The following is a 70,969-nucleotide window of genomic DNA, read 5'->3' on the forward strand; positions in this document are numbered from 1 at the left end:
GAAAGAAAGATCCAGCTTGCGACCGGTAAGGTCTTGCATTCTTTCCTACATGTCCCTGACTGCCCCTATCCTCTTCTGGGCAGAGACCTTCTGACTAAGTTAAAAGCGCAAATTTACTTTGAGGATGGGAAGGCCCATGTAACCGGGCCACAAGGGAAACCAATCCATGTCTTGGCCTTGGATGTGGAGGAAGAATATAGGCTCTACGAGGCTGAATCCGAAAAGCAGCCACCCTTAACATGGCTGGAGCATTTTCCCTCGGCCTGGGCTGAAACTGGTGGAATGGGGCTGGCATCTAACCAGCCCCCCCTGATGGTCACTCTAAAAGCTACGGCAACCCCAGTTTCTATAAAGCAGTATCCCATGTCTCAGGAAGCCTACCAAGGCATACGGCCCCATATTCAGAGATTGCTGGACCAAGGGATACTGGTGCCATGCCAATCCCCCTGGAACACCCCCTTACTTCCTGTTAAGAAGCCCGGGACTAATGACTATCGCCCTGTCCAGGACTTAAGGGAAGTTAATAGGCGGGTTGAGGACATCCACCCAACTGTGCCAAATCCCTATAACCTCCTGACCAGCCTGCCCCCATCACACATCTGGTATACAGTCCTAGATTTAAAGGATGCCTTCTTCAGCCTAAGGCTCCACCCGGACAGCCAACCCATCTTTGCCTTCGAATGGAAGGACCCAGAAAAGGGACTGTCCGGGCAGCTAACTTGGACTAGACTACCCCAAGGATTTAAAAACAGCCCTACCCTGTTCGATGAAGCCTTGCATAGAGACCTGGCGGACTTCCGAGTCCAACACCCAACCTTAATCTTGTTGCAATATGTTGATGACCTTTTATTGGCCGCCCAGACTGAGGATGATTGTCGGGCTGGGACAGAGGCCCTCTTGAAGACTCTTGGACACTTGGGATATCGGGCCTCATTTAAAAAGGCCCAAATCTGTCAGCCCCAGGTGACTTATTTGGGATACCAGATCAGAGAGGGGAAAAGGTGGCTAACCCAGGCAAGAAAGCAAGCAATCCTCCAGATCCCCGTGCCCAAGACCCAGAGACAACTCCGGGAATTCCTGGGTACAGCAGGCTTCTGCCGGCTCTGGATCCCAGGATTCGCAGAGATGGCAGCCCCTTTATACCCCCTCACCAAGCAAAGTACTCTCTTTACCTGGGAAGAACCCCAGCAGCAGGCATTCGATGCCATCAAAGAAGCCTTACTTTCCTCCCCAGCCCTGGGACTTCCAGACCTGACCAAACCCTTTGAACTGTACGTTGACGAAAGGTCTGGGTATGCAAAAGGAGTGCTCACGCAAAAGCTCGGGCCATGGCGGCGTCCCATCGCTTATCTATCCAAAAAGTTAGATCCAGTAGCCTCAGGATGGCCACCATGTCTCCGCATGGTGGCAGCAGTGGCCATCCTGGTCAAAGACTCTGGCAAGTTGACAATGGGACAGCCTCTCACCATCCTGGCTCCTCATGCCATGGAAGCCTTAATCAGGCAGCCGCCTGACAGATGGTTGTCTAATGCCCGGATGACCCATTATCAGACTCTTTTGCTGGACCCTGAAAAAGTCACTTTCGGACCCCCTGTGACTCTGAACCCTGCCTCCCTACTTCCCTCGCCCGAGCCCCCCGATAACCATGATTGTCTGCAGATACTGGCTGAGACTCACGGGACCCGCCCTGATCTAACCGACCAGCCCCTCCGGAATGCTGACTGCACCTGGTTTACGGACGGCAGCAGTTTCCTGGAAAATGGAGAACGGCGAGCAGGAGCCGCCGTAACAACCACCAAGGATGTAATTTGGTCCAGCCCTCTCCCCCCGGGGACATCAGCCCAGCGTGCCGAGCTGATAGCTCTGACCAAAGCACTGCAGCTGGCCAGCGGTAAACGCCTCAACGTATACACCGACAGCAGGTATGCCTTTGCCACAGCCCATATCCATGGAGAAATTTACCGGAGGAGGGGCCTACTGACCTCGGAGGGCAAAGAAATTAAAAATAAGACTGAGATACTGGCCCTGCTAAAAGCCCTACACTTGCCCCGTGAACTCAGCATCATACACTGCCCCGGGCACCAGAAAGGAACTTCCCTGGAGGCAGAGGGAAACAGGATGGCCGATAAAGCCGCTCGCTTGGCAGCACTCTCCGGGAAAAGGGCTAGCAAACTTCTGGTCACCGCCGACCAAACCTCCGAAGGCTCCCAGTCAGATTCCCAAGCCCGCCGAGGCTGGGAATACACGGAAAAAGACATTCACCTGCTACAGAAAATGGGGGCCACCTGTGCTACCCCTGATCAATGGACCTACCAGGGCAAGGTCGTGGCCCCGCTCAAGGCCACTGCCTACTTGATTGATTTTTTCCACAAGCTAACCCATCTGAGTGCACGGAAAATGAGCACACTCCTGAAGAGGGAAGAGACTGGATTATTCCTATTAGGAAAGGAGGAGGCCATCAAACGGGCAACAGACTCCTGCGTGGCCTGTGCCCAGGTCAACGCTAGTAAAAACCCTCTTGCGCAAGGGGCTAGACTGAGGGGGCACCGCCCCGGCACCCATTGGGAGATCGACTTCACTGAGATCAAGCCCGGTATGTATGGCTATAAGTACCTACTAGTTTTTATAGATACCTTCTCCGGATGGATTGAAGCCTTCCCCACCAAGCATGAGACAGCTAAGGTGGTCTCGAAGAAGCTCCTGGATGACATCTTTCCCCGGTACGGAATGCCCCAGGTAATAGGGTCGGACAACGGCCCCGCCTTCATCTCCCAGGTAAGTCAGTTGGTGGTCCAGCTATTGGGGATCGATTGGAAATTACATTGTGCCTACCGCCCCCAGAGTTCAGGTCAGGTAGAACGAGCTAATAGAACCATCAAGGAGACTTTAACTAAATTAACGCTTGCAACTGGCACTAGAGACTGGGTGACCCTCCTCCCCTTAGCATTATATCGTGCCCGTAACACCCCAGGGCCACACGGACTCACACCCTTTGAAATCATGTATGGCTCACCCCCTCCTATTGTTAATTTCCTAGATTCTGAAGTTGCCGATTATGCCAACAGTCCCTCCCTATGGGCCCACCTAAAGGCTCTACAGATGGTCCAGAAAGAGGTATGGAAACCTCTAGCAGCAGCATATAGAGAACAGCTTAACAAACCTTTGGTTCCTCACCCCTACCAGGTGGGGGACTCTGTATGGGTCAGACGACACAATTCCAAGACCCTGGAACCACGTTGGAAAGGACCCTACTCGGTTCTCCTGACCACTCCCACCGCACTCAAAGTAGACGGGATCGCCGCCTGGATCCACGCTTCCCACGTAAAGGCAGCTCAAACCAGCCCGGACAACCCGGCCCCCGGGGAACCAACTGAAGAGAGATGGCATCTCCAGCGGACTCCAAACCCGCTCAAGATAAGACTCACTCGTTCTTAATCCTCCTCTATATTGTCTTGTGGATCCCAGGGGCCTTAGCTGGCCCGCACGTGCCCAAGTCCCAAACCTGGGAAGTTCTAAACAACCAGGGAGATGTCATATGGTCCACTTCTGGAACTCACGCCCTATGGACTTGGTGGCCGGATTTGACCCCAGACCTCTGTAAAATGGCAGGCGAGTCACCTGTCTGGTTCCCTGGCCCTAATCTCCCTGAACTCAGTGAGACTTCATGCTCTAAGGACAGCCCTCCATCAGGCAACCTCCCCATCCGTATACCATCCGATCTGTATGGATGTTCAAATCATTACACCCGGACTAACCTCCGGTCTGCTGAGTTCTATGTATGTCCAGGGCAAGGTCAATCCCGACAGTTTAGACGTCAATGTGGAGGGATTACTAATTTCTATTGTGCTTCATGGGGATGCGAAACTACAGGCGAGGCCTCCTGGAACCCTTCCTCTAGCTGGGACTTAATTGTAGTAAAGAAAAATCACACCAATGACCCTAACTGCCCTCAACCTTGCTGGAATAGCTATTGCAACCCTTTGGTCATTAAGTTTACAGACAAAGGAAGACAAAATCGTCACTGGCTCCAGGGAAACAAGTGGGGACTGCGATTATATGCCCCGGGAAAAGACCCTGGATTGACTTTTATAATCAAATTATCCCTAACTACAGCTTCCACTCTGGCTATAGGCCCGAATCCCGTCCTCACTGAGCCGCGTCAGGCCCAGCCAAAACCACAGGTACTACCCCAACCCACACCATCAAGGTCATATTCAGTACCTGATTCCTCTCCTGTACCTAACTCCTCTCCTATGTCCACCCCCTACCCAGGGACAGGGGATCGCCTCCTGCAGGTCTTAGAAGGGGCCTTTTTAACCCTAAACTTTTCTGACCCTCGTAGAACCCAAGAATGCTGGCTGTGTTTGAGCTCAGCCCCACCTTATTACGAGGGAATTGCGGTAACAGGAAATTACTCCAATTACACCTCGGCCCCCTCAAGCTGCTCTCAGAACAGCAGACACAAGTTAACCCTACCCGAAGTTACTGGAAAAGGGCTCTGCTTAGGAAAAGTGCCCCACTCCCATCAGGCCCTATGCAACAAAACCCTCACGATCTATCCCGGCAAATATTGGCTCACCGGGCCTACTGGGACTCAATGGGCCTGCAACTCGGGACTAACCCCCTGTGTGTCAGCCACAGTGCTTAACCAAACCAGTGACTTCTGTGTTCTGGTCGAAGTCTGGCCCAGGGTTACCTACCATCACCCTAGTTATATATACTCTCATTATGAAGGAATGACCAGACATCCCAGAGAACCTGTCTCCCTCACCCTAGCCTTGTTGTTAGGTGGTCTCACCGTGGGAGGAATAGCTGCAGGAATAGGAACAGGAGCCACCGCCCTAGCTGAAACATACCAGTTCAGACAGCTCCAGCAGGCCATGCACACCGATCTTGTGGCATTAGAAGAATCTATATCGGCCCTAGAAAAATCATTAACCTCACTCTCTGAGGTGGTCCTCCAGAACAGGAGAGGACTGGACATTCTGTTCCTTCAAGAAGGTGGACTCTGTGCAGCTCTGAAGGAGGAATGCTGTTTCTATGCGGATCATACTGGGCTAGTCAGAGATAGTATGAGCAAATTAAGAGAGAGACTAAAGCAGAGACAGCGTCTCTTTGAGTCAGGCCAGTCATGGTACGAGAGATGGTTTAATGGGTCCCCCTGGTTTACCACCCTAATCTCCTCCCTGCTAGGACCAATTATTATTATACTCTTGATTCTCCTATTTGGACCCTGCATCCTCAACAGATTGGTCCAATTCATGAAAGATAGGTTATCCATAATCCAAGCGATGGTCCTCACCCAGCAATACCATCGCCTGAAGCAGGAAATGGAAACTGAAATAGAATGAAAGATTCCATTCTAGTTCATAGAAAAAGAGGGGAATGAAAGACCCCACTTCTAAATGTTGTTTAGTCAAGGCTTGCTATTTTGTAAATGATTCTATTTTGTAAGGCTTGTACAATGGTTAAGGGAGGTCACCTGAAAGGCTCAGTCAGACTGGAAAAATACCACCATGTCACAAGGCTCGCAGACGTCACAAGGTTCATGGTCACCCACCATTTCACAAGGTCTACACAAGCGGTTCTGGCCAAGTTATTGAAAAAACAGGATGTATGGTCAGTAAATAGGCTAGCCTAAACATTTCCTGATTCCAAAGCCCTAACCAGAGCTAAATCTAGCCGCATTAAGTTAGCCAATCAAGACCCTGTAACTATGCTTCTCGCTTCTGTAACCCCCGCTTCCTGCTTCTCACCCTATAAAAGGGTCTCCTCCCCTTCACTCGGCGCGCCAGTCATCCGATAGACTGTGTCGCCCGGGTACCCGTGTAATCAATAAAGCCTCTTGCATTTGCAACCGGACTTTGGTTTCGCTGGTTCTTGGGGAGGGTCTCCCTGACGAAGGACACTCCGTGAGGAGGGTCTTTCACTTTACCTAGGACCCTGAGGTGGGAAGAAAAATCCTAACCAGCGAGCGGGAGGCGTGGTGGCGCATGCTTTTAAGCCCGGCACTCAAGGAGGCAGAGGCACCTGGGTCATTGTGAGGTGGATGCCACCTGGTCTATAAATTGAGTTCCAGGACAGCCAAGGCTACAAACGGAGTCCATGCCTCATGGGGGGAAAAGGAAAGAAAAGAAAAAAGTGGATGTAGGCGGCTCATGACATGGTCAACCAAAAACAAAAACAACAACAACAACAACAAAAACCTCTTAGCCAAAAAGTTCTGTTTTTCAACGTGAAAACAATACCTAGGACTCCAGGTGTTACTTCATACAGCGAAATCGGGAGCCACTAAAATACAGCTCACCTGAGCCCCAACAAGTGTTAAAACAAAGTTACGAACGAGGCACAATGGTGTCGGCCTGGAATCCCAATATCGAGCAGGTGGAGGTAGAAGAACCAATTTGAGGCCTGCGTCACCAACACTGAATGTTTGAAGCCAGCCTGCTGCATGCGCCCCTGTTTCTAAAGTAACCCTGACAGCCAGGCCCTGCAGGGCTCACTTCCTGTTTTGTTTGTTTGGTTGGTTTTTTGTTTTGTTTTGTTTTGTTTTGTTTTTTGAGACAGGGTTTCTCTGTGTAGCGCTGGCTGTCCTGGACTCACTTTGTCTCCCTCTGACTCTTCCTCCTGAGTGCTGGGGTTAAAGGCTTCCACCACCATCACCTGACAAGTGTTAGGCTTCCTGAAACAGTGTCTCACTATACAGCCCTCCAAATGGCACCTGCAAATCGCCAGCCCTTGTCCTGCGCCTGAAGTCACTGTGAGTTTGAGGAACAGCAGAGCCTTGACAGTAGGTCCCAGGGGCTGGAGAGATGGCTCAGCGCTTAAGAGCACTGACTGCTCTTCCAGAGGTCCTGAGTTCAATTCCCAGCAACCACATGGTGGCTCACAACCATCCACAATGAGATCTGGCGCCCTCTTCTGGCCTGCAGGTGTACATGCAGGCAGAACACTGTATACATAATAAATAAATAGATATTTAAAAAAAGAAAGAAAGTAGATCCCAAACAACCCCAGAACTAAAGAAAGGCCGTCTCCTGAGAAACTGCTTTTCCCCTCAAGCAAATACACCTTGCTAAATCGATGGCTGAGACATACACCTAAGTGTACACACACATACACACACACACACACACACACACACACACACACACACACACACACACACAAATTTAAAACAGGAATGTTGAGACCCAGAGGGTGATTTTCCACTCTCTTTTTTTAAATTTTATTTTATTAATTTATTCATATTACTCTCAATGGTTATCCCCTCCCTTGTATCCTCCCATTTTCCCCTACTCCCCTCCCCTATGACTGTGACTGAGGGGGACCTCCTCCCCCTCTACATGCTCATAGGGTATCAAGTCTCTTCCTGGTAGCCTGCTGTCCTTCCTCTGAGTGCCACCAGGTCTCCCCATCCAGGGGATGTGGTTCATAGCAGCCTTATATTCATAACAGCCAGATCATGGAAACAGCCTAAGTGCCCCTCAGTAGAAGAATGGATAAAGAAACTGTGGTACATATACACTATGGAATACTACTCAGCTATCAAAAACAAGGAATTCCGAAAAGTTGTGGACAAATGGGTTGAACTAGAAATGATCATAATGAGTGAGTTAACCCAGAAGCAGAAAGAGGCAAATGGTATCTGCTCACTTATATCTGCATATTAGCCCAAGGGGCGTGTCCCACGAAAGCCTTCACTTACCAGAAGTTTCCACTCTTACCCTCAGCCTGCCCAGTGTGTCTGTGTCAAATCCCACCATGTCTCACCTCTATCTAGTTCTAGAGACAGTGGCAGAGCCTAGCGTGTTGCTGTGCTGGGAATCCCAGAAATGTTTTGTTCCCCCCGAACTCTTTATTTTTTTTAAACATATTTATTTATTTAATGTGTATGGATACTTTGTCTACATTACATGTACACACCAGAAAACAGCATCAGACAGTTGTCATGTGGGTGCTGGGAATTGAACTCAGGACCTTTGGAAGAGCAGTGAGTGCTCTTAATCACTGAGCCATCTCTCCAGCCCCCCCCCAACTCTTTAAAAAAGAATGTTTATATATTTATTTTATGTTTACTAATGCTTTAATTGCATATATATCTACATGCCAGAAGAGGTCATAAGACCCTATTATAGGTGTGTGTGTGTGTGTGTGTGTGTGTGTGTGTGTGTGTGTGTGTACACACGTGTGCGTATATAAGCCATCTATGTAACAAGGTATCTTTCCTTGAGGGGAAAGGCCCTTTCTCAGGACATGGCCTTTCTTGCTTTAGTGCTGCAGTAGTTCAGGATCTGCCTTCAAGGCTCTGCTGTTCCTCAAAGTCAAAGTGACTTCAGGCTTAGGACAGTGACTGGGGATTTGCAGGTGTCCCTTGGAGGGCTAGAACAGGACAGCAGGAAAGCTGACAGTGATGTGTCTCAGTCACTGTGTGTGCCTCTGGTGCTGTAGCAGGATAGCACAGGTTATGAACCCCCCACATTTTATGCAGGTGTTCCTCAACTAAGTAGCAATTTTTTTCTGTACTCTTTCTTTTGGGTCTGTGTGCCAGTTTTCCGCAGAGCTTCCTGCTCATCATGTTTTCTTTCCATCAGTATTTTCATGCGTTTGCGTGGGATGATTTAACCTGTTTCCATCCAGAGCAGTCATTACCTGGAAAGAATTCCCAGTCCCTGGCTTCCGGAACTGCATTGCCTGTCCAGCTAACTCCCTGCTGCAGGGGAGTTAGAAACACAACCGCCAAGCTCAGATGAAAGAGTAACGCCGTCCCTCCTGAGGAAAACAGAAACCTAGGGGTATTAGCCACTTCTCAGCACAAGCTGCTACTGCCTGTTTATCCATATAGACGTCTCTTCTTGCGTGCTCTATGGACCTATTTCCCCTTTTGAACAGGAATGTTTAGTGTGTGACACCTCTGCTAGCATCTGTAAATGAGAAGACACTCAAAAACCAACTCCATGCAGGAATATCAGCTGGGTATTGGGATCATGGCTCAGGTGCAGAGGATTTTCCTAGAGCCCACACTGATAGCCTGAGGGTGTGGCCCGGTGGTAGAGCACCTCTCTAGACTCCCCCAGTGAGGGGGAAGGGACATGGCTCAGTGGGGAGCCCCTGCCTAGACTCCCCGGTGAGGAGTTGGGGTTGTGGCTCAGTTGTAAGGGATCTGTGAGGGGCTGGGTTATATCTTCGTTATAGTATGCCCATGTCTAGTGTGCTGGAGACCCTACACTTTAGCCTCAGCAGAGGAGAAATTAATAGAAGGCAAGTGTCCCTTTTTAAAAAGATTTATTTATTATGTATACAGTGTTCTGCCTGTATGTAGGTCTGTACTCTAGATGGGGGGTGGGGGGGGCAGACACAAGATCTCACTATAGATGGTTGTGAGCTACCGTGTGGTTGCTGGGAATTGAACTCAGGACCTCTGGAAGAGCAGCCACAGTGCTTAAGCTCTCAGACATCTCTCCATCCCAAAGGCAAGTGTCTTGGTGAGTCTCTATTGCTGTGAAGAGACACCATGATCGATGCAGTTCTGACCAAAGAAAGCATTGAACTGGGCAAGGCTTAGTCTCATAGAGACCGGCTGTCTGCAAACTCAGCATGGAGAATGTGGAAGGGAGAATGCTCCCCATCCGGGGAAACCACCGTCACGGAAAAATTCCAGCTTTGACTATTCAGGTCTTTCCCCAAAGCCATGGATGTGTTTGTAGGTCACCACAGACCCTCTGATTCCGTCAGGCTCCATTAGGGAAAGAGACTTAGAAAATCTTTTGGCATAGTCATCCCCAGTTTCACGAATGTGTCTACGTCGTGACCATTTTCTGGAGGTCTCTGAGGTTTTGGAAGATCACCAATTAATTAATTTTTACGTTATCTATATAAAGAATCATATCTCTCTTAATCCTAGGACAAATACTCCTGTGCTGAATTAGACTAGATATTTAACCATGAGCAGACCAACTAACAATTAACTTGCTTTATTTGCTTATCCTAAACAGGTAGTAATAGCAACTTTAAACACACTGGAAGTAAACCTTGTACTATGAATGAGTTTTATGGGTACCTGGTTTTTTATATTTGTTGTGGCTATTTTCACCCTGCCCCTTTCTCCACATGGAATGGGCAGTTTTTCCTTCATTAGCCTTTGTGTTTGGGGACCTAACGCTGGTTGGCAATGTATCTTGTCATCTGCACAGTTCCTTCTGTCTCTTTGTGCTAGGCATGAGCACCACCTGTTCCCCATGACGGTGTCTCAGGTTTAAAGGGAGAAGCTGGCTTCTAAAGCATCCTGACACCTCACCTTAGTCAGCACCACACCGAGCACCGTGGACAGAATGCAGGAGGTGTAATTGCCTACACCAGCTCCTCCAGCTCTGCCTCCTGTCACAGCCAGGGTTCTGAGCACAGTTTCCATTTCTCGTCCTCCTCAGCTCCATCTCCTCCAAATCGGCTCTAACTCAGATGCCGACGGCAATCCCAAAAGCAGCGATGATCTCCACCATCCATGGTGTCCTGGAAAGTGACCGCACAGGCTCTCCTTTGAAATGAGGCCTCCATTTTCACACATTTACTTCCACGGTTGCCAGGTCTCCCATCTTTAACCAACATGGCCCCTGAGGAGCTCTTGGCCTTTAAACTTCACCCTTAAGGCCTTTGCTCGAGAACTGTTGCCGACCGCACATTTCTTGCTGAGATCCTTATTTATATGTGCAGACCATATGGGGAAGGAGAAAAGACCTTAGACAGTGCCAGGCCCTGGGCTGTCTGTGTCCTCAGGCATCAGCAGCTGTGTGGATGAGGACTCCTTGCCATGTTAGACATGGTCCCTCCCTCCCTCGTGGACCAATCAGCTGTGGTACACATGCCCTGGAGAAATTACCCTGGATTTTAGTCACATTGAGTGTTAGATTGTTTTCACCTGCCGAAACAAAATCCCACTTGATCTCCCTGTGGTACAAGTCTAACGCACAGTGCAGACACAGGAAGACTAGGACATTAACTCTTTGTGCTGGGAATCCTGCTGAACCACAAGACTGTGGTAAGGGAGACTGAGAGCCACGAGGTCTTATGTGCCCCTATGTTGCTCTACCGCTGTCACAGTGCTTGGTCCTGGCAGTCACTGGGCTGCTGAAAAGATAACTCATGGTGTCCCCAATGTCCTGCCTCACAGAGAGACTGAAAATGTCCATAAACCATCTCAATCTCTTGGGAGACAGGTGCTATGTAAAAACGGTGAGGTTTTTATTATAATTGTGTATAAGGATATTCTTGTCCTGTTTCTAAGCATTTCTGGGAAACTGTTTGACAGTGCACACCAATCTATTCAGGGTGGCTGCCCAAGATGGGTACCCTAAGGAAAAGCACATATTCCTGGTTTATGGACACCTGAAAAAGCATGTGGACATAGAGTGTATGTGAATATATAATTATATGTAAATTTCTGCTTCCTGATGTCCTAAACTGTGAAGAATTTTATGATATAGTAAACTTACACAAGAGGTGTCAAGGCCACAAACTAGGTGCATTTTACCAGCTGCTGCTGCTGTGTAGCCATCACTTTACAATGCTTGGATGGTAGAACACTGAGGTGTAATGCTCGATTTTTGTTTAAGCGACATTTAATGTCCAAGTGGGATGGACATTCCAATCCAGATTTCAGAAAAACCCATGGATTTTTTTGAATATTTATTCATTTATTTTATGTATAGGAGTGTTCTATCTGTATGCACACCTGCATGCCAGAAGAAGGCTTCAGAACCCAGTAGAGGTGGCTGTGAGCCACCATGTGGTTGCTGGGAATTGAACACAGGACCTCTGGAAGAGCAGACAGTGCTCCTAACTGCTGAGCCATTTCTCCAGCTCCACCCTCTTTTTTTTTTTTTTTTTTTTTTTTAGTTTTGGTTTTGGTTTTTTGAGACAGGGTTTCTCTATGATTCCTTGGCTTTCCTGGACTGGCTTTGTAGACCAGGCTGGCCTCGACTTTAAACTAATCTGCCTGCCTCTGCCTCCTGAATGCTGGGAAAAAAGGCGTGCGCCACCAAGCCTGTCAAACCCATGTATTTTAGAATACATCTTAGATATAAAAAAAACAACCCACAGCTGAAGGTAATATGTGTTGCAGAGTTTCTGCTTTCCTTTTGTGCTAATGACGGTGTTGCTGCTGCACCTTACCTGCCACAGATGGTTGGCAGATTTGGATTCTATGTAGAGGATGAAGTTTTGTTTAGGGAAACTTTCTTACCCTGTTGGCATGTCTGTGCCAAATCCACTTTTCTTTCTTTCCCTAAAACACACTGCAGGGATTTTTTTTTTCAAGGTTGAGTTAATATAATTAAAAAAAATCTTTTAGTGGCTGACCTGGCTACAGGCTTAGAGACCGTGCTAGGTGAGGTTGCCAAGGTTGAAGATTCATGAACATCCTTACTTTACCCTGGAAAATAACAATTAACACTGGGAGGCAGAAGCAGGTGGATCACTGTGAGTTCGAGACCAGCCTGGTCTAGAAAATCAGTCCAGGACAACCAAGGATACACAGAGAAATCCTGTCTTGAAAAACCTTAAAGACAAAGACAAAGAAAATGACAATTACTTGTATTCGGGGTAAAACTACTTTCTGTGTAGTGAGTGGATTATGTGAAAAGGTACAGACATTGAGAACACGCTGTAGTTTTCCAAGCCTGTTACTATTTTGACATGCACGCAGAAGGCCTTATTTTGTACTTTATCTTGGTGCTACAGGATGTGAATTTCTGGGGTACAGTTCAGAGAGCTTGAAAACGATGAAGGCTGTGGAAGAGGAAAGCCGATAGTGTCTGTGATACACTAGAGACCATAGCTGCTGCTTTACACTCAGTGGGTATGTACGTCACACGATATACAGCGTGGTTTGTGACTCCTTTACAGCCATTGCATTGTCCTTTTATATAAATTTTTTTTTTTTGCTTTTTTTTCTTTTTGCTTTTTTTGGTTTGTTCAAGACAGGGTTTCTCTGTGTAGCCTTGGTTGTCCTGGACTCACTTTGTAGACCAGGCTGGCCTCGAACTCACAGAGATCCACCTGCCTCGGCCTCCCGAGTACTGGGATTAAAGGCGTGCGCCACCACACCTGGCTCTTATATATTTTTTTCAAGGATGAACAAATGCATAGTTCTATTCTATTGGGGACAGGTTTTTTTTTTTTTTTTGGAGTAACACTGAAAACCCCCAGGATTAGGCTGATCCTTCATTTCTGCCTTTTACATAAGTGTCTTTATAACATGTATCTTTAAAGTGGTTGATACAGCACATCGCTGGGCCCTTTCCAGAACTAGCTGACAGGCATCTTGTATCCAGACAGCCCTGAGTTTTGTTCCTTCCTCCATTTTGCCTGCCTGTGCTTTAGTGTTCCATCCCTTGGCTTTCTCTCCTCTCTCTCCCTGATCTTCTGTAGAGAAAGCACAGAAAACCAAGATAACCTTTAACCACCACACAACCTGGTCCATGACAGCAACCAAACCAAAGTCAAAGAAAGTCCAAGTGTCCTGTGCCATGGCACCTTGGAGAGAGACCATAGCAGTCCCTGTTTCTTCATTTAGATGGCTAATTCCATTCCCCACCTCCATCTAGAAGATTCCTTGCCTCCCAGTTCCTGTTTTCTAACCACGCCGCCTCTGGAGCCACCATTGCTCTGTGAGAGTCAAGCCAGAAGCAGCAGCCAAGCTGGGTGTGTTAAGTCCTTTCCCTTTATCTCCCATGTGCCCACAGGAAGCTGCCTTTGTCTGTGGGTGAGAAGAGGAGTCTCTCTTAAAGAGACGTGTGGGAGACAGTTTTTCATTCAAAAGTATTTCGGTTTTAAGCTTGGGCACTTTGACTAAGAACCTTCCTTTCACACAAGATTTCTCAGACTTAGATTCAATCCCCATATTTTGCCACTTTTTTATTACCATGAAAAGTTAGTATCGAGTCCAATAATCAATAAATCCTCCTTTATTTGTTAATCAGTAATATCCCCCCAAATAATCCCACATCGAGACAACGATTCCTTTAAAGTTGAGCACAAAGGTGACCATGATAATGAACCTATTACGCACTGTCAGGTGCTCTTCCTCCCAGGCCAGGTAGCAGGCACTGGCTTTATTCTCTTCGCTGGACCCTGTCCTTCCTCTTCCTTTGCTTCTCCTTCTCCTTGAGTGTCAGGTGCTGTGATCTCACGCTCTTCCACTTGCTTGCATAGTCCTCCTCTACATCTCTTAGCCTACTTGGGAGAAGCTACTATATTTGGTGCAGCCTGGCTGGAAGATGCATCCATGGCTGGCACGGTCTGGTCGGATGATGCATCCATAACTGGCACGGTCTGGTCGGATGATGCATCCATGGCTGGCACGGTCTGGTCGGATGATGCATCCATGGCTGGCACTGTCTGGTCGGATGATGCATCCATGGCTGGCACTGTCTGGTCGGATGATGCATCCCTGACTGGCATGGTCTGGTCGGATGATGCATCCATGGCTGGCACTGTCTGGTCGGATGATGCATCCATAACTGGCACGGTCTGGTCGGATGATGCATCCATGGCTGGCACTGTCTGGTGGGATAATGCATCCATGGCTGGCACTGTCTGGTCGGATGATGCATCCATGACTGGCATGGCCTGGTTGGATGATGCATCCATGGCTGGCATGGGCTGGTCGGATGATGCATCCAATACTGGCACGGTCTGATCGGATGATGCATCCATGGCTGGCATGGTCTGGTCGGATGATGCATCCATGGCTGGCATGACCTGGCTGGAAGATGCATCCATGACTGGCATGGGCTGGTCGGATGATGCATCCATGGCTGGCACGGTCTGGTCGGATGATGCATCCATGACTGGCATGGCCTGGCTGGAAGATGCATCCATGGCTGGCATGGGCTGGTCGGATGATGCATCCATGGCTGGCACGGTCTGGTCTGATGATGCATCCATGGCCGGCACGGTCTGGTCGGATGACGCATCCATGGCTGGCATGGCCTGGTTGGATAATGCATCCATGGCTGGCATGGCCTGGCTGGATGATGCATCCATGGCTGGCATGGCCTGGCTGGATGATATATTCATAACCGGCATGGCCTGGCTGGTTGGTGCTCGTCTCATTTGCCTGGCCTGGCGGCATGATGCACACCTCTGTGGGAAGGCGAGGTTGTGTGATGCTCCTCCCATTTCAGTCACCACAGTGAACGCTACCAGAGACGCCATACATTCATCACATCCTCTCCAGGACAGCGCTTCCTCTTGAAGACAATCAAACCACATCTGAAAAGAAAGGGCAGTGTTTGATATTTTTTTGAAATCATTCATATTCTAAAGGTGCTTAATCTATATATTTAATATGCACAGGATGACAGATATGGTTTTGGTTTTGCTTTTCGATCCAAGATTTCTCTGTGTTACCCCGGCTGTTATAGAATTCACTCTGTAGGCCAAGGCGGTCAAAGATACACTGAGAAAACCTGTCTCAAAAAACATAAAAAGGAACAAAAAAGACAAGAAGGAAGGAAGAAAAAGCCATTTAGCCCTGTGAGCTTAGAGCCAGGCCTACATTCACAACGGAGATCTTGTATTTATAACCCTCTAGGGAGCCTTAGTTTATAACAAAAAGTGAGTGGTTGTGAAAATAAACCACCCATTCCTTTGTAGAATCCATTCTTGAACAATACCTCTGTCAGTAACAGGACGTGTTTAAAGAAAACACAGTGCAAGGAACAACAGCCCTCACCATTCATCCAAGCACCGAGATCCCAGAGGAAGAAGTAACACTATCAATTTGAGGCCATCCTAGTCTACATAGTGAATCCCAAGACAACCAAGGCTACACACAGAAACTCTGTCCCAAAAAAATAGAAGAAGAGCCGGGCGTGGTGGCGCAGGCCTTTAATCCCTGCACTTGGGAGACAGAGGCAGGTGGAGCTCTGTGAGGCCAGCCTGGTCTACAAAGTGAGTCCAGGACAGCCCAGGCTAACACAGAGAGATCCTGTCTCAAAAACAAAAAAAAAAGAAGAAGAAGAAGAAGAAGAAGAAGAAGAAGAAGAAGAAGAAGAAGAAGAGAAGAAAAGCGAGCAGCCTTGGATATGTCAGCTGTTCTCTCATGAAAGCAAAAGGCAGTGGAACTCGAGAGATGGCTTGGTGGTTAAGCGCACTTGCTGTTCTCACAGAAAACCCGGGTTCCATTCCCAGCACCCAACACCTGCAACTCCGCCTCCATGGGACACGACAGCCTCCTCTAGCGTCCTCAGGCACCAGGCATGTTTGCTGCACATACAGAGAAGAAGGTGTGCACACATACACATGAATCATTTTAAAACATTAAGAGACAAGAACAAAACAAAGCCCACAGGAAACCCTGGACTAAGTGACGACCCTGAGAGACGCTCCATACACAAACCTGCACCATGGTGACATCAAGGTGGAGCCTTGATGCCAATTCCTGAATTTCCTCATTATCTGGAACCATGTTCCTGCGGAAGGCATGTTCCAGTGCTCTGAGTTGTTCATCACTTAATATGAAAGAGAATTCCAGAGTATATTGGAGCTGGCCTGTGGAGGGAAGAGGCAAGAGCACTTTCATTCTTAAATCGTTTACTATGCAAAGCTAAACCGTAGCCACCACCTTACATTGATATTTGTTAATGTTGTTGGGTTTTGTTTCGGTTTTGGTTGGTTTGGTTTTTTGTTTTTTTGTTTTTTTTGTATGACAGCGTTCTCTGTGTAGCCCTGCTTGTTCTGTGGACCAGGCTTGGGAAAGTTGTTTTTTCTCTCCTGAGCTGTGGCATGAGATGCGAGCTGTACACAAGCTTTAGGAGCACATGGCTTGGGCGGGTCCCAGAAAGTTTATATATAACTACCCCAAGCCTAGGCTGGAAGCTTCGAGCCTCCAAACAGTCTCACCTTCTGCACACCCTGACCTTGAAGGCTGCAGCTTTCATCCTCCATTTGCTAAGCTAAACCTACAATGTTTTCAGCCTCTGAGACTTATTGCTGAATAAACTCACCCTTTCTGATTCTTTCTGACTTGCTCTTGCACAGGCTGCTCTGGGTTCTTGTGAAAATTGGTCATACCTTACTTCTGACTTGTGGTGAGTGCAAACATGTTTTTGGTTTGATCCCAAGTGTGGGATGTGAAACAGGCTTGTGAGAATGTGTGTTGTGTGTGTGTCCCCTGGAACCAGACTTGTCAGAGAACAGGTGTTGTTTGTCCATTACCAGAGGAGTGACCTCTTGTGGGCCCATGGTCTTTGCCAAATGAAAAACATACCAGTGTACACACACACACACACACACACACACACACACACACACACTCACATGAAAAAGAGCCTGGGCTCTTTTGGATTTTGGTGGTGGCTGTTTAATGTTCCAATTAAAAATGTTCTTAGAAATACAAAAGCCACCCTAAATCCAATTCCACTGAGGTTTGGACACCCACATTGAGCTGAGTGAGGTAGTACATACCTTGAATTCCTGCACTAGGGGAGGCAGAGGCAGGTGGATATCTTTGAATTGGAGGCCAGACTGGTCAAAGAAACTGTTCCAGCATAGAGAAGGCAGCGCACAGAAACCCAGTTCTCAGAAAGAAAGAAAGAAAGAAAGAAGGAAAGAGAAAAGAAAACCCGCCCTGGTCAGCTGGTGTAGACCACACCTTTAATCTCTTCATGCTGAAGCCAGAGGCAGACAGATGTGTTGGAATTCTGTGTGACCACTCTGTAGTTCCAGCTGACCTGGAACTCACCCGGACCTTCCTGCCTCTGCATCACAAGCACCAGAATTAAAAATATATACCACCACTCCCTATTAATAATCTGAAAGAAAGAAAGAAAGAAAGAAGGAAGGAAGGAAGAACACAGCCTTGTGAGGACTGGAAGAAGGACCCTCATGTTTACAATATCAAAGGAAATGTAAATTAGTGTGACCACTCAAGAAACCAGTATGGAAGTTCCTCAGGACATGAAATTTGAATTCCCATATGATCCAGCTGTCCCATCCTTCAGCATATATCCAAAAGAACCACATAGATGCCAGAGGGTTCCAATTGGACTGTGGCCTTATTCACCAATCTGGCCTCAAACTCAGAGATTTGCCTGCTTCTGCCTCCCAAGTGCTGGGATTAAAGGCTTGTGCCACCACCACCTGGCTAAATATATTTTTAAGGGTACATTGACTATCTCATGGGACTGTAGAGATGGCTCTGTGGCTAAGAGGCCTGGCTGCTCTTACAGATGACCTCAGTTCTGTCCCCAGCTCCCACATAAGCCTGTTCACAACATTTAGCTCCAAGGGCCCCAGTATAGATCGTATTCTGCTCTTGGAAAGGAGTCACGTGTGGTTCCCAGCACCCATGACTTCTGACTCGGGGATCCCTAACCCTCTTCTGGTCTCCAGGAACACTCAGAATACAGCCCCCCCCACACACACACATTAAAATGTCCAAATACTATTAATTTTGTTATATAAAATAGAGGGAACTGGGGAGTGTCACAATGTGGGAGGGTCCTCAGAACCTATATACACACGGATACAGTGTGTGGATCCATGTGTGGCCCAAGCACTTCTAGACATGAGAGGTGGAGGCCGAAGAACTGACAACTCTCAGGCTGGCTATCGTGATGTACACAGCAGCAAACCAGACACCGTTTCTCAAACAGGTAGAAGCCAAAGACTGACACTCACAGCACTACACACACACACACACACAAAACACACACACACACACACACACACACACACACTGTTGAAGATTTTTTTCAGTTAAAACATTAATAAAGAGAAAGTATGATCAAGTCAAAAGAAACATGATAAAAATAGACCTGCAGAGATGGCAGATTTCTGTGTGTTTGAGGCCAGCCTGGTCTACAAAGTGTGTCCACATTAGCCAAGACTACACAGAGAGACCCTGTCTCAAGAAAAAGAGGAAGAAAATGAAAGAAAGAAAGAAAGAAAGAAAGAAAGAAAAAGTACCAGGACACTCAGGGCTACACAGAAACTGTCTCCCCCACATCAATACAAGGAAAGAGAAAGAAAGAAAGAAAGAAAACAGTGGGACCACTCCAGAAACCACTATGGATTTACTCAGAAAGTAAAATTAGAATTATCATCTGATCCATGGGTACCACCCCTCAGCATGTATCTGGAAACACTGAAATCAGAAGGCCAGAGGGCACCTGAGCACACATGTTGACTGTGGCACTGAAATCAGAAGGCCAGACAGTTACCTGAGCACACATGTTGACTGTGGCCTTACTCACAGCAGCCAAGAGGCGGAATCGGCCTAGATGTCCATCAGTGAGTCAGGGGATGAACAAACTGAGGTCTATCGCACTGGGAAGCTGTATTCAGTGACAAGGCAGAGCAAACTGTGGTGTGTGCAGGCAACAGGGTGGACCTGGAGACCATTCTGTTCAGCTAATTAAGCCAGACTCACAAAGCCCACATTCCTCTCCACTGAGGCAGGTAAACTAACAATAATAATAAATTAGCAGGGCATTGTGGTAACTTAAAAGTTAACCTCAGCACTCAGGAAGCAGAGGCAGGTGAATCTATGCAAGTTTGAAGAGACAGGTGTGGTGGAGCATGCCTTTAATCCCAGCACTCAGGAGGCAGAGGAAGGCAGATTTCTGTGTGTTTGAGGCCAGCCTGGTCTACAAAGTGTGTCCACATCAGCCAAGAGTACACAGAGAAAACCCTGTCTCAAGAAAAAGAGGAAGAAAGAAAGAAAGAAAGAAAGAAAGAAAGAAAGAAAGAAAGAAAGAAAGGGCTAGTGTAGTCTACAAAAAAGTACCAGGACACTCAGGGCTACACAGAAACTGTCTCCCCCACATCAATACAGGGAAAGAGAAAGAAAGAAAAAAAAGAAAGGTTGGAGAACTATTAAAGAGAGGTGGACGGTGTCTTGAATACTTTAACTAAGAAGAAAATATGATCCAATGTGCATAAAAACATCAAACTCATTATTTTCTACAATTAATAGATGCCAACAGCTATTACAACTGTTCTTAAAATTGCGATGCAGGAGATGGAAAAATGTGTGTGTGCGTGTGCGTGTGCGTGTGCGTGTGCGTGTGTGTGTGTGTGTGTACTGGGATAGGGTTTCTTTCTGTAGCCCTGGCTGTCCTGGAACCAGCTCTGCAGACCAGCCTGGCCTCAAACACAGGGATCTGCATCCGTCGCCTTGGGAGTGCTGGGATTAGAGGCATGTGCTACCACCTGGACAAATGTACTTTTTTATGATTTTATGTGACTGTAGAGATGACTCTGCAGTTTAGAGCCCTTGCTGCTCTTACAGAGGACCCCAATTCTTCTCCCAGCACCCACATGAGCCAGTCCACAACCTTAGCTCTAAGAGGACCAGTATAGATCTCACCTTGTCCTTGCAAAGAAGTTCAGTGTGGGTCCCAGCACCCAAGATTCTGACGCAGGGATCCCTCGCCCTCATCTGGTCTCCAGGAACACGCGAGATCCCACACCCACAGACACATAACCGGTGGTTAGTTCAAATAATGAAAAGCCGCCTGCAGCGTGGCTCAGCGGTGCAATCCTTACACAGGAAACCAAAGAAACCGAAAGTGACAACACAGTACCACAAGATTGGAAAGATGGGGAGAAAGCAATCTGTAGCCCCGTGGGATCTCGCTGTGGAACCCCGAGAGAATTTGGACACTTCCCGTGCTGGACCAGCCTCAGCCTTCTGCACCCAAGCCTGGCCCCTGCCCATGACTCACCTGACATCGCGTCTCTCTGACTGGGTCAGTCCTTTGCTTCGGAACCCCGAGACTGTGCCGTCAGAGACGCAGGACCTGTAATTTTAAAAAAATTATATCTCAGTCATCAGGCCCCAACTCCAACCCTCCCTAATGCAGGAGCAATAATCCTTTTCAGTACTCACCGTACAAAATACCTGTTCCTTACCTAGGACCCTGAGGTGGGAAGAAAAATCCTAACCAGCAAGCGGGAGGCGTGGTGGCGCATGCTTTGAAGCCCGGCACTCAAGGAGGCAGAGGCACCTGGGTCATTGGGAGGTGGATGCCACCTGGTCTACAAATTGAGTTCCAGGACAGCCAAGGCTACAAATGGAGTCCATGCCTCATGGGGGGAAAAGTAAGGGGGAAAAAAGGAAAGAAAAGAAAAAATGGATGTAGGCGGCTCATGACATGGTCAACCAAAAAAACAACAACAACAACAATAAAAAGCTCTTAGCCAAAAAGTTCTGTTTTTCAACATGAAAACAACACCTAGGAATCCAGGTGTTACTTCATACAGGGAAATCGGGAGCCACTAAAATACACCTCACCTGAGCCCCAGCAAGAGTTAAAACAAAGTTACAAAGGAGGCACAGTGGTGTTGGCCTGGAATCCTAATATCTAGCAGGTGGAGGTAGAAGAACCAGTTTGAGGCCAGCGTCACCAACACTGAATGTTTGAAGCCAGCCTGCTACATGCTCCCCTGTTTCTAAAGTAACCCTGACAGCCAGGCCCTGCAGGGCTCACTTCCTGTTTTGTTTGTTTGTTTGGTTTTGGTTTTTTTGAGACAGGGTCTCTCTGTGTAGCACTGGCTGTCCTGGATTCACTATGTAGACCAGGCTGGCCTCGAACTCACTTCTAATGCCAGCACTTGAGAGGCAGATGCAGAGGAATCTCTGTGTATTCCAAGCAGAATTGGTCTACATACAGAATTCCAGGACAGACAGCCGTACATGAGACTCTATTTTAAAAAAACCACAAGCATACATACCTAAGTATATAAAACATACATACATATGTACACACACAGAGATACATACAAATTTATCCACATATCAAGTAGATGAACAGGTGCCCAGATAATATATGTTTCAAGAATCTGAAATCTGGTTTCCCACAGTCCTGTCTCCCAGGAACTCAGCCACAGGCACAGGAAGATGCAGGGACTGCCTCTGCAGCCTTGAACACAGCCATGGGAGGACCCTTTGGTACAGATTTTGGCAATGGCAACTAATATCCCAAAGACAGAAATGATGGTGGAATTCAGAATGCTTCCCCCACAGCCTGTGGACCCAGGGCAGCGGTTGCTGAGATGGGGAGGCAATCTAGTGGGCACAGCCACAGGGGCCCCAAGAGACCTTTTACTTGGGAAAACTGAAGCCCATGATGATTCACCTCAGTCTCTGGCAGCTCCACCAGCTGCTACTTTCTATGTGTATCTGAGTCTCTGTGTGTGTCCTGTGTTCTGGTGCCCACAGAGGGCACGGGATCCCCTGGGATTGAATTTACAAGCCACCGTGAGCCACCATGTGGATGCTGGGATCCAAATCAGGGTCTTCTTACAGAGCTGCAGGCTCTACACACATGTCACCCAAAACAACAGGTTTTGTTTGTTTGTTTGGGCTTTTTTATTTTTAAAGCAGATGGTTTCTCTGTGTACTTCTGGATGTCCTAGAATTACCTTTGTAGACCAGGCTGGCCTCAGCCTCACAGAGGTCCCCCTGACTCTTCCTCCTGAGTGCTGGCACTAAAGGTTTCCACCACCATCACCTGACAAGTGTTAGGCTTCCTGAAACAGGGTCTCACTACACAGCCCTCCAAATGGGACCTGCAAATCGCCATTCATTGTCCTGAGCCTGAAGTCACTGTAACTTTGAGGAACAGCAGAGCCTTGAAAGTAGATCTCAAACAAGCCCAGAACTAAAGAAAGAAAGGCCATCTCCTGAGAAACTGCTTTTCCCTGGAAGGAAATACACGTTGCTAAACTGATGAATCATATAAACACTGAAGTGCACGCACACACACACACACACACACACTGAAAACTTTAAAACTAGTATGTTGATACCCAGAGGGTGGGTTTCCACCTTTGAGCTCAGGCTGCCCAATGTGTCTTTGTTAAATCCCAGCCTCACCTCTATTTAGTGTCTAGAGACAGTGGTAGAGCCTACTATGTTGTGCTGGGACTCTTAACAAAAGAATGTTTATATATTTATTTTATGTTTATGAATGCTGTAATTGCATGGATATCTGCATCCCAGAAGAGGTCCTAAGACCCTATTATAGATGTGTGTGTGTGTGTGTGTGTATGTGTGTGTCTGTGTGTGTGTGTGTGTGGGTACACAAGTACATATATAAGCCATCTATGTAACAAGGTGTATTTCCTTGAGGGGAAAGGCCGTTTCTCAGTACATGGCCTTTCTTGCTTTAGTGCTGCACTAGTTCCATATCTGCCTTCAAGGCTCTGTTTAGGGGCAGAGGATTTTCCTAGATCCCACACTGACAGCCTGGGGGCGTGGCTCAGTGGTAGAGCACCTCCCTAGACTCCCCCAGTGAGGGGGAAGGGACATGGCTCAGTGGGGAGCCCCTTCCTAGACTCCCCGGTGAGGAGTTGGGGTTGTGGCTCAGTGATAGGGCCCTGTGAGGGGCTGGGGTTATATCTCCACAATAGCATACCCAGCCTAGTATGCTGGAGACTCTACACCTTAGCCTCAGCAGAGGAGAAATTAATAGAAGGCTGGGATTAAAGGCTGTGCCATCATGTCCTGCAAACCCATGGATTTTAGAATAAAACCTTGATAAACTCTGCAGCTGAGGGTAATACATGTTCCAGAGTTTCAGCTTTCCACGTGTGCTAATGACGGTGATGCTGAGGCCCCTTACCTGCCACAGGTGGTTGGCAGATTTGGATTCTATGTGGAGGATAAAGTTTTGTTTAGGGAAACCTTGTTACCCTCTTAACATGTCTGTGCCAAGTCCACTTTTTTTTTCTTTCCCTAAATCACACTATAGCAAATGAGTATCTGTGATACAGTTAAGAGAGCTTGAAAAAGATGTGCAGTGGTGGCACACACCTTTAATCCCAGCACTCCGGAGGCAGAGGCAGGCGGATCGCTGTGAGTTTGAGGCCAGCCTGGTCTACAAGGTGAGTTCAGGACAGCCAAGGCCACACAGACATGCACCAGGGACCATTGCTGCTGCTTATGTTCAGTGGGTATGGACCTCACGGGATATACAGCGTGGTTTGTGAGTCCTTTATAGTGACAGCACTGTCCTCTTACATGTCATTCTAGAATGAACAAATGCATGGTTTTATTCTAAAGGGGATAGGAAGTTTTTTTTGAGTAATACTGACACTGCAAAGATCATGTTAATTCTTCGTTTTTGCCTTTTACTTAAGTGACTTTATAACATGGATCTTTAAAGCAGTTAAGTCTTTGATACCCGGGAGTGGTAGCGCACGCCTTTAATCCCAGCACTCGGGAGACAGAGGCAGGTGGATCGCTGTGAGTTCGAGGTCAGCCGGGTCTACAGAGCGAGTCCAGGACAGCCAAGGCTACACAGAGAAACCCTGTCTCGAAAAACAAAAACAAAACCAAAAACAAACAAACAAAAAAAAGCAATTAAGTCTTTGGAAACATGTCACCAGGATGTTAACATTGCTTGCAAATGCTTTATTTAGGGTTACTATATATATATACACATCTAAATATAAGCATGTAGATTTACATTTTGTCTTGGAAATGTGTATTTTAATAAACTCTTCCCATAGTAATGGGAAACAAAAGAAAAGTCTAAGTTTGGGGCCAGTTGTCCCATCTCATACTGTGACATAGCAGCCCTGTGCATACTTTTTTTTAATTTAGTGGTTACAGCATATAGCTGGGCCCTTTCCAGAAACAGCTAACAGGCATCTTGTATCCAGAGAGCCCTGAGCTGCCGCTGCTGTCAAGTTTCCATTCTCTATCAGGAAGAGTTTTGTTCCTTCCTCCATTTTTGCCTGCCTGTGCCTTAGTGCTCCATCCCTTGGCTTTCTCCCCTGTCTCTCCCTGATCTTCTGTAGAGAAAGCATGGAAAACCATGATCACAATTACCCACACTGCCACCTGGTCCATGACAGCAACCAAAACAAAGTCAGAGAAAGTCCAAGTGCCCTGTGCCATGGCTCCTTGGAGAGAGACCATAGCAGTCCCTGTTTCTTCATTTAGATGGCTAATTCCATTCCCCACCTCCATCTAGAAGATTCCTTGCCTCCCAGTTCCTGTTTTCTAACCACGCCGCCTCTGGAGCCACCATTGCTCTGTGAGAGTCAAGCCAGAAGCAGCAGCCAAGCTGGGTGTGTTAAGTCCTTTCCCTTTATCTCCCATGTGCCCACAGGAAGCTGCCTTTGTCTGTGGGTGAGAAGAGGAGTCTCTCTTAAAGAGACGTGTGGGAGACAGTTTTTCATTCAGACGTACTTCGGTTTTCAGCTTCGGTTCTTTGGATAAGAGACTGCCTTTCACTCAAGTCTTCTCAAATCAAGCCCCATGTTTAACCACTTTTTTATTACTATTAATAATGAATATTCAGTCATATGTTTAATAAAACCTCCTTTATTGTTAATCAATAATATCCTCCAGATAATTACACATTGAGGCAATGAGTCATCAAAAGTTAAGCACAAAGCTGAACATGATAATTAACCTATTATCCCACTATCAGTGACTCTCCCTCCCATCCAAGGTCCCAGGCACTTGCTTTCTTCTCTTCTGTGGATTCTGTCCATCCTCTTCCTCTCCTGCACCTTCTCCTAAAGGTGCTGGGATCTCAGGCTCTTCCCCTAGCTTGTGTAGGTCTCCTCTCCCTGTCTTAGCCTGCTTGGATGAGGCTCTTCTCTGTGGTTTGGCCCGGAACAATGTTCCTCTCCCTGGCTTAGGCTGGCTGGCTGATGCTACTGTCTCTGCTGCAGCCCGGCTGGATGAAGCATCCATAACTTGCATGGCCTGGTTGGATGATGCTCTTCTCTGTGGTCTGGCTTCTTTGAATAATGTTCCTCTCTGTGTCTTAGGCTGGGTGGACAATGCTGTTCTCTCTGGTGCAGCCAAGCTGGATGATGCATCCATAACTGGCATAGTCTGGTTGGATGATGTTCCTCTCATTAGCTTGGCCAGTTTGGATGATGTCTCCATCACTGACATGGACTGTTTGGATGATGACTCCATCAGTGGCATGGTCTGGTTGGATGATGCATCCATCACTGGCATGGCCTGGTTGGGTGATGCATCCATCACTGGCATGGCCTGGTTGGGTGATGCATCCATCACTGGCATGGCCTGGTTGGGTGATGCATCCATCACTGGCATGGCCTGGTTGGATGATGCATCCACAACTGGCATGGCCTGGTTGGGTGATGCAGTCATCGGTGTCATGGCCTGGTTGGATGACGCACCCATCATTGGCATGGTCTGGGAGGAGGGTGCTCCTCTCATTTGCGTGGCCTCCTTGAATATTCTCAGAAATGAACTCCTCTCATTTTCTGTCATATTTGTCATCACTAGGTCTCGATAACACTTAAACCATTCCTGAGAGAAAGGATAGTTTTCATCTTTTTAAGAAATGATTCATCAAGCTAGGCGGTGGTGGCAGATGCCTTTAATCCTAGCACTTGGGAGGCAGAGGCAGGTGGATTGTTGTGAGTTTGAGGCCAGACTGGTCTACAAAGCGAGTCCAGGACAGTCAAGGCTACACAGAGAAACCCTGTCGTGAGAACCACCACCCCCAAAAAAAAGGAAAGAAAAAGAAATGATTCATCATTTTTAAGGAGCTTTAATTTATATACTTAATATATATAATAAATTTTTATATGGTTTTGTTTTTGCTTTTGTTTTGTTTTGTGTTTTTTTCTTATTTTTGGTTTTTCTAGACAGAGTCTCTCTGTGTGGCCTTGGCTGTCCTGGACTCACTTTGTAGAGCATGCTGGCCCCGAACTCACAGCGATCTGCCTGCCTCTGCCTCCCTGTTTTTGATTTTTGAGACAGGGTTTCTCTGTGTAAACCTGTCTGTTCTGGAATTCACTATGTAGACGAAGCTGGCCTCTAACACAAAGTTGTGTCTGCCTCTGCCTACCAAGGGCTAATGTATAACACGGATGCTGTCACACAGATATTTTTTCATTGTTATTTTTAGTTGCGCTTCGGTGCACCTGGTTGCAGTGCCTTGCCCTTAACCACTGAACCACCTCCCCAGCCCCAGACATTTATCTTTCACTCAGTTTTTGAGACAGGGCCAGTATAGTCTGTACCAGGGATAGAACCCAGGACTTTTTGAAAGTCAAGGCCATCAACTAACACCATCACCTTTAGCCAGAGAGCTGGATAATAAAGTGATGAGTCCAGAGGAGAAATGTCCCATCCTCAGGTGAGAAAGCAGGTTACTAATCTCTCACAGATATTTAATATGCTCCTTCAGCCTCCCTGTCCTTGGTCCCTGAGGTAGATGATTTGAGACTCTGTCAGTGGCTGGAGCAGACAGGGTGCTCCCACCCTAGATCACAAGACAGTAAGAAAAGATGGCTCTGGACTGTCAAGGACAATATTCTGAGCCCTGTGTGGTGGCCTACTCCAGTAGCCCAGTTCATGGGAAATAGAGGCAGAAGAGACAGGAGTTCAGGGCCATCCTCAGCTATGCAAGTGTGAGGCTAGCCCAGGCTAAATATGACTCTGTCCCAAATAAAAGGAAGCAATAGAAAATAAATAAATAAATAGTAAAAATAAAAAAGCAACCTACTCCCACGTGCTTTGTTTTATCAATACAACACAGGAGAAGACAGGAACCAGCTCCTCTAAGAAAGGGCCCTAGCCAGTCCATAGTGGGGCATGCCTTTAAATCCTGGATTCAGGAGGCAGAGGCAGGTAGATCCCTGAGTTCAAGGCCAGACTGGTCTACAGAGTGAGTTCCAAGGCCGTCAGGAATAGAAAAACACAGTGTGCAGGGAACAGAGCAAGAAAGAATAAAAAGAAGGGAAGGAAGGAAAGAAGGAGAGAGGAAGGGAGAGAGAGAGAGAAACAAAGATTCCCACTGAGCCCTGTTGGCCTCAAGTCAGGTTTGCCTTCACACTGCTCAGCTGGTATGTGTAATCCTCTAGGGAGCCTCAGTGTATCTGAATAAAGTTGGTGGGTAAGCAAATAAACAACTCAGGAGCTAGAGAAATGGGTCAGAGGTTGGGAGCACTGTGTGCTCCTCCAGAGGTCCTGAGTTCTATTCCCAGCAACCACAAGGTGGCTCACAGCCATCTACAATGAGATCTGGCGCCCTCTTCTGGCCTGCGGTTGTACATGCAGGCAGAGCACTGTATACATAATAAATAACCACATCTTTAAAAAAAAAAAAAGAAAAGACAAAGCTCATTCCTCTCTAGCATCCATTCCTGGACAACGCCACGGTCAACAAACAGGAATTATTTGATTTTAAAAAGTGCAGCCACTTGTGCTACCATCACTCAGGAGGCAAAGGCACAAGCCAGCCTGACCTACATAGCAAGTTCCAGGCCATCCCAGGCTGCACAGTGATACCCTACATCCGTAATACAGTCATATCAATGCATTATTGACAGTGAAACATGGGCATATGCCTGTAAGGCAGCACTTTGGGAGGTGACAGCAGGAAGACCCTGAGATCAAGCCAGGTCTTAGAGCCGGGCGACGTTGGCACATGCTTTAATCCCAGCCATTGTGAGGCAGAGGCAGGCACATTTCTGTGGGTTCCAGGCCAGCCTAGCCTACAGAGTGAGTTCCAGGACAGCCAAGGCTGCACAGAGAAGCCCTACCTCAAAAAACAAATAAATAAAAGGCTAGCCTTAGATCTGGGAGATACTCTCTCATGAAATAAAAAGGGGATGGAACTGGAGAGATGGCTTAGTGGTTAAGAGCGCTTGCTGACCTTGCCGAGGACCCAGGTTCCATTCCCAGCATCCACCACCTGTACCTCGGCCTCCATGGGATAGGACAGCCCCTTCTAGCCTCACTGGGCACCAGGCATGCACATGGTGCACAGATAGAGAAAGCATGCACACGTTCACATGAAAAATGTACAATTTTTTTTGTTTGTTTTTTGAGACAGGGTCTCTCTGTGTAGCCTTGGCTGTCGTGGAGCCTGTACATCTGACTGGCCTCGAACTCACAGCGATCCACCTGCCTCTGCCTTCCGAGTGCTGGGATTAAAAGTATGTCCCACCATGCCCGGCTAAATTTACAACTTTACATGACTAGAAGAAAGCAAAGCCCACAGGAGGCCCTGGGCTAGCTGACTACCCTGAGACACACCCAGGCACCAACCTCCACTACCATGTCCTTTAGCTGGAGTCTTGAGGCCAGTTGCTGGATTTCCTGTAGGTCTGGGAACATGGTCCTGTAGAAGGCATCTTGCAGTGCCAAGTGTTGCTCAAGACTGATTATGGTCCAGAATCCTTCATCGCGCACTGGCTTTCCTGTTCACGGAGGAGACAAGAACATTTTCCTTCGTTTTTGGTTTTGTTTTTGATTTGTACAAAGGGTGTTTATTTATAAATAATACAGTAGGCAGCATTCTATCCTTAAATGCTATTTCCTCAAAACATGAGTTTCTTTTTGTTGGGTTGGATTATTAAAGAAAATTTTGAAATGCTGAGTTTAGGTCTGGAGAGATGGCTCAGAGGTTAAGATCACTGGCTGCCCTTCCAGAGGTCCTGAGTTCAATTCCCAGCAACTACAAGGTGGCTGACAGCCATCAATAAAGTGATCTGGTGCCCTCTTCTGGCCAGCATGTGTACATGCAGGCAGAGCACTGTATACTTAAACAAGGAAATCTTTTTTTTTTTAAGTTGTGAACATTTAAAAATTTTTAAATAAATTTAAAAAATAAAAAATGCTGAGTGTTATGATAGCACACTACTTTAATCTCAGGAAATTGAGTTCCAGGACAGCCAAGGCTACAAACAGAGACCATGCCTCAGGGGGAAAAAGAAAAAGAAAAAAGGAAAGAAAGTAAAAAAATGAATTTAAGAGGTTCATAACACAGTGAACCCAGAAAAACCACTCTTAGGCCAAAAAAAAAAAAATCTGTTTTTCAAGGTGAAGTCAATACCTAGGACTCCAGGTGTTACTTCATACAGCGAAATCAGGAGCCTCTAAACTACAACTCACCTGAGCCCCAAGAAGAGTTAAAACAAAATTACAAAAAAAAAAAAAAAAAAAGGCATGGTGGTGTGGGCCTGTAATCCCAATATCGTCCAGGTGGAGGTAGCAGAACCAGTTTGAGGCCAGCTTCACCAACACTGAATGTTTGAAGCCAGCCTGCTGCATGCTCCCCTGTTTCTAAAGTAACCCTGACAGCCAGGCCCTGCAGGGCTCACTTCTAACGCCAGCACTTGAGAGGCAGATGCAGAGGAATCTCTGTGTATTCCAAGCAGGATTGGTCTACATACAGAGTTCCAGGACAGACAGCCACACATGAGACTCTATTTTATTTATTTTATTTTATTTTTATTTTTCGGTTTTTCGAGACAGAGTTTCTCTGTGTAGCCTTGGCTGTCCTGGACTCGCTTTGTAGACCAGGCTGGCCTTGAATTCACAGTGATCCACCTGCCTCTGCCTCCCGAGTGCTGGGATTAAAGGCGTGCGCCACCACGCCCAACTGAGACTCTATTTTAAAAAAAAACACATAAATATACATACATACATACATACATATGTACACACAAGCAGGCACATATATATTTATCCACATATCCACGTATCTGGACAGGTGCCCAGATAATATATATTTCCAGAATCTGAAATCTGGTTTCACACAGTCCTCTAGTCAGTTGGCAGGGCGTTGTGACACGCATGGTTAATGCCAGCACTCAGGAAGCAGAAGCAGGCTTCTGTGTACATATGTATGTACGTATGTATATTTGTGTGTGTAGGCCAGACTGGTCTACAGAGGATGTTCCAGGACACTCAGGGCTACATAGAGACTCTGTCCCGAACTGGGCGTGGCGGGGCACACCTTTAATCCCAGCACTTGGAGGCAGAGGCAGGCGGATTTATGTCACTTCAAACTCAGCCTGGTCTACAAAGCGAGGCCAGGATAGATTACAAAGAGAAACGCTGTCTCAAAAAACACAGAGGAGGGAGAGAGAGAGAAACAGAGACAGAGACAGAGACAGAGACAGAGAGACAGAGACAAAGACAGAAAGACAGAGACAAAGACAGAAAGACAGAGACAGAGACAGAGAGACAGACAGAGAAATTCTGTCTCACCCACATCAAAAAAGAGAAAAAGAACAAAAGAGGGGGGGAGGATGAGAGAGAGACTGAAAGAGGAGACAAGTGATGGTGACACATGGGTTTTTGTTGTTGTCGTTGTTTTGTTTTGGTTTTGTTTTTTCCTCTTTTGGTTGTTCAGAGACAGGGTTTCTCTGTAGACCAATCTGGCCTCAAACTCAAGAGATTTGCCTGCTTCTGCCTCCCAAATGCTGGGATTAAAGGCGTGTGTCACCACCACCTGGCTAAATATATTTTTAAGGGTACATTGAATATCTCATGGGACTGTAGAGATGGCTCTGTGACTAAGAGCCCAGGCTGCTCTTACAGATGACCTCAGTGCTGTCCCCCGCTCCCACAGGAACCTGTTCACAACGTTTAGCTCCAAGGGCCCCAGTATAGATCGTGTTCTGCTCTTGGAAACGAGTCCCGTGTGGTTCCCAGCACCCACAACTTCTGCCTCGGGGACCCCTCACCCTCTTCTGGTCTCCGGGAAGACGCCATATCCCACTCTCACAGACACATACTGGTATTAATTATAATATGGAGCAGATGGTATTAATTATAATATGGAGCAGAGGGCTGGAGCACGGCTCAGCCGCGGACTCCTCCTTACACAGGCCACACCATGGGCTCTAGACTCAGTAGGAAAAAGAAGCAGCGTGTGACAGCACACTACCAGAAGTTATGATGGGTAGGGAGAAAGAAATCTGTGGCCCCCGTGGGACCTAGCTTGGGGCCCCAGGAGAAGTTGGACACCTCCCATCTTTGTCACAGCCACAGCCGTCTGCACCCCAAGCCTGGCTCTGCGCTTTACTCACGGGGCATCCGTGTGTCCCTCCCTGGGGTTTGCTCCTGGATGGGTCGTATGCTCCGGATCCTCAGAGACCGTGAGCTCCTCCTTGCAGGACTTGGCCATTTATAGTGTCTCCATCCTCAGGCCACTCCCCACCCCGCCCTAATCCAGGAGGATAAATCTATTCCATTGCAAACTATACAGAACCAGTTTGGGCTTGGTGGGTTTTATTGCAATTGGTTTTTGTTTGTTTTGTTATTGTTGTTTTGTTCTGTTTGTCAAGACAAGGTTTCTCCGTGTAGCCTTCACTGTTCTGGACTTGCTTGGTAGAGCAGGCTGGTTTCAAACTCACAGAGCTTGTTTTTATGGTTTTTTGTTGTTTTTTTTTTTCCAGACAGAGTTTTTCTATCTCTTGGCTGGTCTTGAAGTCACTTTGCAGACCTTGCTGGCCTTTAACTCAAAGAGATCCATCTGCCTCTACCTCCTTAGGGCTGGGATAAAAGGCAGCCAGTTCTAATTCTAGGCTGAATTGGGGTTTTATCTAAATTTCAGTAATTCTGGAAGTAGAGCTCACTGCTTTAGAGCTTGTGTCCCACCCAGGCACCAGGCATGCATGTGGTGGTGCCCACCTTTAATCCCAGCAGAGGCAGGTGGATTTATGGGAGTTCAAGGCCAGCCTGGTCTACAAACCGAGTTCAGGACAGATTACACAGAGAAACCCTGTCTCGGGAAAAAAAAAACAAACCCTAAAAAAGGAGAAAGAGAGAGAGACTCTGTCTCACCCACATCAAAAAGGAGAAAGAAGGAACAAAGGAAAGAAAGAAGAGTGGGAGGGAGAATGTGAGAGACAGAGAGGAGACAAAGGGTGGTGACACGTGTCTTTTTGTTGTTGTTGTTGTTTCTCTGTGTCCTGGACTCACTTTGTAGACCAATCTGGCCTCAACCTCAGAAGTTTGCCTGTTTCTGCCTCCCAAGTGCTGGGATTAAAGGCGTGTGCCACCGCCACCTGGCTAAATATATTTTTAAGGGTACATTGAATATCTCATGGGACTGTAGACATGGCTCTGTGGCTAAGAGCCCTGCTGCTCTTACAGATGACCTCAGTTCTGTCCCCAGCTCCCACAGGAACCTGTTCACAACATTTAGCTCCAAGGGCCCCAGTATAGATCGTGTTCTGCTCTTGGAAACGAGTCCTGTGTGGTTCCCAGGACCCACGACTTCTGACTCGGGGACCCCTTACACTCTTCTGGTCTCCAGGAACACTTGAAATCTAACCCCCCCACACACACACATTAAAATGTCCAAATACAATTAATTTTGTTAAATAAAATAGTAAGAGGGAACTGGGGAGTGTCACAATGTGGGAGGGTCCTCAGAACCTATATACACAAGGATACAGTGTGTGGATCCATGTGTGGCCCAAGCACTTCTAGACATGAGAGGTGGAGGCCGAAGAACGGACAACTCTCAGGCTGGCTATCCTGATGTACACAGCAGCAAACCAGACACCGTTTCTCAAACAGGTAGAAGCCAAAGACTGACACTCACAGCAACACACACACACACACACACACACACACACACACACATTCTGTCGAAGATTTTTTTTTTTCAGTTAAAACATAATAAAGAGAAGGTATCTACAAAGTGAGTTCCAGGACAGCCACAGCTACATACAGAGACCATGCCTCATGGGGGGAAAGTAAGAAAAAAAGAAAAGGAAAGAAAAAAAAAATGAATTTAGGCAGTTCATGACATGGTGAACCCCCCCCCCCAAAAAACCCTCTTAGCCAAAAAATTCTGTTTTTCAACGTGAAAACAATACCTAGGACTCCAGGTGTCACTTCATACAGTGAAAGTGGGAGCCACTAAAATACAGCTCACCTGAGCCCCAACAGGAGTGAAAACAAAGTTACAAAAGAGGCACAGTGGTGTCGGCCTGGAATCCCAACATCTTGCATGTGGAGGTAGAAGAACCAGTTTGAGGCCAGCGTCACCAACACTGAATGTTTGAAGCCAGCCTGCTGCGTGCTCCCCTGTTTCTAAAGTAACCCTGACAGCCAGGCCCCGCAGGGCTCACTTCCTGTTTTGTTTGTTTGTTTGGTTTTGGTTTTTTTGAGACAGGGTCTCTCTGTGTAGCGCTGGCTGTCCTGGACTCACTTTGTAGACCAGGCTGGCCTCGAACTCACTTCTAATGCCAGCACTTGAGAGGCAGATGCAGAGAAACGTCCGTGTATTCCAAGCAGAATTGGTCCACATACAGAGTTCCAGGACAGACAGCCACACATGAGACTCTATTTTTAAAAAAATCATAAGCATATATACATACATACACACACAGAGACTGAGAGAGAGAGAAATTTATCCACATATCAAGTAGATGGACAGGTGCCCAGATAATATATGTTTCAAGAATCTGAAATCTGGTTTCCCACAGTCCTGTCTCCTAGGAACTCAGCCACAGGCACAGGAAGATGCAGGGACTGCCTCTGCAGCCTTGAACACAGCCATGGGAGGACCCTTTGGTACAGATTCTGGCAATGGCAACTAATATCCCAAAGACAGACATGATGGTGGAATTCAGAACGCTTCCCCCACAGCCTGTGGACACAGGGCAGCGGTTGCTGAGGTGGGGAGGCAACCTAGTGGGCACAGCCACAAGAGCCCAAGAGAACTTTTTTCTTGGGAAAACTGAAGCCCGTGATGATTCACCTCAGTCTCTGGCAGCTCCACCAGCTGCTACTTTCTATGTGTGTCTGAGTCTCTGTGTGTGCCCTGTGTTCTGGTGCCCACAGAGGGCACGGGATCCCCTGGGAATGAAATTACAAACAACCATGAGCCACCACCATGTGGATGCTGGGATCCAAATCAGGGTCTTCTTACAGAGCTGCAGGCTCTACACACATGTTACCCAAAACAACAGGTTTTGTTTGTTTGTTTGGGCTTTTTTATTTTTAAAGCAGATGGTCTCTCTGTGTAATTCTAGATGTCCTAGAATTGGCTCTGTAGACCAGGCTGGCCTCAGCCTCACAGAGGTCCCCCTGACTCTTCCTCCTGAGTGCTGGCATTAAAGGCTTCCATCACCATCACCTGACAAGTGTTAGGCTTCCTGAAACAGGGTCTCACTACACAGCCCTCCAAATGGGATCTGCAAATCGCCATTCATTGTCCTAAGCCTGAAGTCACTGTGACTTTGAGGAACAGCAGAGCCTTGAAAGTAGATCTCAAACAAGCCCAGAACTAAAGAAAGAAAGGCCATCTCCTGAGAAACTGCTTTTCCCCTGAAGCAAATACACCTTGCTAAACTGATGAATCATATAAACACTTAAGTGCACACACACACACACACTGAAAACTTTAAAACTAGTATGTTGATACCCAGAGGGTGGGTTTCCACCCTTGAGCTCAGGCTGCCCAATGTGTCTTTGTTAAATCCCAGCCTCACCTCTATTTAGTGTCTAGAGACAGTGGCAGAGCCTAGTGTGTTGTACTGCGACTCTTAACAAAAGAATGTTTATATATTTATTTTGTGTTTATGAATGCTGTAATTGCATGGATATCTGCATCCCAGAAGAGGTCCTAAGACCCTATTATAGATGTGTGTGTGTGTGTGTGTGTGTGTGTGTGTGTGTGTGTGTACACAAGTGCATATATAAGCCATCTATGTAACAAGGTGTATTTCCTTGAGGGGAAAGGCCGTTTCTCAGGACATGGCCTTTCTTGCTTTAGTGCTGCACTAGTTCAGGATCTGCCTTCAAGGCTCTGCTCAGGGGCAGAGGATTTTCCTAGATCCCACACTGACAGCCTGGGGGAGTGGCTCAGTGGTAGAGCACCTCCCTAGACTCCCCCAGGGAGGGGGAAGGGACATGGCTCAGTGGGGAGCCCCTTCCTAGACTCCCTGGTGAGGAGTTGGGGTTGTGGCTCAGTGATAGGGACCTGTGAGGGGCTGGGGTTATATCTCCACAATAGCATACCCAGCCTAGTATGCTGGAGACTCCACACTTTAGCCTCAGCAGTGGAGAAATTAATAGAAGGCTGGGATTAAAGGCTGTGCCATCATGTCCTGCAAACCCTGCAAAGGATTTTAGAATAAAACCTTGATAAACTCTGCAGCTGAGGGTAATACATGTTCCAGAGTTTCAGCTTTCCATGTGTGCTAATGACGGTGATGCTGAGGCCCCTTACCTGCCACAGGTGGTTGGCAGATTTGATTCTATGTGGAGGATAAAGTTTTGTTTAGGGAAACCTTGTTAATCTATTAACATGTCTGTGTCAATTCCACTTTTTTTTTCTTTCCCTAAATCACACTACAGCAGGTGAGTCTCTGTGCCAGCACTCAGGAGGCAGAGGCAGGCGGATCGCTGTGAGTTCGAGGCTAGCCTGGTCTACAAGGTGAGTCCAGGACAGCCAAGGCCACACAGACATGCACTATGGACCATCGCTGCTGCTTATGTTCAGTGGGTATGGACCTCACGGGATATACAGCGTGGTTTGTGAGTCCTTTATAGTGACAGCACTGTCCTCTTACATGTCATTCTAGAATGAACAAATGCATGGCTTTATTCTAAAGGGAATAGGAAGTTTTTTTGGAGTAATACTGACACTGCAAAGATCATGTTAATTCTTCATTTTTGCCTTTTACTTAAGTGACTTTATAACATGGATCTTTAAAGCAGTTAAGTCTTTGATAGCCGGACGTGGTGGCTCACGCCTTTATTCCCAGCACTCGGGAGGCAGAGGCAGGCGGATCGCTGTGAGTTCGAGGCCAGCCTGGTCTACAGAGCGGGTCCAGGACAGCCAAGGCTACACAGAGAAACCCTGCCTGGAAAAACCAAAAAAAAAAAAAAAAAAAAAAAGCAATTAAGTCTTTGGAAGCATGTCACCAGGATGTTAGCATTGCTTGCAAATGCTTTATTTAGGGTTACTATATACATGTACACATCTAAATATAAGCATGTAGATTTACATTTTGTCTTGGAAATGTGTATTTTAATAAACTCTTCCCATAGTAATGGGAAACAAAAGAAAAGTCTAAGTTTGGGGCCAGTTTTCCCATCTCATACTGTGACATAGCAGCCCTGTGCATACTTTTTTGAATTTAGTGGTTGTTACAGCATTTAGCTGGGCCCTTTCCAGAAACAGCTGACAGGCATCTTGTATCCAGACAGCCCTGAGCTGCAGCTGCTGTCAAGTTTCCATTCTCTATCAGGAAGAGTTTTGTTCCTTCCTCCATTTTGCCTGCCTGTGCCTTAGTGTTCCATCCCTTGGCTTTCTCCCCCGTCTCTCCCTGATCTTCTGTAGAGAAAGCATGGAAAACTATGATCACCATTACCCACCATGCAACCTGGTCCATGACAGCAACCAAAACAAAATCAGAGAAAGTCCAAGTGTCCTGTGCCATGGCACCTTGGAGAGAGACCATAGCAGTCTCTATTATTTAATTTAGATGCCTAAATTCTTTCCCCACGTCTATGTGTAAGTTTCCTGGCCTCTCGGTTCCAGTTTCTAACCAAGCCGCCTCTGGAGCCACCATTGCTCTGTGAGAGTCAGGCCACAAGCAGCAGCCAACCTGGTCGTGTTAAGTCCTTTCCCTTTATCTCCCATGTGCCCACAGGAAGCTGCCTTTGTCTGTGGGTGAGAAGAGGAGTCTCTCTTAAAGAGACGTGTGGGAGACAGTTTTTCATTCAAAAGTATTTTGGTTTTAAGCTTGGGCACTTTGACTAAGAACCTTCCTTTCACACAAGACTTCTCAGACTTAGATTCAATCCCCATATTTTGCCACTTTCTTATTACCATGAATAGTTAGTATGGAGTCCAATATTCAATAAATTCTCCTTTATTTGTTAAGCAGTAGTATCCCCCCAAATAATCCCACATCGAGACAACGATGCCTTTAAAGTCGAGCACAAAGGTGACCGTGATAATGAACCTATTACCCACTGTCAGGTGCTCTTCCTCCCAGGCCAGGCAGCAGGCCCTGGCTTTATTCTCTTCGCTGGACCCTGTCCTTTCTCTTCCTTTGCTTCTCCTTCTCCTTGAGTGTCAGGTGCTGTGACCTCACGCTCTTCCGCTTGCTTGCATAGTCCTCCTCTACATCTCTTAGCTTACTTGGGAGAAGCTACGGTATTTGGTGCAGCCTGGCTGGAAGATGCATCCATCTCTTACATGGCCTGGCTGGACGATGCATCCATCTCTGGCATCGACTGGATGGATGATTCAGCTGTCACTGGCATGGCCTTGCTGGAAGGTAAATTCAGCACTTCCTCTGGATGATAATTAAAGTGGTGGCTATGGTTTAGTTCTGTGTAGTAATCAATTTGAGAATGAAAGTGCTCCTGTCTGGTCCCTCATCAGGACAGCCACAACAAAATCGGACATTCCCTGTCATAGTCGTGAACAAACCAGGGCATTGCAACATGCCTTCCTCAGAAACATGTTTCCAGACCAGATGAAATCCAGAAACTGGCTTCAAAACTCCAGCTTTATGTCACCACGGTGGAGGTTTGTGTTTGGAGCGTCTCTCAGGGTCATCACCTAGTCCAGGGTTTCCTGTGGGCTTTGTTTTTGTTCTTGTCATTTAATGTTTTAAAATGATCCATGTGTATGTGTGCACACCTCCTTCTCTGTATGTGCAGCAAACATGCCTGGTGCCTGAGGATGCTACAGGAGGCTGTCCTTTCCCATGGAGGCAGAGTTGCAGGTGGTTGCTAGACCTGGTTGGTTGGTGCTTGTGTCAATACTGTGACCAGGTTGGGTGATCTAACAGTCACAGGAAAGGCCTGGCTGGATGCTGCATCCCTCACTGGCATGACCTGGCTGGATGATTCACCCGTCACTGGCATGGTCTAGTTGGTTGGTTATTGTGTCAATAGCCTGGCCAAGATGGGTGATCCTAACCGTCTCTGGCAAGGCCTGGCTGGATGAATCACCACTCACTGGCATGGGCTGGCTGGTTGGTGCTCTTCTCATTTGCCTGGCTTGGATGCATGATGCACACCTCACTGGAACAGCCTAGTTGTGTGATGCTCCTCCCATTTCAATCACCACAGTGAATGCTACCAGAGACAAATTACACTCATCACATCCTCTCCAGGGCAGCGCTTGCTCTTGATGATAATTAAACCACATCTGAAAAGAAAGAGTAGTATTGAATATTTTTTTAGAAATCATTCAAATTTTTAAAGGTGCTTAATTTATATATTTAATATGCACAGTTAGATATATATGGTTTTGTTTTTGTGTTTCGATCCAAGGTTTCTCTGTGTTACCCCGGCTGTTATAGAATTCACTCTGTAGGCCAAGGCAGTCAAAGATACACTGAGGAAACCTGTCTCAAAAAAAGAAAACATAAAAAGGAACAAAAAAGACAAGAAGGAAGGAAGAAAAAGCCATTTAGCCCTGTGAGCTTAGAGCCAGGCCTACATTCACAATGGAGATCTTGTATTTATAACCCTCTAGGGAGCCTTAGCTTATAACAAAAAGTGAGTGGTTGTGAAAATAAACCACCCATTCCTTTGAGGAATCCATTCCTGAACAATACCTCTGTCAATAACAGGATGTGTTTAAAGAAAACACAGTGCAAGGAACAACAGCCCTCACCATTCATCCAAGCACCGAGATCCCAGAGGAAGAAGTAACACTATCAAGTTGAGGCCATCCTGGTCTACAGAGTGAATCCCAGACAAGCAAGGCTACACACAGAAACTCTGTCCCAAACAAAGGAAAGAGCAGCCTTGGATATGTCAGCTGTTCTCTCATGAAAGCAAAAGGCAGTGGAACTCGAGAGATGGCTTGGTGGTTAAGCGCACTTGCTGTTCTCACAGAAAACCCGGGTTCCATTCCCAGCACCCAGCACCTGCAACTCTGCCTCCATGGGAAACGACAGCCTCCTCTAGCGTCCTCAGGCACCAGGCATGTTTGCTGCACATACACAGAAGGAGGTGTGCACACATACACATGGATCATTTTAAAACATTAAGAGACAAGAACAAAACAAAGCCCACAGGAAACCATGGACTAAGTGACGACCCTGAGAGATGCTCCATACACAAACCTGCACCATGGTGACATCAAGGTGGAGCCTTGATGCCAATTCCTGAATTTCCTCATTATCTGGAACCATGTTCCTGCGGAAGGCGTGTTCCAGTGCTCTGAGTTGTTCATCACTTAATATGAAAGAGAATTCCAGAGTTGGAGCTGGCCTGTGGAGGGAAGAGGCAAGAGCACTTTCATTCTTAAACTGTTTACTATGCCAAGCTAAACCGTAGCCACCACTTTACATTAAAATTTGTTAATGTTGTTGGGTTTTGTTTTGGTTTTGGTTGGTTTGGGTTGTTTGTTTGTTTGTTTGTTTTTTGGTATGACAGCGTTCTCTGTGTAGCCCTGCTTGTTCTGTGGACCAGGCTTGGGAAAGTTATTTTTTCTCTCCTGAGCTGTGGCATGAGATGCGAGCTGTACACAAGCTTTAGGAGCACATGGCTTGGGCGGGTCCCAGAGAGTTTATATATAACTACCCCAAGCCTAGGCTGGAAGCTTCGAGCCTCCAAACAGTCTCACCTTCTGCACACCCTGACCTTGAAGGCTGCAGCTTTCATCCTCCATTTGCTAAGCTAAACCTACAATGTTTTCAGCCTCTGAGACTTATTGCTGAATAAGCTCACCCTTTCTGCTTCTCTCTGAACACTGGCTGGTTCCAGTCAGCTGTTGTGGCTCAAAAGGCCTCTGCTAGCTCAGGGCTTCAATCTGGCCTCTCTCTGCTTATCACTATATTGCTCTGCTTGGGAAACCTGCCTCTGATGGCCGCCGCACTCAGCTACACCAAACTCTACCGTACCCAGAGCTCTACTGTAGTACCTTCCGGAGCTCACTTGCTCTTGCACGGGCTGCTCTGGGTTCTTGTGAAAACTGGTCATACCTTACCTCTGACTTGTAGTGAATGCAAACATGTTTTTGGTTTGATCCCAAGGTTGGGATGTGAAACAGGCTTGTGAGAATGTGTGTTGTGTGTGTCCCCTGGGACCAGACTTGTCAGAGAACAGGTGTTGTTTGTCCATTACCAGAGAGGAGTGACCTCCTGTGGGCCCATGTTCTTTGCCAAATGAAAAACATCCTAGTGTACACACGCATGCTTACACACACACACACACACACACATACATACATACACACACACACACAAACTCACACATGAAAAAGAGCCTGGACTCTCTTGGATTTTGCTGGTGGCTGTTTAATGCTCCAATTAAAGATGCTCTTAGAAATACAAAAGCCACCCTAAATCCAGTTCCATTGAGTTTGGACACCCACATTGAGCTGGGTGAGGTAGTACATACCTTAAATTCCTGCACTAGGGGAGGCAGAGGCAGGTGGATATCTTTGAATTGGAGGCCAGACTGGTCGAAGAAACTGTTCTAGTATAGACAAAGCAGCACACAGAAACCCAGTTCTCAGAAAGAAAGATAGAAAGAAAGGACAGAAAGAAAGAAAGAAAGAAAGAAAGAAAGAAAGAAAGAAAGAAAGAAAGAAAAGAAAACCCGTACTGGTCAGCTGGGGCTAGAACACATCTTTAATTTCTTCATGCTGAAGCCAGAGGCAGACAGATGTGTTGGAATTCTGTGTGACCACTCTCTGTAGTTCCAGCTGACCTGGAACTCACACAGACCTTCCTGCCGCTGCATCCAAGCACCAGAATTAAAAATATATACCACCACTCCCTATTAATAATCTGAAAGAAAGAAAGAAAAGAAGGAAGGAAGAACACAGCCTTGTGAGGACTGGAGGAAGGACCCTCATGTTTACAGTATCAAAGGAAATGTAAATTAGTGTGACCACTCAGGAAACCAGTATGGAAATTCAAGACATGAAATAAGAATTCCCATATGATGCAGCTGTCCCATCCTTCAGCATATATCCAAAAAAACCAAATATGAATGCCAGAGGGTTCCATGAACACCCAATTGGACTGTGGCCTTAATTCACCAGTCTGGCCTCGAACTCAAGAGATTTGCCTGCTTCTGCCTCCCAAGTGCTGGGATTAAAGGCTTGTGCCACCACCACCTGGCTAAATATATTTTTAAGGGTACATTGAATATCTCATGGGACTGTAGAGATGGCTCTGTGGCTAAGAGCCCTGGCTGCTCTTACAGATGACCTCAGTTCTGTCCCCAGCTCCCACATGAACCTGTTCACAACATTTAGCTCCAAGGGCCCCAGTATAGATCGTGTTCTGCTCTTGGAAACGAGTCCCGTGTGGTTCCCAGCACCCATGACTTCTGACTCAGGGATCCCTAACCCTCTTCTGGTCTCCAGGGACACTCAGAATACAGCCCCCCCCCCACATTAAAATGTCCAAATACAATTAATTTTGTTAAATAAAATAGAGGGAACTGGGGAGTGTCACAATGTGGGAGTGTCCTCAGAACCTATATACACACGGATACAGTGTGCGGATCCATGTGTGGCCCAAGCACTTCTAGACATGAGAGGTGGAGGGCAAAGAACTGACAACTCTCAGGCTGGCTATCCTGATGTACACAGCAGCAAACCAGACACCGTTTCTCAAACAGGTAGAAGCCAAAGACTGACACTCACAGCTCTACACACACACACACACACACACACACACACACACACACTTGAAGATTTTTTCAGTTAAAACAGTAGTAAAGAGAAAGTATTATCACATCAAAAAAAACAAGAAACATGATTTTTAAAAAATAGGCCTGGAGAGATGGCCGGCAGTTCCAAGTGCACACTGCTTTACCAGGGCACACAAGTGCACTTCCCATACTAGGGCACTGACAGCCTCCATATCCCCAGCTCCATGGAATCCGGCACCTGTGGCCTCTTCAAATGCCTGTGCTCACAAGTACATCTCCACACAGAGACAAGCCAATGAGCACATACTTGGCAATAAAATAAGCCTTTAAAGGGGCTGGAAAGATGGCCCAGCAGTGGAGAGTGTCTACTGCTCTTGCAGAGCATCTAACTGAAGTTGCCAGAATCCCATGGAGGCACTCACAACTGCTCAGAACTCCAACCTCAGAGGATCTGATGCCTCTGGCTTCCATGTATACCTGTGTTCAGATAAACAGACAATCAGACACAGACAGACACAGAGAGAGAGAGAGAGAGAGAGAGAGAGAGAGAGAGAGAAGGAGAGAGAGAGAGACAGACAGACAGACAGACAGACAGACACAGACAGAGACAGAGACAATGAAACATATTTAGGTCCAGGAGGTGTTGGCTCACACCTTTAATCCCAGCACACCAGAGGCAGAGGCAGGCAGATCTCTGTGAGTTGGAGGCTGGCTTTTTCTTACAGAGCGATTTCCAGGTTAGCCAGGGCTACACAGAGAAATCTTGCCTTGAAAAACCAATAAATAAATAAGACTAGAACATTTTCATTCATTTTTGGTTTTGTTTTTGTGTTTTCAACTATACAAAGATTTTTTATTTATAAACAATACAGTAGGCAGCATTCTATCCTTAAATGTTATTTCCCAAAAAACATAAGTTTCTTTTTGTTTGGTTCAATTTTTTTTTTTTTTTTTTGGTTTTTCGAGACAGGGTTTCTCTGTGTAGCCCTGGCTGTCCTGGACTCGCTTTGTAGACCAGGCTGGTCTTGAACTCACAGCAATCCGCCTGCCTCTGCCTCCCGAGTGCCGGGATTAAAAGCGTGCGCAACCACGCCCGGCTGTTTGGTTCAATTTTAAAGAAAAAAAAATTTAAATTCCTAGTTTAGGGCTGAAAAAGATGGCTCAGGGATTAAGAGTACTGTCTGCTCTTCCAGAGGTCCTGAGTTCAATTCCCTGCAACCACAGGGTGACTCACAACCATCAATAAAGTGACCTGGTGCCCTCTTCTGGCTGGCAGGTGGACATGCAGGCAGAGCACTATATACATAAGAAATTAAGAAATCCTTTTTAAAAGTCATGAACATTTTTAAAAATTAAAAACAATTTAAAAAGTAAAAAACAGTGAGTTTTACAATACCACACTCCTTTAATCTCAGCAAGCAAGAGGCAGGGGCCAGTGTTACCATAGTTAAGAATAATACAATTTGGTGCTGGAGAGAAGCAAACACCCCACCAACTGAGCCACTTGCTGCTCTTGCAGAGGAGCCCAGTTTGCTTCCCAGCACCTACAAGTGCCTCAGAACCATGCATGACTCTGTGTGCACAGGACCTGACGCCCTCTGACCTCCTTGGGCACATCACATACATGGTACACAGACAGAGATGCAGGCAAACACTCATATGTAGAAAAGTACTGATAATGTTATGTGATGACTTGATTACATCTAGAATTAACCAAAACCCAAGCAACTGGGCACACCCAGAGGGTTTGATTTCTTGGGGCTGGGGGTGGGAGTGGGGGGTGTTTGTTTGTTTGCTAGATTACAAGAGCTGTTGCAACCGGCCCACCTCGATGCCCATCAAGGGCAAGGGACTGCGGATTTAACACACAATAAAACAGCGGGTCGCAGTAGCAGCAGCAGCAGCTTTCTTTTTTTTTTTTTAAAGATTTATTTATCACATATACAGTGCTCTGCCTGCATGTCCACTTGCACACCAGAAGAGGGCACCAGATCTCACAATAGATGGCTGTGAGCCACCATGTGGTTGCTGGGAATTGAACTCAGGACCTCTGGAAGAGCAGACGGTACTCTTAACCGCTGAGCCATCTCTCCAGCCTCAACAGCAGCAGCTTTTATTCAGTGTCCAAAGAGCCTTTTTATAGGCAGCAAAACAGGAATGCCTCTCGCAGGTGAAATCCCTCAAGACGTGATGGCCCACAGGAGGAGAGGGGTGCGTTCTCAGAGCAGTAAACATGACTAGCTAACCAACATAACCACAGACATGGAAGCTGCTAGAAACAGGACATGAAACAGCAAGACAGGCAGGCAGCCCAGTCGGGCCTGGTTCCCACAAAGAGCTAGAAGTATCACCCTAATTCCAAACCCTAGAAACCCCCGCTTGCCCAGCCTGTGATGGGAGGAGACACCTTTAAGGCCCTTGCTTTGGAGCCAGAGGAGGACAGACCACTGTGAGTCATGTGTCTACTCACTGTAGTTCTGGGTGACCTGGAACTCATACAAATCCTCCTGCCTCTGCCTCCCAAGCACTAGAATTAAATATATGTGCCACCACACCTGGCCAATAATCTAAAAGAAAGAAGGAAAGAAAGAAGGGAGGATTTAGAAAGGAAAATTAAGGTGAGGATCAGCGGGAAATTTATTCCTACTTACACTACCAGTGAACATAGAAAAGAATGTGACCACTACAGACACTACTGTGGATTTACTCAGAAAGAAAAATTAGAATTATCATCTGATCCATGGGTACCACCCCTCAGCATGTATCTGGAAAAACTGAAATCAGAAGGCCAGAGGGTACCTGAGCACACATGTTGACTGTGGCACTGAAATCAGAAGGCCAGACAGTTACCTGAGCACACATGTTGACTGTGGCCTTACTCACAGCAGCCAAGAGGCAGAATCGGCCTAGATGTCCATCAGTGAGTCAGGGGATGAACAAACTGAGGTCTAACGCACTGGGAAGCTGTATTCAGTGACAAGGCAGAGCAAACTGTGGTGTGTGCAGGCAACAGGGTGGACCTGGAGACCATTCTGTTCAGCTAATTAAGCCAGACTCACAAAGCCCACATTCCTCTCCACTGAGGCAGGTAAACTAACAATAATAATATTAGCAAGGCATTGTGGTAACTTAAAGGTTAACCTCAGCACTCAGGAAGCAGAGGCAGGTGAATCTATGCAAGTTTGAAGAGACAGGTGTGGTGGAGCATGTCTTTAATCCCAGCACTCAGGAGGCAGAGGCAGGCGGATCGCTGTGTGTTTGAGGCCAGCCTGGTCTACAAAGTGTGTCCACATCAGCCAAGACTACACAGAGAAAACCCTGTCGAAAGAAAGAAAGAAAGACAGAAAGAAAGAAAGACAGAAAGAAACGGCTAGTGTGGTCCACAAAAAAGTACCAGGACACTCAGGGCTACACAGAAACTGTCTCCCCCACATCAATACAGGGAAAGAGAAAGAAAGAAAAAGAAAAATGGAAGAACAATTAGAGAGGTGGACAGTGTCTTGAATACTTTAATTAAGGAGAAAATATGATCCAATGTGTATAAAAACATCAAACTCATTATTTTCTACAATTAATAGATGCCAACAGCTATTACAACTGTTCTTAAAATTGCGATGCAGGAGAAGGAAAAGTGTGCGTGTGCATGTGTGCTGGGATAGGGTTTCTTTCTGTAGCCCTGGCTGTCCTGGAACCAGCTCTGCAGACCAGCCTGGCCTCAAACACAGAGATTTGCATCCGTCGCCTTGGGAGTGCTGGGGTTAGAGGCATGTGCTACCACCTGGACAAATGTGCTTTTTTTATGATTTTATGGGACTGTAGAGATGACTCTGCAGTTTAGAGCCCTTGCTGCTCTTACAGAGGACCCCAATTCTTCTCCCAGCACCCACATGAGCCAGTCCACAACCTTAGCTCTAAGAGGACCAGTATAGATCTCACCTTGTTCTTGCAAAGAAGTTCAGTTGGGTCCCAGCACCCAAGATTCTGACGCAGGGATCCCGCACCCTCATCTGGTCTCCAGGAACACGCGAGATCCCCCACCCACAGACACATACCGGTGGTTAGTTCAAATAATGAAAAGCCGCCTGCAGCGTGGCTCAGCGGTGCAATCCTTACACAGGAAACCAAAGAAACAGAAAGTGACAACACAGTACCACAAGATTGGAAAGATGGGGAGAAAGCAATCTGTGGCCCCGTGGGATCTCGCTGTGGAACCCCGAGAGAATCTGGACACTTCCCGTGCTGGACCAGCCTCAGCCTTCTGCACCCAAGCCTGGCCCCTGCCCTTGACTCACCTGACATCGCGTCTCTCTGACTGGGTCAGTCCTTTGCTTCGGAACCCCAAGACTGTGCCGTCAGCGACGCAGGACCTGTAATTTTAAAAAAAATGATATCTCAGTCATCAGGCCCCAACCCCAACCCTCCCTAATGCAGGAGCGATAATCCTTTTCAGTACTCACCGTACAAAATACCTGTTTCTTTACCTAGGACCCTGAGGTGGGAAGAAAAATCCTAACGAGCGAGCGGGAGGCGTGGTGGCGCATGCTTTTAAGCCCAGCACTCAAGGAGGCAGAGGCACCTGGGTCATTGGGAGGTGGATGCCACCTGGTCTACAAATTGAGTTCCAGGACAGCCAAGGCTACAAATGGAGTCCATGCCTCATGGGGGGAAAAGTAAGGGGGAAAAAAGGAAAGAAAAGAAAAAATGGATGTAGGCGGCTCATGACATGGTCAACCAAAAACAACAACAACAACAACAAAAAAAGCTCTTAGCCAAAAAGTTCTGTTTTTCAACATGAAAACAATACCTAGGAATCCAGGTGTCACTTCATACAGGGAAATCGGGAGCCACTAAAATACACCTCACCTGAGCCCCAGCAAGAGTTAAAACAAAGTTACAAAGGAGGCACAGTGGTGTCGGCCTAGAATCCCAATATCGAGCAGGTGGAGGTAAAAGAACCAGTTTGAGGCCAGCGTCACCAACACTGAATGTTTGAAGCCAGCCTGCTGCGTGCTCCCCTGTTTCTAAAGTAACCCTGACAGCCAGGCCCTGCAGGGCTCACTTCCTGTTTTGTTTGTTTGTTTGGTTTTGGTTTTTTTGAGACAGGGTCTCTCTGTGTAGCACTGGCTGTCCTGGATTCACTATGTAGACCAGGCTGGCCTCGAACTCACTTCTAATGCCAGCACTTGAGAGGCAGATGCAGAGGAATCTCTGTGTATTCCAAGCAGAATTGGTCTACATACAGAATTCCAGGACAGACAGCCGTACATGAGACTCTATTTTAAAAAAACCACAAACATACATACCTAAGTACATAAAACATACATACATATGTACACACACAGAGATACATACAAATTTATCCACATATCAAGTAGATGAACAGGTGCCCAGATAATATATGTTTACAGAATCTGAGATCGTGTTTCCCACAGTCCTGTCTCCCAGGAACTCAGCCACAGGCACAGGAAGATGCAGGGACTGCCTCTGCAGCCTTGAACACAGCCATGGGAGGACCCTTTGGTACAGATTCTGGCAATGGCAACTAATATCCCAAAGACAGAAATGATGGTGGAATTCAGAATGCTTCCCCCATAGCCTGTGGACACAGGGCAGCTGTTGCTGAGATGGGGAAGCAATCTAGTGGGCACAGCCACAGGGGCCCCAAGAGAACTTTTACTTGGGAAAACTGAAGCCCATGATGATTCACCTCAGTCTCTGGCAGCTCCACCAGCTGCTACTTTCTATGTGTATCTGAGTCTCTGTGTGTGCCCTGTGTTCTGGTGCCCACAGAGGCGACGCGATCCCCTGGGATTGAATTTATAAGCCACCGTGAGCCACCATGTGGATGCTGGGATCCAAATCAGGGTCTTCTTACAGAGCTGCAGGCTCTACACACGTTACCCAAAACAACAGGTTTTGTTTGTTTGTTTGGGCTTTTTTATTTTTAAAGCAGATGGTCTCTCTGTGTACTTCTGGATGTCCTAGAATTAGCTCTGTAGACCAGGCTGGCCTCAGCCTCACAGAGGTCCCCCTGACTCTTCCTCCTGAGTGCTGGCATTAAAGGCTTCCACCACCATCACCTGACAAGTGTTAGGCTTCCTGAAACAGGGTCTCGCTACACAGCCGTCCAAATGGCAACTGCAAATCGCCATTCATTGTCCTGAGGCTGAAGTCACTGTGACTTTGAGGAACAGCAGAGCCTTGAAAGTAGATCTCAAACAAGCCCAGAACTAAAGAAAGAAAGGCCATCTCCTGAGAAACTGCTTTTCCCCTGAAGCAAATACACCTTGCTAAACTGATGAATCATATAAACACAGAAGTGCACACACACACACACACACACACACACACACACACACACACACACACTGAAAACTTTAAAACTAGTATGTTGATACCCAGAGGGTGGGTTTCCACCCTTGAGCTCAGGCTGCCCAATGTGTCTTTGTTAAATCCCAGCCTTACCTCTATTTAGTGTCTAGAGACAGTGGCAGAGCCTAGTGTGTTGTGCTGGGACTCTTAACAAAAGAATGTTTATATATTTATTTTATGTTTATGAATGCTGTAATTGCATGGATATCTGCATCCCAGAAGAGGTCCTAAGACCCTATTATAGATGTGTGTGTGTGTGTGTGTGTGTGTGTGTGTGTGTGTGTGTGTGTACACAAGTGCATATATAAGCCATCTATGTAACAAGGTTTATTTCCTTGAGGGGAAAAGCCGTTTCTCAGGACATGGCCTTTCTTGCTTTAGTGCTGCACTAGTTCAGGATCTGCCTTCAAGGCTCTGCTCAGGGGCAGTGGATTTTCCTAGAGCTCACACTGACAGCCTGGGGGCGTGGCTCAGTGGGAGAGCACCTCTCTAGACTCCCCCAGTGAGGGGGAAGGGACATGGCTCAGTGGGGAGCCCCTTCCTAGACTCCCCGGTGAGGAGTTGGGGTTGTGGCTCAGTGATAGGGACCTGTGAGGGGCTGGGGTTATATCTCCACAATAGCATACCCAGCCTAGTATGCTGGAGCCGCTACACTTTAGCCTCAGTAGAGGAGAAATTAATAGAAGGCTGGAATTAAAGGCTGTGCCATCATGTCCTGCAAACCCATGGATTTTAGAATAAAACCTTGATAAACTCTGCAGCTGAGGGTAATACATGTTCCAGAGTTTCAGCTTTCCATGTGTGCTAATGACGGTGTTGCTGAGGCCCCTTACCTTCCACAGGTGGTTGGCAGATTTGGATTCTATGTGGAGGATAAAGTTTTGTTTAGGGAAACCTTGTTACCCTATTAACATGTCTGTGCCAAGTCCACTTTCTTTTTTCTTTCCCTAAATCACACTACAGCAGGTGAGTATCTGTGATTCAGTTAAGAGAGCTTGAAAAAAACTCGCTGTGAGTTCGAGGCCAGCCTGGTCTACAAAGTGAGTCTAGGACAGCCAAGGTTACACAGAGAAACCCTGTCTCGAAAAACCAAAAAAAAAAAAAAACCAAAAAAAAAAAAAAAAAAAAAAGCAATTAAGTCTTTGGAAACATGTCACCAGGATGTTAGCATTGCTTGCAAATGCTTTATTTAGGGTTACTATATACATGTACACACCCAAATATAAGCATGTTGATTGGCATTTTGTCTTGTAAATTTTTATTTCAATCAATTCTTCCCATAGTAATAGGAAACAAAAGAAAAGTCTAAGTTTGGGGCCAGTTGTCCCCTCTCACACTGTGACATAGCAGCCCTGTGCATACTTTTAATTTAGTGGTTGTTACAGCATATAGCTGGGCCCTTTCCAGAAATAGCTGACAGGCATCTTGTATCCAGAGAGCCCTGAGATGCAGCTGCTGTCAAGTTTCCATTCTCTATCAGGAAGAGTTTGGTTCCTTCCTCCATTTAGCCTGCCTGTACCTTAGTGCTCCAACCCTTGGCTTTCTCCCCGTCTCTCCCTGATCTTCTGTAGAGAAAGCATGGAAAACCATGATCACCATTACCCACCATGCAACCTGGTCCATGACAGCAACCAAAACAAAGCCAGAGAAAGTCCAAGTGTCCTGTGCCATGGCTCCTTGGAGAGAGACCATAGCAGTCCCTGTTTCTTCATTTAGATGGCTAATTCCATTCCCCACCTCCATCTAGAAGATTCCTTGCCTCCCAGTTCCTGTTTTCTAACCACGCCGCCTCTGGAGCCACCATTGCTCTGTGAGAGTCAAGCCAGAAGCAGCAGCCAACCTGGGTGTGTTAAGTCCTTTCCCTTTATCTCCCATGTGCCCTCAGGAAGCTGCCTTTGTCTGGGTGAGAAGAGGAGTCTCTCTTAAAGAGACGTGTGGGAGACAGTTTTTCATTCAGACGTATTTCAGCTTTCAGCTTCGGTTCTTTGGATAAGAGACTGCCTTTCACTCAAGTCTTCTCAAATCAAGCCCCGTGTTTAACCACTTTTTTATTACTATTAATAATGAATATTCAGTCATATGTTTAATGAAACCTCCTTTATTGTTAACCAATAATATCCTCCAGATAATTATACATTGAGGCAATGAGTCATTAAAAGTTAAGCACAAAGCTGAACATGATAATTAACCTATTATCCCACTATCAGTGACTCTCCCTCCCATCCAAGGTCCCAGGCACTTGCTTTCTTCTCTTCTGTGGATTCTGTCCTTCCTCTTCCTCTCCTGCTTCTTCTCCTAAAGGTGCTGGGATCTCACGCTCTTCCCCTAGCTTGTGTAGGTCTCCTCTCCTTGTCTTAGCCTGCTTGGATGAGGCTCTTCTCTGTGGTTTGGCCCGGAACAATGTTCCTCTCCCTGGCTTAGGCTGGCTGGCTGATCCTACTGTCTCTGCTGCAGCCCGGCTGGATGAAGCATCCATAACTTGCATGGCCTGGTTGGATGGTGCTCTTCTCTGTGGTCTGGCTTCTTTGAATAATGTTCTTCTCTGTGTCTTAGGCTGGGTGGAGGATGCTGTTCTCTCTGGTGCAGCCAAGCTGGATGATGCATCCATAACTGGCATAGTCTGGTTGGATGATATTCCTCTCATTAGCTTGGCCTGTTTGGATGATGTCTCCATCACTGACATGGACTGTTTGGATGATGTCTCCATCACTGACATGGACTGTTTGGATGATGACTCCATCAGTGGCATGGTCTGGTTGGATGATGCATCCATCACTGGCATGGCCTGGTTGGGTGATGCAGGCATTGGTGTCATGGCCTGGTTGGGTGATGCAGGCATCGGTGTCATGGCCTGGTTGGATGACGCACCCATCATTGGCATGGTCTGGGAGGAGGGTGCTCCTCTCATTTGCGTGGCCTCCTTGAATATTCTCAGAAATGAACTCCTCTGATTTTCTGTCATATTTGTCATCACTAGGTCTTGATAACACTTAAACCATTCCTGAGAGAAAGGATAGTTTTCATCTTTTTAAGAAATGATTCATCAAGCTAGGCGGTGGTGGCAGATGCCTTTAATCCTAGCACTTGGGAGGCAGAGGCAGGTGGATTGTTGTGAGTTTGAGGCCAGACTGGTCTACAAAGCGAGTCCAGGACAGTCAAGGCTACACAGAGAAACCCTGTCGTGAGAACCACCCCGCCCCAAAAAAAAAGGAAAGAAAAAGAAATGATTCATCCTTTTTAAGGAGCTTTAATTTATATACTTAATATATATAATAAATTTTTATATGGTTTTGTTTTTGCTTTTGTTTTGTTTTGTGTTTTTTTCTTATTTTTGGTTTTTCTAGACAGAGTCTCTCTGTGTGGCCTTGGCTGCCTGGACTCACTTTGTAGAGCATGCTGGCCCCGAACTCACAGAGATCTGCCTGCCTCTGCCTCCCTGTTTTTGATTTTTGAGACAGGGTTTCTCTGTGTAAACCTGTCTGTTCTGGAATTCACTATGTAGACGAAGCTGGCCTCTAACACAAAGTTGTGTCTGCCTCTGCCTACCAAGGGCTAATGTATAACACAGATGCTGTCACACAGATATTTTTTCATTGTTATTTTTAGTTGCGCTTCGGTGCACCTGGTTGCAGTGCCTATAGAGAGGAGAAGGGGACATTAGGGCACCTCTAGCTGGATATACAGGTGGTTCTGAGCCACCAAGCCAGTGTCGACACAGGAACAGTCACTGCCCTTAACCACTGAACCACCTCCCCAGCCCCAGACATTTATCTTTCACTCAGTTTTTGAGACAGGGCCAGTATAGTCTGTGCCAGGGATAGAACCTAGGACTTTTTGAAACTCAAGGCCATCAACTAACCCCATCACCTTTAGCCAGAGAGCTGGATAATAAAGTGATGAGTCCACAGGAGAAATGTACCATCCTCAGGTGAGAAAGCAGGTTACCAATCTCTCACAGATATTTAATATGCTCTTTCAGCCTCCCTGTCCTTGGTCCCTGAGGTAGATGATTTGAGACTCTGTCAGTGGCTGGAGCAGACAGGGTGCTCCCACCCTAGATCACAAGACAGTAAGAAAAGATGGCTCTGGACTGTCAAGGACAATATTCTGAGCCCTGTGTGGTGGCCTACTCCAGTAGCCCAGTTCATGGGAAATAGAGGCAGAAGAGACAGGAGTTCAGGGCCATCCTCAGCTATGCAAGTGTGAGGCTAGCCCAGGCTAAATATGACTCTGTCCCAAATAAAAGGAAACAATAGAAAATAAATAAATAAATAGTAAAAATAAAAAAGCAACCTACTCCCACGTGCTTTGTTTTATCAATACAACACAGGAGAAGACAGGAACCAGCTCCTCTAAGAAAGGGCCCTAGCCAGTCCATAGTGGGGCATGCCTTTAAATCCTGGATTCAGGAGGCAGAGGCAGGTAGATCCCTGAGTTCAAGGCCAGACTGGTCTACAGAGTGAGTTCCAAGGCCGTCAGGGATAGAAAAACACAGTGTGCAGGGAACAGAACAAGAAAGAATAAAAAGAAGGGAAGGAAAGAAGGAGAGAGGAAGGGAGAGAGAGGGAAACAAAGATTCCCACTGAGCCCTGTTGGCCTCAAGTCAGGCTTGCCTTCACACTGCACAGCTGGTATGTGTAACCCTCTAGGGAGCCTCAGTGTATCTGAATAAAGTTGGTGGGTAAGCAAATAAACAACTCAGGAGCTAGAGAAATGGGTCAGAGGTTGGGAGCACTGTGTGCTCCTCCAGAGGTCCTGAGTTCGATTCCCAGCAACTACATGGTGGCTCACAGCCATCTATAATGAGTTCTGGCGCCCTCTTCTGGCCTGTGGTTGTACATGCAGGCAGAGCACTGTATACATAATAAATAACCACATCTTTAAAAAAAGAAAAGAAAAGACAAAGCTCATTCCTCTCTAGCATCCATTCCTGGACAACGCCACGGTCAACAAACAGGAATTATTTTATTTTAAAAAGTGCAGCCACTTGTGCTACCATCACTCAGGAGGCAAAGGCACAAGCCAGCCTGACCTACATAGCAAGTTCCAGGCCATCCAAGGCTGCACAGTGATACCCTACATCCGTAATACAGTCATATCAATGCATTATTGACAGTGAAACATGGGCATATGCCTGTAACACAGCACTTTGGGAGGTGACAGCAGGAAGACCCTGAGATCAAGCCAGGCCTTAGAGCCGGGCGACGTTGGCACATGCTTTAATCCCAGCCATTGTGAGGCAGAGGCAGGCACATTTCTGTGGGTTCCAGGACAGCCTGGCCTACAGAGTGAGTTCTAGGACAGCCAAGGCTGCACAGAGAAGCCCTACCTCAAAAAACAAATAAATAAAAGGCTAGCCTTAGATCTGGGAGGTGCTCGCTCATAAATGCAAAGGGGATGGAACTGGAGAGATGGCTTAGTGGTTAAGAGCGCTTGCTGACCTTGCCGAGGACCCAGGTTCCATTCCCAGCATCCACCACCTGTACCTCGGCCTCCATGGGATAGGACAGCCCCTTCTAGCCTCACTGGGCACCAGGCATGCACATGGTGCACAGATAGAGAAAGCATGCACACATACACATGAAAAATGTACAGTTTTTTTTTTTTAGTTTTTTGAGACAGGGTCTCTCTGTGTAGCCTTGGCTGTCGTGGAGCCTGTACATCTGACTGGCCTCGAACTCACAGCGATCCACCTGCCTCTGCCTTCCGAGTGCTGGGATTAAAGGCATGTGCCACCACGCCCGGCTAAATTTACAACTTTACATGACTAGAAGAAAGCAAAGCCCACAGGAGGCCCTGGGCTAGCTGACTACCCTGAGACACACCCAGGCACCAACCTCCACTACCATGTCCTTTAGCTGGAGTCTTGAGGCCAGTTGCTGGATTTCCTGTAGGTCTGGGAACATGGTCCTGTAGAAGGCATCTTGCAGTGCCAAGTGTTGCTCAAGACTGATTATAGTCCAGAATCCTTCATCGCGCACTGGCTTTCCTGTTCACGGAGGAGACAAGAACATTTTCCTTCGTTTTTGTTTTTATTTTTGATCTGTACAAAGGCTGTTTATTTATAAATAATACAGTAGGCAGCATTCTATCCTTAAATGCTATTTCCTCAAAACATGAGTTCCTTTTTGTTGGGTTGGATTATTAAAGAAAAATTTAAAATGCTGAGTTTAGGTCTGGAGAGATGGCTCAGAGGTTAAGATCATTGGCTGCCCTTCCAGAGGTCCTGGGTTCAGTTCCCAGCAACTACAAGGTGGCTCACAACCATCAATAAAGTGATCTGGTGCCCTCTTCTGGCAGCATGTGTACATGCAGGCAGAGCACTGTATACTTAATAAAGGAAATCTTTTTTTTTTTAAGTTGTGAACATTTAAAAATTTTTGAATAAATTTATAAAATAAAAAAATTTTGAGTGTTATGATAGCACACTACTTTAATCTCAGGAAATTGAGTTCCAGGACAGCCAAGGCAACAAACAGAGACCATGCCTCAGGGGGAAAAAGAAAGAGAAAAAAGGAAAGAAAGTAAAAAAATGAATTTAAGAGGTTCATAACACAGTGAACCCAGAAAAACCACTCTTAGGCCAAAAAAAAAAATCTGTTTTTCAAGGTGAAGTCAATACCTAGGACTCCAGGTGTCACTTCATACAGCGAAATCAGGAGCCTCTAAACTACAACTCACCTGAGCCCCAAGAGGAGTTAAAACAAAGTTACAAAAAAAAAAAAAGGAAGAAAGAAAAAGAAAAGAAAAAGGCACGGTGGTGTCAGCCTAGAATCCCAATATCGTCCAGGTGGAGGTAGCAGAACCAGTTTGAGGCCAGCTTCACCAACACTGAATATTTGAAGCCAGCCTGCTGCATGCTCCCCTGTTTCTAAAGTAACCCTGACAGCCAGGCCCTGCAGGGCTCACTTCTAATCCCAGCACTTGACAGGCAGATGCAGAGGAATCTCTGTGTATTCCAAGCAGGATTGGTCTACATACAGAGTTCCAGGATAGACAGCCACACATGAGACGCTATTTTTAAAAAAATCATAAGCATATATACATACATACACACACAGAGACTGAGAGAGAGAGAAATTTATCCACATATCAAGTAGATGGACAGGTGCCCAGATAATATATGTTTCAAGAATCTGAAATCTGGTTTCCCACAGTCCTGTCTCCCAGGAACTCAGCCACAGGCACAGGAAGATGCAGGGACTGCCTCTGCAGCCTTGAACACAGCCATGGGAGGACCCTTTGGTACAGATTCTGGCAATGGCAACTAATATCCCAAAGACAGAAATGATGGTGGAATTCAGAACGCTACCCCCACAGCCTGTGGACACAGGGCAGCGGTTGCTGAGGTGGGGAGGCAATCTAGTGGGCACAGCCACAGGGGCCCAAGAGAACTTTTTTCTTGGGAAAACTGAAGCCCGTGATGATTCACCTCAGTCTCTGGCAGCTCCACCAGCTGCTACTTTCTATGTGTATCTGAGTCTCTGTGTGTGCCCTGTGTTCTGGTGCCCACAGAGGGCACGGGATCCCCTGGGATTGAATTTATAAGGCACCGTGAGCCACCATGTGGATGCTGGGATCCAAATCAGGGTCTTCTTACAGAGCTGCTGGCTCTACACACGTTACCCAAAACAACAGGTTTTGTTTGTTTGTTTGGGCTTTTTTATTTTTAAAGCAGATGGTCTCTCTGTGTCCTTCTGGATGTCCTAGAATTAGCTCTGTAGACCAGGCTGGCCTCAGCCTCACAGAGGTCCCCCTGACTCTTCCTCCTGAGGGCTGGCATTAAAGGCTTCCACCACCATCACCTGACAAGTGTTAGGCTTCCTGAAACAGGGTCTCACTACACAGCCCTCCAAATGGGACCAGCAAATCGCCAGTCCTTGTCCTGAGCCTGAAGTCACTGTGACTTTGGGGAACAGCAGAGCCTTGAAAGTAGATCTCAAACAAGCCCAGAACTAAAGAAAGAAAGGCCATCTCCTGAGAAACTGCTTTTCCCCTGAAGCAAATACACCTTGCTAAACTGATGAATCATATAAACACTTAAGTGCACACACACACACACACACACACACACACACACACACACACACACACTGAAAACTTTAAAACTAGTATGTTGATACCCAGAGGGTGGGTTTCCACCCTTGAGCTCAGGCTGCCCAACGTGTCTTTGTTAAATCCCAGCCTCACCTCTATTTAGTGTCTAGAGACAGTGGCTGAGTCTAGTGTGTTGTACTGGGACTCTTAACAAAAGAATGTTTATATATTTATTTTATGTTTATGAATGCTGTAATTGCATGGATATCTGCATCCCAGAAGAGGTCCTAAGACCCTATTATAGATGTGTGTGTGTGTGTGTGTGTGTGTGTGTACACAAGTGCATATATAAGCCATCTATGTAACAAGGTGTATTTCCTTGAGGGGAAAAGCCGTTTCTCAGGACATGGCCTTTCTTGCTTTAGTGCTGCACTAGTTCAGGATCTGCCTTCAAGGCTCTGCTCAGGGGCAGAGGATTTTCCTAGAGCCCACACTGACAGCCTGGGGGCGTGGCTCAGTGGGAGAGCACCTCCCTAGACTCCCCCAGTGAGGGGGAAGGGACATGGCTCAGTGGGCAAGCCCCTTCCTAGACTCCCCAGTGAGGAGTTGGGGTTGTGGCTCAGTAATAGGGACCTGTGAGGGGCTGGGGTTATATCTCCACAATAGCATACCCAGCCTAGTATGCTGGAGACTCTCCACTTTAGCCTCAGCAGAGGAGAAGTTAATAGAAGGCTGGGATTAAAGGCTGTGCCATTATGTCCTGCAAACCCATGGATTTTAGAATAAAACCTTGATAAACTCTGCAGCTGAGTGTAATACATGTTTCAGAGTTTCAGCTTTCCACGTGTGCTAATGACAGTGATGCTGAGACCCATTACCTGCCACAGGTGGTTGGCAGATTTGGATTCTCTGTGGAGGATAAAGTTTTGTTTAGGGAAACCTTGTTACCCTATTAACATGTCTGTGCCAAGTCCACTTTTTTTTCTTTCCCTAAATCACACTACAGCAGGTGAGTATCTGTGATACAGTTAAGAGAGCTTGAAAAAGCTGTGCAGTGGTGGCACACACCTTTAATCCCAGCACTCAGGAAGCAGAGGCAGGCGGATCGCTGTGAGTTTGAGGCCAGCCTGGTCTACAAGGTGAGTCCAGGACAGCCAAGGCCACAAAGACATGCATCAGGGACCATTGCTGCTGCTTATGTTCAGTGGGTATGAACCTCACGGGATATACAGCGTGGTTTGTGAGTCCTTTATAGTGACAGCACTGTCCTCTTACATGTCATTCTAGAAAGAACAAATGTATAGTTTTATTCTAAAGGGGATAGGAAGTTTTTTTTGAGTAATACTGACACTGCAAAGATCATGTTAATTCTTCGTTTTTGCCTTTTACTTAAGTGACTTTATGACATGGATCTTTAAAGCAGTTAAGTCTTTGATAGCTGGGCGTGGTGGTGCACGCCTTTAATCCCAGCACTCGGGAGGCAGAGGCAGGCAGATCGCTGTGAGTTCGAGGCCAGCCTGGTCTACAGAGCGAGTCCAGGGCAGCCAAGGCTACACAGAGAAACCCTGTCTCGAAAAACCAAAAAAAAAAAAAAAAAGCAATTAAGTCTTTGGAAGCATGTCACCAGGATGTTAACATTGCTTGCAAATGCTTTAAGGTTACTATATACATGTACACATCTAAATATAAGCATGTAGATTTACATTTTGTCTTGGAAATTTGTATTTTAATAAACTCTTCCCATAGTAATAGGAAACAAAAGAAAAGTCTAAGTTTGGGGCCAGTTGTCCCATCTCATACTGTGACACAGCAGCCCTGTGCATGCTTTTTTGAATTTAGGGGTTTTTACAGCATTTAGCTGGGCCCTTTCCAGAAACAGCTGACAGGCATCTTGTATCCAGAGAGCCCTGAGATGCAGCTGCTGTCAAGTTTCCATTCTCTATCAGGAAGAGTTTTGTTCCTTCCTCCATTTTGCCTGCCTGTGCCTTAGTGTTCCATCCCTTGGCTTTCTCCCCTCTCTCCCTGATCTTCTGTAGAGAAAGCATGGAAAACCATGATCACCATTACCCACCATGCAACCTGGTCCATGACAGCAACCAAAACAAAGCCAGAGAAAGTCCAAGTGTCCTGTGCCATGGCACCTTGGAGAGAGACCATAGCAGTCTCTATTATTTAATTTAGATGCCTAAATTCTTTCCCCACGTCTATGTGTAAGTTTTTTGGCCTCTCGGTGCCAGTTTCTAACCACGCCGCCTCTGGAGCCACCATTGCTCTGTGAGAGTCAGGCCACAAGCAGCAGCCAAGCTGGGTGTGTTAAGTCCTTTCCCTTTATCTCCCATGTGCCCACAGGAAGCTGCCTTTGTCTGTGGGTGAGAAGAGGAGTCTCTCTTAAAGAGACGTGTGGAGACAGTTTTTCATTCAAAAGTATTTTGGTTTTAAGCTTGGGCACTTTGACTAAGAACCTTCCTTTCACACAAGACTTCTCAGATTCAATCCCCATATTTTGCCACTTTTTTATTACCATGAATAGTTAGTATCGAGTCCAATAGTCAATAAATCCTCCTTTATTTCTTAATCAGTAATATCCCCCCAAATAATCCCACATCGAGACAACGATGCCTTTAAAGTTGAGCACAAAGGTGACCGTGATAATGAACCTATTACCCACTGTCAGGTGCTCTTCCTCCCAGGCCAGGTAGCAGGCACTGGCTTTATTCTCTTCGCTGGACCCTGTCCTTCCTCCTCCTTTGCTTCTCCTTCTCCTTGAGTGTCAGGTGCTGTGATCTCACACTCTTCCGCTTGCTTGCATAGTCCTCCTCTACATCTCTTAGCTTACTTGGGAGAAGCTACGGTATTTGGTGCAGCCTGGCCGGATGATGCATCCATCTCTGGCATCGACTGGATGGATGATTCAGCTGTCACTGGCATGGCCTTGCTGGAAGGTAAATTCAGCACTTCCTCTCGAGGATAATTAAAGTGGTGGCTATGGTTTAGTTCTGTGTAGTAATCAATTTGAGAATGAAAGTGCTCCTGTCTGGTCCCTCATCAGGACAGCCACAACAAAATCGGACATTCCCTGTCATAGTCGTGAACAAACCAGGGCATTGCAACATGCCTTCCTCAGAAACATGTTTCCAGACAAGCTGAAATCCAGAAACTGGCTTCAAAACTCCAGCTTGATGTCACCACGGTGGAGGCTTGTGTTTGGAGCGTCTCTCAGGGTCATCACCTAGTCCAGGGTTTCCTGTGGGCTTTGTTTTGTTCTTGTCATTTAATGTTTTAAAATGATCCATGTGTATGTGTGCACACCTCCTTCTCTGTATGTGCAGCAAACATGCCTGGTGCCTGAGGACGCTACAGGAGGCTGTCGTTTCCCATGGAGGCGGAGTCGCAGGTGGTTGCTAGACCTGGTTGGTTGATGCTTGTGTCAATACTGTGACCAGGTTGGGTGATCTAACAGTCACAGGAAAGGCCTGGCTGGATGCTGCATCCCTCACTGGCATGACCTGGCTGGATGATTCACCCGTCACTGGCATGGTCTAGTTGGTTGGTTATTGTGTCAATAGCCTGGCCAAGATGGGTGATCCTAACCCTTTCTGGCAAGGCCTGGCTGGATGAATCACCACTCACTGGCATGGGCTGGCTGGTTGGTGCTCTTCTCATTTGCTTGGCTTGGATGCATGATGCAGACCTCACTGGAACAGCCTAGTTGTGTGATGCTCCTCCCATTTCAGTCACCACAGCGAACTCTACCAGAGACAAATTACACTCTTCACATCCTCTCCAGGACAGCACTTGCTCTTGATAATTAAACCAGATCTGAAAAGAAAGAGTAGTATTGAATATTTTTTAGAAATCATTCAAATTTTTAAAGGTGCTTAATTTATATATTTAATATGCACAGTTAGATATATATGGTTTTGTTTTTGTGTTTTGATCCAAGGTTTCTCTGTGTTACCCTGGCTGTTATAGAATTCATTCTGTAGACCAAGGCGGTCAAAGATACACTGAGAAAACCTGTCTCAAAAAAAGAAAACATAAAAAGGAACAAAAAAGACAAGAAGGAAGGAAGAAAAAAAGCCATTTAGCCCTGTGAGCTTAGAGCCAGGCCTACATTCACAATGGAGATCTTGTATTTATAACCCTCTAGGGAGCCTTAGCTTATAACAAAAAGTGAGTGGTTGTGAAAGTAACCACCCATTCCTTTGTAGAATCCATTCCTGAACAATACATCGGCCAGTAACAGGACTTGTTTAAAGAAAACACAGTGCAAGGAACAACAGCCCTCACCATTCATCCAAGCACCGAGATCCCAGAGGAAGAAGTAACACTATCAATTTGAGGCCATCCTGGTCTACAGAGTGAATCCCAGACAAGCAAGGCTACACACAGAAACTCTGTCCCAAACAAAGGAAAGAGCAGCCTTGGATATGTCAGCTGTTCTCTCATGAAAGCAAAAGGCAGTGGAACTCGAGAGATGGCTTGGTGGTTAAGCGCACTTGCTGTTCTCACAGAAAACCCGGGTTCCATTCCCAGCACCCAGCACCTGCAACTCCGCCTCCATGGGAAACGACAGCCTCCTCTAGCGTCCTCAGGCACCAGGCATGTTTGCTGCACATACAGAAAAGGAGGTGTGCACACACACACATGGATCATTTTAAAACATTAAGTGACAAGAACAAAACAAAGCCCACAGGAAACCCTGGACTAAGTGACGACCCTGAGAGACGCTCCATACACAAACCTGCACCATGGTGACTCAAGCTGGAGCCTTGATGCCAATTCCTGAATTTCCTCATTATCTGGAACCATGTTCCTGCGGAAGGCGTGTTCCAGTGCTCTGAGTTGTTCATCACTTAATATGAAAGAGAATTCCAGAGTTGGAGCTGGCCTGTGGAGGGAAGAGGCAAGAGCACTTTCATTCTTAAATTGTTTACTATGCCAAGCTAAACCGTAGCCACCACTTTACATTAAAATTTGTTAATTCTGTTGGGTTTTGTTTTGGTTTTGGTTTGTTTGGGTTGTTTGTTTGTTTGTTTGTTTGTTTTTTGGTATGACAGCGTTCTCTGTGTAGCCCTGCTTGTTCTGTGGACCAGGCTTGGGAAAGTTGTTTTTTCTCTCCTGAGCTGTGGCATGAGATGCGAGCTGTACACAAGCTTTAGGAGCACATGGCTTGGGCGGGTCCCAGAGAGTTTATATATAACTACCCCAAGCCTAGGCTGGAAGCTTCGAGCCTCCAAACAGTCTCACCTTCTGCACACCCTGACCTTGAAGGCTGCAGCTTTCATCCTCCATTTGCTAAGCTAAACCTACAATGTTTTCAGCCTCTGAGACTTATTGCTGAATAAGCTCACCCTTTCTGCTTCTCTCTGAACACTGGCTGGTTCCAGTCAGCTGTTCTGGCTCAAAAGGCCTCTGCTAGCTCAGGGCTTCAATCTGGCCTCTCTCTGCTTATCACTATATTGCTCTGCTTGGGAACCCTGCCTCTGATGGCCGCCGCACTCAGCTACACCAAACTCTACCGGACCCAGAGCTCTACTGTAATACCTTCCGGAACTCACTTGCTCTTGCCCGGGCTGCTCTGGGTTCCAGTGAAAACTGGTTATACCTTACCTCTGACTTGTAGTGAATGCAAACATGTTTTTGGTTTGATCCCAAGGTTGGGATGTGAAACAGGCTTGTGAGACTGTGTGTTGTATGTGTCCCCTGGGACCAGACTTGTCAGAGAACAGGTGTTGTTTGTCCATTACCAGAGAGGAGTGACCTCTTATGGGCCCATGTTCTTTGCCAAATGAAAAACATCCTAGTGTACACACGCATGCTTACACACACACTCAAACACACACACACACTCACATGAAAAAGAGCCTGGACTCTCTTGGATTTTGCTGGTGGCTGTTTAATGCTCCAATTAAAGATGCTCTTAGAAATACAAAAGCCACCCTAAATCCAGTTCCATTGAGTTTGGACACCCACATTGAGCTGGGTGAGGTAGTACATACCTTGAATTCCTGCACTAGGGGAGGCAGAGGCAGGTGGATATCTTTGAATTGGAGGCCAGACTGGTTGAAGAAACTGTTCCAGTATAGACAAGGCAGCACACAGAAACCCAGTTCTCAGAAAGAAAGATAGAAAGAAAGAAGGACAGAAAGAAAGAAAGAAAGAAAGAAAGAAAGAAAGAAAGAAAGAAAGAAAGAAGGAAAACCCGCCCTGGTCAGCTGGTGTAGACCACACCTTTAATCTCTTCATGCTGAAGCCAGAGGCAGACAGATGTGTTGGAATTCTGTGTGACCACTCTCTGTAGTTCCAGCTGACCTGGAACTCACACGGACCTTCCTGCCGCTGCATCCAAGCACCAGAATTAAAAATATAAACCACCACTCCCTATTAATAATCTGAAAGAAAGAACGAAAGAAAGAAGGAAGAACACAGCCTTGTGAGCACTGGAGGAAGGACCCTCATGTTTACAGTATCAAAGGAAATGTAAATTAGTGTGACCACTCAGGAAACCAGTATGGAAGTTCCTCAGGACATGAAATTTGCATTTCCGTATGATCCAGCTGTCCCATCCTTCAGCATATATCCAAAAGAACTAAATATGAATGCCAGAGGGTTCCATGAACACCCAATTGGACTGTGGCCTTAATTCACCAGTCTGGCCTCGAACTCAAAAGATTTGCCTGCTTCTGCCTCCCAAATGCTGGGATTAAAGGCTTGTGCCACCACCACCTGGCTAAATATATTTTTAAGGGTACATTGAATATCTCATGGGACTGTAGAGATGGCTCTGTGGCTAAGAGCCCTGCTGCTCTTACAGATGACCTCAGTTCTGTCCCCAGCTCCCACATGAACCTGTTCACAACATTTAGCTCCAAGGGCCCCAGTACAGATCCTATTCTGCTCTTGGAAATGAGTCCTGTGTGGTTCCCAGCACCCATGACTTCTGACTCAGGGATCCCTAACCCTCTTCTGGTCTCCAGGGACACTCAGAATACAGCCCCCCCCACACACATTAAAATGTCCAAATACAATTAATTTTGTTAAATAAAATAGAGGGAACTGGGGAGTGTCACAATGTGGGAGGGTCCTCAGAACCCATATACACACGGATACAGTGTGTGGATCCATGTGTGGCCCAAGCACTTCTAGACATGAGAGGTGGAGGCCGAAGAACTGACAACTCTCAGGCTGGCTATCCTGATGTCCACAGCAGCAAACCAGACACCGTTTCTTAAACAGGTAGAAGCCAAAGACTGACACTCACAGCTCTACACACACACACACACACACACACATACACACTCGAAGATTTTTTCACTTAAAACAGTAGTAAAGAGAAAGTATTATCACATCAAAAAAACAAGAAACATGATTTTTAAAAAATAGACCTGCAGAGATGGCCTAGCAGTTCCAAGTGCACACTGCTTTACCAGGGCACACGAGTGCACTTCCCACACTGGGGCAGTGACAGCCACCATATCCCCAGCTCCATGGAATCCGGCTCCTGTGGCCTCTTCAAATGCCTGTGCTCACATGCACATCTCCACACAGAGACAAGCCAATGAGCACGTACTTGGCAATAAAATAACCCTTTAAAGGGGCTGGAAAGATGGCCCAGCAGTGGAGAGTGTCTACTGCTCTTGCAGAGCGGACCCCATGGAGACGCTCACAACTGCTCAGAACTCCAACCTCAGAGGATCTGATGCCTCTGGCCTCCATGTGTACCTGTGTTCAGATAAACATAGACATAGACACAAACACTACAGAGAGAAAGAGAGAGAGAGAGAGAGAGAGAGAGAGAGAGAGAGAAGGAGAGAGAGAGAGAAGGAGAGAGAGAGAGACAGACTGACAGACAGACTGACAGACACAGAGAGAGACAGACACAGAGACAATAAAACATATTTAGGTCCAGGAGGTGTTGGCTCACACCTTTAATCCCAGCACGGCAGAGGCAGAGGCAGAGGCAGGCAGATCTCTGTGAGTTGGAGGCTGGCTTTTTCTTACAGAGCGATTTCCAGGTTAGCCAGGGCTACACAGAGAAATCTTGCCTTGAAAAACCAATAAATAAATAAGACTAGAACATTTTCATTCATTTTTGGTTTTGTTTTTGTGTTTTCAACTATACAAAGATTTTTTATTTATAAACAATACAGTAGGCAGCATTCTATCCTTAAATGTTATTTCCCAAAAAACATAAGTTTCTTTTTGCTTGGTTCAATTTTTTTTTTTTTTTTTGGTTTTTCGAGACAGGGTTTCTCTGTGTAGCCCTGGCTGTCCTGGACTCGCTTTGTAGACCAGGCTGGCCTTGAACTCACAGCAATCTGCCTGCCTCTGCCTCCCGAGTGCCGGGATTAAAAGCGTGCGCCACCAGGCCCGGCTGTTTGGTTCAATTTTAAAGAAAAAAAAATTTAAATGCTGAGTTTAGGGCTGAAAAAGATGGCTCAGGGGTTAAGAGTACTGTCTGCTCTTCCAGAGGTCCTGAGTTCAATTCCCTGCAACCACAGGGTGACTCACAACCATCAATAAAGTGACCTGGTGCCCTCTTCTGGCTTGCAGGTGGACATGCAGGCAGAGCACTGTAGACAGAAGAAATTAAGAAATCCTTTTTAAAAGTCGTGAACATTTTTAAAAATTAAAAACAATTTAAAAAGTAAAAAACAGTGAGTTTTACAATACCACACTCCTTTAATCTCAGCAAGCAAGAGGCAGGGGCAAGTGTTACCATAGTTAAGAATAATACAATTTGGTGCTGGAGAGAAGCAAACACCCCACCAACTGAGCCACTTGCTGCTCTTGCAGAGGAGCCCAGTTTGCTTCCCAGCACCTGCAAGTGCCTCAGAACCATGCATGACTCTGTGTGCACAGGACCTGACGCCCTCTCTCACCTCCTTGGACAAATCACAGACGTGGTACACAGACAGAGACACAGGCAAACACTCCTATGTAGAAAAGTACTGATAATGTTATTTGTTGACTTGATTACATCTAGAATTAACCAAAACCCAAGCAACTGGGCACACCCTGAGGGTTAGATTTCTTGGGGCTGGGCGTGGGAGTGGGGGGGTGTTTGTTTGTTTGCTAGATTACAAGAGCTGTGGCACCTGCCCCACCTCGATGTCCATCAAGGGCAAGGGACTGCGGATTTAACACACAATAAAACAGCGGGTCCTTTATGCCCAGAGCAGCAGCAGCAGCTTTCTTTTTTTTTTTTTTTAAAGATTTATTTATCACATATACAGTGCTCTGCCTGCATGTACACCTGCAGGCCAGAAGAGGGCACCAGATCTCACAATAGATGGTTGAGAGCCACCATGTGGTTGCTGGGAATTGAACTCAGGACCTCTGGAAGAGCAGAGGGTACTCTTAACCGCTGAGCCATCTCTCCAGCCTCAACAGCAGCAGCTTTTATTCAGTGTCCAAAGAGCCTTTTTATAGGCAGGAAAACAGGAATGCCTCTCGCAGGTGAAATCCCTCAAGTCGTGATGGCCCACAGGAGGAGAGGGGTGCGTTCTCAGAGCAGTAAACATGACTAGCTAACCAACATAACCACAGACATGGAAGCTGCTAGAAACAGGACATGAAACAGCAAGACAGGCAGGCAGCCCAGTCGGGCCTGGTTCCCACAAAGAGCTAGAAGTCTCACCCTAATTCCAAACCCTTAGAAACCCCAGCTTGCCCAGCCTGTGATGGGAGGAGACACCTTTAAGGCCCTTGCTTTGGAGCCAGAGGAGGACAGACCACTGTGAGTCATGTGTCTACTCACTGTAGTTCTGGGTGACCTGGAACTCATACAAATCCTCCTGCCTCTGCCTCCCAAGCACTAGAATTAAATATATGTGCCACCACACCCGGCCAATAATCTAAAAGAAGGAAGGAAAGAAAGAAGGGAGGATTTAGAAAGGAAAATTCAGGTGAGGATCAGCGGGAAATTTATTCCTACTTACACTACCAGTGAACATAGAAAAGAATGTGACCACTACAGACACTACTGTAGATTTACTCAGAAAGAAAAATTAGAATTATCATCTGAGCCATGGGTACCACCCCTCAGCATGTATCTGGAAACACTGAAATCAGAAGGCCAGAGGGTACCTGAGCACACATGTTGACTGTGGCACTGAAATCAGAAGGCCAGACAGTTACCTGAGCACACATGTTGACTGTGGCCTTACTCACAGCAGCCAAGAGGCGGAATCGGCCTAGATGTCCATCAGTGAGTCAGGGGATGAACAAACTGAGGTCTAACGCACTGGGAAGCTGTATTCAGTGACAAGGCAGAGCAAACTGTGGTGTGTGCAGGCAACAGGGTGGACCTGGAGACCATTCTGTTCAGCTAATTAAGCCAGACTCACAAAGCCCACATTCCTCTCCACTGAGGCAGGTAAACTAACAATAATAATATTAGCAAGGCATTGTGGTAACTTAAAGGTTAACCTCAGCACTCAGGAAGCAGAGACAGGTGAATCTATGCAAGTTTGAAGAGCCAGGTGTGGTGTTGCACGCCTTTAATCCCAGCACTCAGGAGGCAGAGGAAGGCGGATCGCTGTGTGTTTGAGGCCAGCCTGGCATACAAAGTGAGTCCAGGACAGCCAAGGCTACACAGAGAAAACCCTGTCGAAAGAAAGAAAGAAAGAAAGAAAGAAAGAAAGAAGGAAAGAAAGAAAGAAGGAAAGAAAGAAAGGGCTAGTGTGGTCTACAAAAAAGTACCAGGACACTCAGGGCTACACAGAAACTGTCTCCCCCACATCAATACAGGGAAAGAAAAAGAAAGACAAAGAAAGATGGGAGAACAATTAGAGAGGTGGACAGTGTCTTGAATACTTTAATTAAGGAGAAAATAGGATCCAATGTGTATAAAAACATCAAACTCATTATTTTCTACAATTAATAGATGCCAACAGCTATTACAACTGTTCTTAAAATTGCAATGCAGGTGATGGAAAAGTGTGTGTGTGTGTGTGTGTGTGTGTGTGTGTGTGTGTGTGTGTGTGTGTCCCTGGCTGCCCTGGAACCAGCTCTGTAGACCAGCCTGGCCTCAACCACAGAGATTTGCATCCGTCGCCTTGGGAGTGCTGGGGTTAGAGGCATGTGCTACCACCTGGACAAATGTGCTTTTTTATGATTTTATGGGACTGTAGAGATGACACTGCTCTTACAGAGGACCCCAGTTCTTCTCCCAGCACCCACATGAGCCAGTCCACAACCTTAGCTCTGAGAGCACCAGTATAGATCTCACCTTGTTCTTGCAAAGAAGTTCAGTTGGGTCCCAGCACCCAAGATTCTGACGCAGGGATCCCTCGCCCTCATCTGGTCTCCAGGAACACGCGAGATCCCCCACCCACACACACATACTGGTGGTTAGTTCAAATAATGAAAAGCGGCCTGCAGCGTGGCTCAGCGGTGCAATCCTTACACAGGAAACCAAAGAAACAGAAAGTGACAACACAGTACCACAAGATTGGAAAGATGGGGAGAAAGCAATCTGTGGCCCCGTGGGATCTCGCTGTGGAACCCCGAGAGAATCTGGACACTTCCGGTGCTGGACCAGCCGCAGCCTTCTGCACCCAAGCCTGGCCCCTGCCCTTGACTCACCTGACATCGCGTCTCTCTGACTGGGTCAGTCCTTTGCTTCGGAACCCCAAGACTGTGCCGTCAGCGACGCAGGACCTGTAATTTAAAAAAAATGATATCTCAGTCATCAGGCCCCAACCCCAACCCTCCCTAATGCAGGAGCGATAATCCTTTTCAGTACTCACCGTACAAAATACCTGTTTCTATACCTAGGACCCTGAGGTGGGAAGAAAAATCCTAACCAGCGAGCGGGAGGCGTGGTGGCACATGCTTTTAAGCCCGGCACTCAAGGAGGCAGAGGCACCTGGGTCATTGTGAGGTGGATGCCACCTGGTCTACAAATTGAGTTCCAGGACAGCCAAGGCTACAAACGGAGTCCATGCCTCATGGGGGGAAAAGTAAGGGGGAAAAATGAAAAAAAAGAAAAAATGGATGTAGGCGGCTCATGACATGGTCAACTAAAAACAAAAACAACAACAACAACAACAAAAACCTCTTAGCCAAAAAGTTCTGTTTTTCAACGTGAAAACAATACCTAGGACTCCAGGTGTCACTTCATACAGCGAAATCGGGAGCCACTAAAATACAGCTCACCTGAGCCCCAACAAGTGTTAAAACAAAGTTACAAACGAGGCACAGTGGTGTCGGCCTGGAATCCCAATATCGAGCAGGTGGAGGTAGAAGAACCAGTTTGAGGCCAGCGTCACCAGCACTGAATGGTTGAAGCCAGCCTGCTGCGTGCTCCCCTGTTTCTAAAGTAACCCTGACAGCCAGGCCCTGCAGGGCTCACTTCCTGTTTTGTTTGTTTGTTTGGTTTAGGTTTTTTTTTTTTTGAGACAGAGTCTCTCTCTGTGTAGTGCTGGCTGTCCTGGACTCACTTTGTAGACCAGGCTGGCCTTGAACTCACTTCTAACGCCAGCACTTGAGAGGCAGATGCAGAGGAATCTCTGTGTATTCCAAGCAGAATTGTTCCACATACAGAGTTCCAGGACAGACAGCCACACATGAGACTCTATTTTAAAAACAACCACAAGCATACATACCTAAGTACATAAAACATACATACATATGTACACACACAGAGATACATACAAATTTATCCACATATCAAGTAGATGGACAGGTGCCCAGATAATATATGTTTCAAGAATCTGAAATCTGGTTTCCCACAGTCCTGCCCCCAAGGAACTCAGCCACAGGCACAGGAAGATGCAGGGACTGCCTCTGCAGCCTTGAACACAGCCATGGGAGGACCCGTTGGTACAGATTCTGGCAATGGCAACTAATATCCCAAACCAGAAATGATGGTGGAATTCAGAACGCTTCCCCCACAGCCTGTGGACACAGGGCAGCGGTTGCTGAGGTGGGGAGGCAATCTAGTAGGCACAGCCACAGGGGCCCAAGAGAACTTTTTACCTGGGAAAACTGAAGCCCGTGATGATTCACCTCAGTCTCTGGCAGCTCCACCAGCTGCTACTTTCTATGTGTGTCTGAGTCTCTGTGTGTTTCCTGTGTTCTGGTGCCCACAGAGGGCACGGGATCCCCTGGGATTGAAATTACAAGCAATCGTGAGCCACCATGTGGATGCTGGGATCCAAATCAGGGTCTTCTTACAGAGCGGCAGGCTCTACACACATGTCACCAAAAACGACAGGTTTTGTTTGTTTGTTTGGGCTTTTTTATTTTTAAAGCAGACGGTCTCTCTGTGTACTTCTGGATGTCCTAGAATTGGCTTGTAGACCAGGCTGGCCTCAGCCTCACAGAGGTCCCCCTGACTCTTCCTCCTGAGTGCTGGCATTAAAGGCTTCCACCACCATCACCTGACAAGTGTTAGGCTTCCTGAAACAGGGTCTCACTACACAGCCCTCCAAATGGGACCTGCAAATCGCCATTCATTGTCCTGAGCCTGAAGTCACTGTGACTTTGAGGAACAGCAGAGCCTTGAAAGTAGATCCCAAACAAGCCCAGAACTAAAGAAAGAAAAGCCATCTCCTGAGAAACTGCTTTTCTCCTGAGGCAATTACACCTTGCTAAACTGATGAATCATATAAACACTTAAGTGCACACACACACACACACACACACACACACACACACACACACACATACACACACTGAAAACTTTAAAACTAGTATGTTGATACCCGGAGTGTGGGTTTCCACCTTTGAGCTCAGGCTGCCCAATGTGTCTGTGTTAAATCCCAGCCTCACCTCTATTTGGTGTTTAGAGACAGTGGCAGAGCCTAGTGTGTTGTGCTGGGACTCTTAACAAAAGAATGTTTATATATTTATTTTGTGTTTATGAATGCTGTAATTGCATGGATATCTGCATCCCAGAAGAGGTCCTAAGACCCTATTATAGATGTTTGTGTGTGTGTGTGTGTGTGTGTGTGTGTGTGTGTGTGTGTGTGTGTACACAAGTGCATATATAAGCCATCTATGTAACAAGGTGTATTTCCTTGAGGGGAAAGGCCGTTTCTCAGGACATGGCCTTTCTTGCTTTAGTGCTGCACTAGTTCAGGATCTGCCTTCAAGGCTCTGCTCAGGGGCAGAGGATTTTCCTAGATCCCACACTGACAGCCTGGG

At 46.7% G+C, this 70,969-nt stretch overlaps 3 protein-coding genes and 1 long non-coding RNA gene across 8 annotated transcripts in view; 1 reads left to right on the plus strand and 3 right to left on the minus strand.

Moving 5' to 3' along the window:
• Window positions 1-2,367: 2,367 nt before the first annotated feature.
• On the plus strand, window positions 2,368-3,799 carry LOC311591464 (protein NYNRIN-like). Its single transcript, XM_084771075.1, has 2 exons — window positions 2,368-2,775; window positions 3,184-3,799. The coding sequence occupies exons 1-2, from the start codon at window positions 2,398-2,400 to the stop codon at window positions 3,433-3,435; spliced, it is 630 nt and encodes a 209-aa protein (XP_084627201.1). The 5' UTR covers window positions 2,368-2,397; the 3' UTR covers window positions 3,436-3,799.
• Window positions 3,800-13,949: 10,150 nt separating this feature from the next.
• Window positions 13,950-46,913, minus strand: LOC311591462 (uncharacterized protein). 4 transcript variants are annotated; one of them, XM_084771073.1, is made up of 4 exons: window positions 20,894-20,914; window positions 20,730-20,804; window positions 16,400-16,551; window positions 13,950-15,246 (listed from the first exon to the last, which is right to left on the minus strand). In XM_084771073.1, the coding sequence occupies exons 2-4, from the start codon at window positions 20,734-20,736 to the stop codon at window positions 14,230-14,232; spliced, it is 1,176 nt and encodes a 391-aa protein (XP_084627199.1). In that variant the 5' UTR covers window positions 20,737-20,804; window positions 20,894-20,914; the 3' UTR covers window positions 13,950-14,229. The 4 variants fall into 4 exon arrangements, 2 of the variants coding, with proteins under 2 accessions (XP_084627199.1, XP_084627198.1); XM_084771072.1 differs by having other exon boundaries at window positions 13,950-15,270; XR_014777108.1 differs by lacking the exons at window positions 13,950-15,246; window positions 20,730-20,804; window positions 20,894-20,914 and adding exons at window positions 46,696-46,770; window positions 46,861-46,913 and having other exon boundaries at window positions 16,530-16,551.
• LOC311591463 (uncharacterized protein) lies at window positions 25,324-31,907 on the minus strand. Its single transcript, XM_084771074.1, has 3 exons — window positions 31,831-31,907; window positions 29,060-29,211; window positions 25,324-26,308 (listed from the first exon to the last, which is right to left on the minus strand). Exons 1-3 carry the CDS (start codon window positions 31,835-31,837, stop codon window positions 25,445-25,447), a joined length of 1,023 nt encoding a protein of 340 aa, XP_084627200.1. The 5' UTR covers window positions 31,838-31,907; the 3' UTR covers window positions 25,324-25,444.
• A 14,650-nt stretch (window positions 46,914-61,563) lies between the features above and the next one.
• The window catches only part of LOC311590975, a 15,141-nt gene continuing 5,735 nt past the window's right edge, over window positions 61,564-70,969 (minus strand). Inside the window, exons 1-3 of one of the 2 annotated variants that reach the window (XR_014777003.1) lie at window positions 68,569-68,609; window positions 68,405-68,479; window positions 61,564-61,703 (exon numbers count right to left, since the gene is read on the minus strand). This is a non-coding gene — a long non-coding RNA (uncharacterized lncRNA). Of the gene's footprint in view, window positions 61,704-68,404; window positions 68,480-68,568; window positions 68,610-70,969 lie in introns of those variants that run through there. The other variant, XR_014777002.1, reaches the window with a different exon arrangement.

The sequence above is a fragment of the Acomys minous genome (assembly GCF_964271855.1).
Source record: "Acomys minous genome assembly, chromosome: 20".
Lineage (NCBI taxonomy): Eukaryota > Metazoa > Chordata > Mammalia > Rodentia > Muridae > Acomys > Acomys minous.

What these genes read in the sequence shown, in the direction of transcription:
- LOC311591464 (XM_084771075.1), top strand. Translation starts at nt 2,398, where the DNA reads ATGAGCACACTCCTGAAGAGGGAAGAGACTGGATTATTCCTATTAGGA. An exon ending in GCCCCGCCTTCATCTCCCAG is followed by an intron (nt 2,776 to 3,183) that starts GTAAGTCAGTTG and finishes CACCCCTACCAG; the next exon opens with GTGGGGGACTCTGTATGGGT.
- LOC311591462 (XM_084771072.1), bottom strand. An exon ending in TTGATGTCACCATGGTGCAG is followed by an intron (nt 15,271 to 16,399) that starts GTTTGTGTATGG and finishes CTTTCTTTTCAG; the next exon opens with ATGTGGTTTGATTGTCTTCA.
- LOC311591463 (XM_084771074.1), bottom strand. An exon ending in TAAAGGACATGGTAGTGGAG is followed by an intron (nt 26,309 to 29,059) that starts GTTGGTGCCTGG and finishes CCTTTCTCTCAG; the next exon opens with GAATGGTTTAAGTGTTATCG.